The sequence below is a fragment of the Eptesicus fuscus genome, chromosome 19, assembly GCF_027574615.1.
Source record: "Eptesicus fuscus isolate TK198812 chromosome 19, DD_ASM_mEF_20220401, whole genome shotgun sequence".
In the NCBI taxonomy this organism is placed as follows: Eukaryota; Metazoa; Chordata; class Mammalia; order Chiroptera; family Vespertilionidae; genus Eptesicus; species Eptesicus fuscus.
Genome location: NC_072491.1, coordinates 7,416,364 through 7,488,452, shown reverse-complemented (window position 1 = coordinate 7,488,452; position 72,089 = coordinate 7,416,364). Strand labels below are relative to the sequence as shown.

The window sequence follows — 72,089 nt, the reverse complement described above, 5'->3', positions numbered from 1 at the left end:
GTCACATATCAAGAATCACAAACTCGCCCTGGCTGGATTTGGTCAATGGTTAGAGTGTCAGCCCGAGCACCAAAGGGTTTCGGGTTCAATTCCTGGTCAAGGGCATGTACCTGAGTTGCAGGTTTGATCCCCAGCCCTGGTCAGAACACCAGGGCGGAGGCAACCAATAGATGTGTCTCTCTCACATAAATGTTTCTCTCTCCTCTCCTCCCTTCCACTCTCTCTCTCTCTCAAAAAAAAAAAATCAATAGAAAAAATATCCTCTGGTAAGGATTAACAAACTAGCAAACAAAAAAGAACCATAAGCTAATAACCAAGAACACATTTCACAACACACATTCAACTTCTACATGGTGTGGAATATAGTTCCAAAGACAAAAGGCAGAACTTTATCTTTATTACACGTGTGTGCAGAGACTATTTCAGACAAGTAAACAGTCCCAGGTTTAATTTGGTCTCTTTCCTCATCATCAGCTTTAATGATACCTATAGACAGCGTGGATGGTATCTTCAGGAAAATACCTTTGTTAGAAAACGAGGTATCACTTCGAGATCCACCCAGCTTCCTTCTCTGCCTGAGCCCTGTAGCTTTTGACTCCAGCCCACATCCGACTTCCCTGTCGCCACGAAATAGAGTCTCGGAGTGTCTGACTGTCACAACAACGTGCTCATGTGGAACCCAGCCACCCCAGCTCGCTCTGAGTACAGCTACTGCCGAATCCAATCGACTTTAGCACTCTGTCTGCGTGCTGGGTTTAGCAGCTTCATAATTTTCACCTCTGTCAATGAGAGCCTCATTATGCGAGATTCTAAACATTTTAACTTGGGGGAAAGAATAAACAGCATACTTAGTCCTAATGAGGTGAGATACTGCCTTTTTATTTGCGTCGCTGTTTCATGATGGTGCGATCTCCAGCACGCTGCTCTCTGGCTGCTGTATTGATTGATGCCGTTTTCCTGCAAGCAGTCCTTGCCACAGCCAGCTCCTTGCACAGTGCGCTTTGTCACATGTTCTGGGTGTGTGGCTTCAGAATCACAGCACAACGGAGCCCCCACCTTCCACTCCCCATGGTTGCTGTACAGGTAATAATGCCACTCGTTTTGTTTTTGTTTCAGCATAAACATTTGGAATGAGTAGTCACCAGCCAAAGAAAATGAATCATAACATTTCTCTGGATGTTCCTACTCCATGCCTTCGCTATACAATGGTTGTTAAAATGCCAACAATTTAAAATATTTCTCAGATCTTCACTCATCCTCATTCTTTCCGCCTCAAAGTAACTTGGACAGATCATTGACTTAAACAAATATTCAGTGCCATCTTATAATATAAAGTGCAATACTCCATACTCCAAACTAGGCATGACTGACAGCAGCAAGTAGCTAGTCTTTAAAGGGGGAGAGTTTGGGAGGAATGGAATAATTACAAAATTACCTTCAGGACAGGTCAACTGCAAAGGCACCTGAAAAGAAGAGAGCCTTGCCCTAAACGGTTTGGCTCAGTGGGTAGAGCGTCGGCCTGCGGACTGAAGGGTCCCAGGTTCGATTCTAGTCAAGGCCATGTACCTTGGTTGAGGGCACATCCCCAGTGGGGGGTGTGCAGGAGGCATCCGATCAATGATTCTATCTCATTGATGTTTCTAACTCTCTATCCCTCTCCCTTCCTCTCTGTAAAAAAAATAAATATATAAATAATATATCAATATATATATATATATAAAGAAGAGAACCTTCATGGCCAAGCAGTGTTGGAATTGAACTCCAGATGTGCTATTTAGGAGCTCTGTACTGTGTTTTTTTAAAAAATATACTTTTATTGATTTCAGAGAGGAAGGGAGAGGAAGAAAGAGTGTTAGAAACATCAATGATGAGAGAATCATTGATCGGCTGCCTCCTGCACGCCCCACACTGGGGATTGAGCCCGAAACCTGGGCATGTGCCCTTGACTGGAATCGAACCCAGGACCCTTTAGTCCACAGGCTGATGCTCTATCCACTGAGCCAGACTAGCTGGGGCCGGAGCTCTGTACTCTTGTTGTAGTTACTCTAGTGACTTCATGCATTTCCTGCTCAGGTACTTTATCAATAAATGGAGATTTTAAAACGTCAACCTCATTTATTCCTAAGGATTAGTGAGATAATGTATGTAAAAGTCCATTGCAAAGGAGGCCTGGTACATAGTAGGCATTCGACACATGTGTGCTCAGATTATTATAATGGAAACACACCAGAGTGAGACAGGTACATAGATAACCCAGAACCAAACATAAGACAGTAGAAGTGGTGCTAGACCTGAGTGGTCACGAGGAGACTCTGTAGAGCAGCTTTTCTCTCTGTGTTTAATCCCTGAACTTTGAAAGCAAAGACTCCCACTCACACACACTCACACCCTGAGTTTGCCTGAGGGACAGTGTTACCAGGAAACCCCCGGTTGGGCTCTGGCTGCCTGTCTCTGTGTCCAATAACGAAGGCAGGGTTGATCATATAAGGCATTCATTGAGAAGGCCAGCCCACCAAGAAGACAGGGCGCTTATAAGCATTCAAATCCTGTCTGACAGCAAGTGCAGGGGACAGGATTATACAGGGACAGAGCCAGGGTGAGGCTGGGAATGGAAGGCAGCTAATGCAGACATCAGCTACTGCCCTTAGTCATCAGGCGATGAGATGATTTGATGAGATGATGTTTTGACTCCTGGAGGGTCGGTCTGACCATGCTTATTGGTTCTGTTTGCTGGATTCACAACTGAGCCACCTCCTCCATCGCTTCGCACAGGCCTTGAAAAGGAAACTTAAGAAAAACTTAACCCCCTATTCATAGGTGTGTTCTAAGATTTAAAATAATGCGATTATTTTTCAGATTAATTCAGGTGCTCTATCTATCAGGTTATCGGTCCCCCTATCAATATTAGAGCTTCCAAATGATTCCTCTACAGAAGGAAAAGGAGAGACAAACCTCAGCAAACTAGACTGTCGGTGCCTTGCAACCTGTGAGGTCAGATCATAACCTCAAATGCGTCTACGGAAACACGTGGAACAATAACGTACCATGAAACGTAGTTGGATTTTAATGTTAAATTTGGCATTGGAAACCATTATTCTGCAGTGCAATAAAAATTCTTTACAAAAAATAGTTTCTTGATTGGGGGCTGATTTTGAAAAAAATCCCAAGTATAGTTTAGGTTCTTTCTCTGTGTTTAATGGTGGCCTCATTTATTCCTGCGTGTTAAATAAATTCCATGTTTCAGCCACTGTGCTAGGGCCTGCTATACTGCATGATATGAATCACACACGGTGCTGCTTTGGACACAGGCTGGCCTGGTTGGCACTGCCATAATCCCAGAATGTGGCGTACAGGGGAAGCAGAAAGTGTAAGCTTAGAGATTTGAGAACAGGTAGGAGGGAGTGTGATGGAAAGAGTGGGCCTGAGTAAGGGTGGAGAAACAGGAGTTTTAAGATTTCAGCCATCACTTCCCATAAATAACTGTTTATGAGTAAGTTTTAAATTTTTATAGTTCCAAAGAAATGCCAAGTTTAATATTTCATATTATAGAATACATAGTGAACTGCTGAATTAAAATAAGAATTGGCTAGAGATTTGAAATAGTTAGGAGTGTTGTGTGTTTTTTCCTCTCATGTGAAATAACAGGGTTTTTTTATTTAATCTTATTTTTAAATTAAATTTATTGGAGTGACATTGGTTAATAAGACTACAACAGGTGTGAGGTGGTATCTCATTTTAGTGTTCTTTCTTTCTTTCTTTCTTTCTCTTTTTTTGAGAGCGAGAGATTGATCAATTTGTTGTTTCACTTACTATGCATTCATTGGTTGATTACTGTAGGTTCCCTAATCAGGGATTGAACCCACAAACTTGGTGTATTGGGACCATGCTCTAACCAACTGAGCTACCCAGCCAGTGATACGAACGGGTGAGCAGGAATTCTTACCTGGATCCTGTCTCACGGAATCGAAGAATGAAGCCAGGGACCAGAGGCGTTCAAACAGGGCAGGAGTTTGTGCAAGGAGCAAACACAGGCTCCCCCTGCTGGGGGAGGAGACCCAAATGGGCTGCCACCCAAGCATTCTACTCTTCCCCTTATCCCTTCCAAAGGCCCGCTCTTTGTCTATCTGTGCTGCTCTCTGATTGGTTCCTGGCCTTTTTGCAACATTTTATTTTGCACTTGCAAGAAAACCATCCTTGTTTCAAAACTCCCTGTTTTTCTGCTATCCTGTTTTTCTGCAAAACATCTTGTGGTTTCAGCTTCTCCACCCCTTACCCTGTCTACCTAATTCTGCTTTAACTCCTTTCACCAGGGCTTATTGCGGCTTTGATTTGCATTTCCCTAACAACTAGTGAAGTTGAGCCTCTACTCATATATCTATTGGCAACTTATTAAGTCTTCTTGGGAGAAGTGTCTGTCCAGGTCTTCTGCCCATTGTTTGTTTGTTTGGTGTTGAGTTGTATGAGTTCTTTATATATTTTATATATTAAACCCTTGTCAGAGCTGTTGTTTGCAAATGTTTTCTCCCATTAAGTTGGTTTTCTTCTTGTTTTGTTGGTGATTTATTTTGCTGTGAAGATTTTATTACAAGTTTGTTGTTTCTAATAGTTGTGTTTTTTTTTTGGTGGAGTATTTAGGGTTTTTGATGTAAAGAATCCTGTCCTCTAATAAAAGGGACACTTACGCTTTTTCATTCCCAACTTGAAAGCATTTTACTTATTCCTCTTGCCTGATTGCCCCGGCTAGGACTTCCAGTACAATGTTGAATAAGATTTTTTTAGTTTGATATGGTCCCATTCATTTATTTTTGCCTCTACTGACGTGTCAAATTCATAAAATCTTCTCTAAGACCAAGGTCCATAAGTTTAGGATGTATGTTCTCTTTGAAGTAATTTATTGTTTCAGATCTTCTATTTAGGTCTTTTATCAAATTTGAATGAATTGTTGTACATGGGAACAAACTGCAGTCTGATTTCTTTCTTTTGCATGTGGGTTTATAATTTTCCCAGAACCATTTATTGAAGAGACTTTCTTTTCTCTATTGTATGTTTTTGGCTCCTTTGTCAAAAGTTATTTGCCAATACACATGTCGTTTTATTTCTGGGCTCTCAATTCTGTTCCATTGGTCTATGTGTCTGTGTTTCCGCCAGTTCCATGCTGTTTTGATTACCATTGCTCTGTGGTATAATTTGAAGTCAGGTAGTGTCATAGAGAGATGGTGACACTCTCATACTGAGAATAGCATAACTGCTGTTAGGCAGAACATTTTTCAACTCACACATGAATCTTGACAAATGCAGCTACTTATTAGTCTGGTGTCTCTTCATTGTCAACCCGCTGCCTGTTTTTCTTTGATGTTTACAGTTATCCAATTTATATTCCTTGACCCAGCAATGAATACTGGGGCTTACTTCAATATGCCCGAATTTGAACCCAACTATGAGATGCAAATTTCCATCAATCCAATGTTCTCTGTGATTCTCTGAATACCCTTGGCAGAATGTATTACATTTTGCTTTTTGGAGAAAATAAACAAATGGTAAAAGTCTCATACAGAAATTACAGGCTCTCATAGGAATTAATACAGAGGCTGTTTTCTGTAGACAAGTGGAGCTGCATACTATAAATGGCCAGGAAACAGATTTTTCTGAGAGCCAACAGTAATTTTAAAGGCACTGAATGTACCATGAATGTGTTTCTACAAGTCAGTGTGATGTAATATGATTAAATGGACAGAGCAATGCACACTATGCTTCAGTTTTTAAAAAATCATTTTCCCCAGGAACACACAAACCATCACAAGTAAACCATTAAAGAAGAAAAGAAAGGAGGGGAGAAGAAGGGAGGAGAAGGGAGGGGAGGGGAGGAGAGGCGACAGGAGGGGAAGGGAGAGGAGGGGAGGGGAAAGGAGGGGAAGGGAGGGGGAGGGGAAGAGAGGAGAAAGATCTTTTTTTTTTGTCCTAATTATGATAGACAAGGGTATCAGATAGTTGATATCATAAAATTCCATCTTCTCACAACTTCCCAACTCAGGTGTCAATGCTTATTCACAGATTTCTTCCATTATTAGCCACAGAAGCAAATATTTACAGTTGACATTTATTTCCTACAGATTTGGAGGGTTTAGAAAAGGTGTCTGCACAGCAAATGTGTCTAAAAGTTGAATGTGAGTTTTGGCTGTATTTTTTTTAAATGATTATTAATGTATAACAGTAGATTCAATTCTTTTTTTTTTTTAATTTCAAGAATTTACATTCAGCTCAGTAGGCAATAATTACCAACATTCTATGCTGTTTTCTAGTGGCCTGGCTCATTTCCCATGTTATGCTCATCTTTTCTTGGTGGGTAAGAATGGGAAGATGAGGAAGTTTCTGAGCCCTGGGTCTGTAATCATTACCAGCTAGAGGTGGGACTGAATTAAAATAAAGAATTCTTACTTTAGACAACATCAGTTGCTAAGAGTCAGTCATAAATAAGATCCACTGGGGATGGTCAACATTTCAATATTAACATGACAAAGTCCAAATGCTAGCAGACACAAGAATCATAAAAATTCAGTTGGTTATTACTGAACCAAGAGTTCATACCTGGGGAAGCAGGCTCAAATCATGAATAAAACAGAACTAAATACAAACTGTTCCCAAGTAATTGGCCTTAACACTTGTGAGTATTAATAATTTATCTTTAAGTATCAGGAGATAAGTGGGCCAGAGATGCAAAAATTATTAAGGCAGAGTGAACATCCCTATTGGGCATATGCCGATACATCTGACATCTCTTACCAGCTTAAACTATGAGTATTTTCCCCTCAACTCATGTGTGTTTTTTTTTTGTTTTGTTTGTTTTCCAATATAGCAGTCAAAATTAAAAGAATTATTGAAATAACCTAGCTTTGGTTAGATTGGGATGAAGCCAATTAGAAAAAAAAAAGAGTTTTAAGAATAACTATGAAAATCTAATTTTCTGGGTGTACATTAAATTCATGCGGAGAGCTGTTTTTTGTTGTTATTGGTGGTGGTTTGTTTTAGTTTGATTTGGTTTGCCTTTTAAATATTTTCATGCCTTGGCTCAATACAGACCGATTTAATAGAATATCTGGAGGTTGGTCTTAGGCATCAATATCCACTTTCTAGGTGATTCAAACTCACAGGTAAAGTTGAGAGCGACTAGCCTAATTCTATCAGTCCTGGAAGTCAAGGTCAGCCTTTTAGGAATAGTTATCCTTAGAGACCAAGGAGGGATATGCCAAGTTATTCTTATCAAAACTGAATCTTAGCTTTATTAAGAAGTAGGCAAATTTATCTTCAGAATTTCAGATTGTTCTTTCTGGATCTTCCCCACTCATATTTAACATACTCTTTTCCACCAACTTGCTTCACAACCCTGCAGCATATCCCTTTGAAATGTACCTTTAGATCCCTCAAGTTCACATCTAATATATAAAAAGCCAGGGGCTGTCACGACCAAAACAACTGGACAGATGACCGAACACAGGCTGCGTGGGGTGACCAGGCCGGCAGGGGAAGCAGTTGGGGGTGACCAGGCCGGCAGGGGAGAGGGCAGTTGGGGGTGACCAGGCTGGCGGGAGGGGGCAGTTGGGGGCGACCAGGCAGGCAGGGGGGGCAGTTAGGGGCGATCAGGCCAGCAGGCAGAGGCAGTTAGGGGCAATCAGGCTGGCAGGGGGGGCAGTTAGGGGCGATCAGGCAGGCAGGCAGGCTAGCAGTTAGGAGCCAGCAGTCCCGGATTGTGAGAGGGATGTCCGACTGTCAGTTTAGGCCCAATCCCGGGATTGGGCCTAAACCGGCAGTCCGACATCCCCTGAGGGGTCCGGATTGGAGAGGGTGCAGGCTGGCTGAGGGGACGCCCCCCCCCCATGCATGAATTTCGTGCACTGGGCCTCTAGTAAAGATATAAATAGCTAACACTACATAAGTTTATGCTGTCAGTAATAAAGATAAATTACCAGTGATAGTGAGAATAATTTCTTTGCTTATATTTTACTAGAGGCCCAATGCACGAAATTCATGCAAGAGATTCGGCCCTTGCAGCTCGGGCTGCCTTGACCCTAGCCCTGGCTTTGTCTGGAAGGTCGTCAGGACGGTTGTCCAGACAGTTTGTTCTGTTGTTCAGTCTAATTAGCATATTAGCTCTTTATTATATAGGATAGTTTGCAATACATTTTTTTGCCTTTACTTAATAATTTGCTCCTCACAAAGGTTCTGTGAAGTAGTCATGCAGGTATCATTGTCCACATTTTTCAGGTAGTGAAATGAGTTTTAAAAAGATGAGCTTCAATAACTATGATTATGTTATTTATCAGCCACACAATGAGCAAGCGCCATTGCCATTACTCAAACACCAAGTCTTCTGACTCTATAAATTCATTGCTAAACACACACACAATGGTGAAAAGTTTGGGCACCCATTTTGTTCTGCGGGGGATATTTGGAAAGGTTTTTAGTCTTTGAGACACCAGGTCATAAAGACAGTCATTTGACTTGCTATATTTAACCAGCCCTGGTGATATTACGAGGGACACATAAGCTTCCTGATAATTTTCCCTTTCTCCATTAATTTAAGCTTATCATTTGTCAGAGTGAATTAAACTAGGAAAATTAAAAAAAAACCACACACTTCCCAGGAAATCAACATTTAAAATTCAAGACAAGAGCATAATTGGGACAAATTAAGGATGTCAAGTGGTCTACTGATACTATAGCTGTCACTCAATAGCTTTCTTAGGGTTTTCACCCAGCAGCAAAATAAAGTGTCGAAGCTTAGCCAAAATAGGACCAATAATCATACGGAATGACAGAGCTTTCATTCCACTGGAGACAGTTCAGCTTGTGCTTGCATTGGGCTCCTGAGAGATGCATATGGAACACTTAGTCTATGAATGAGGCATGTGTGCTCTTTGGAGAGAGCTGGCCAAAGTGCTAAAGTGCAGGGATTTTAGATAAGTCAGCGTGAACATGTGGTGTTGTGTGAATCAAATGTGATAGTGCCTATCGGAATGAGCCCGTATCATGTTCTTACTTGACACGTTCAGCATAGCTTTCAGTTCTGGGCATACCAATGTTTCCATTTTGTTCACAATGGTTTTTCTGAGACTTTAAAACCAAAGACTCTAACTTTTATCATTAAGAAATACTTAAAGAAGTAGCATACACTTAGCCCAGCTGGTTTGGCTCACTGGATAGAGCGCTGGCCTGCAGACTGAAAGGTCCCAGGTTTGATCCCAGTCAAGGGCACATGCCAGGGTTGCTGATCCCTGGTGGGGGGTGTGCGGGAGGCAGGCGATCAATGATTCTCTCCCATCATTGATGTTTCTCTCTTTGAAATATATATATATATATATATATATATATATATATATATAAAACACTTAAATAGTGTATTTTGTACCTCCAGAGTTGAGAACTCGTTTGTTCTCATCTTCATCCCAAAAAGCTCAGCTGGTTGAAAACTCCAGCCAATATTATACTTTTCATAGAGCACTCTACTGAGAATTACATATGTGAATTGAAACACCACATTCTTGAATTATAATTCTCTTATCAGATAAAAATATAGGGGAGAAGGGGAGAATTGTGTGTGTGCTCTCTAGTATATTTGTTCACATATAAAGAACTAAATAAATGAAGATAATATCTATGTTTTTGCTTGTTGGTGGCACCTTATTTTAAGCCTCTAATTGATACCAATAGAATTCCTTGCTATATTATTCATGGATCATTTTAAGGTATCTTGGACTGGGTTCCCCAGAAATCAGGACCTATAATAAAGTAGCAGTGCTTTATTAGGAAATGAGATTCACGAAGTAGAAAGGAGAGATGAACAAAAGGAAGAAGGGAGGACCAATCCAAAGATGCCTCCTGAGCTGACGGTTGTTACGGTGCACATGGCGGCTCACTCCCATAGACGTCTTGAAGAACTTTGTGAAGCCCATGTAAGGGCTTTCTCTAGAGTAAGAAAGGAGGAAACTTCTATCCGTGGGCTCCTGTTTCCCTTCAGTCAAAGGTCTGTTTTTCAGAGCACATCCAGATTCCACTTGAGTGAGTGTTCAGAGATTTAGCTCACTCCAGCAGCTGTATCAACAGCGGCCTTCAGGGAGAGCCGTAAATGCTGTCAGGAAATGCAGACATGAAAGTGGCTTGAGCCAAAGCAGGGCTGGTTGTTCCTGTGGCTACAATAAGGAAGAATAGGATGTGGTACCTAAGAAGTGTCTGATGTATGAGGGTTCCATGATTAATGAATAAGCTGGATTCCAAAAGTGTATTCATACTCTGTTATATGAATGCTTAATTCTTCACATGAACTATCTAAAAGCTCTAGATCCATCTCTTTCTATAATCATATTTGAAGAAAATCTCCAGGTAATCCATAGAGACCCATTTAACCCATATGGATAAAAATATTAAGCTTTTTTCCCAATGAAAATTGTGTTGGTCAATACAATTCCAACTGTGTCACACATTGTGTCAGCTAAACATGCTATTTGTCATTTAGCAGCTCTTGGACAATGGCTGCCACAGCCTTAGTCAAACCAGGCTTACCTCCAAGATCTTTGTTCTATTCCATGGATCGCTATGCATGTTCTTGTGCTAGTATCAAGCTCTTTTGATTTCAGTGGCTTTGTAGTATAGTTTGACATCCAGTATTGTGATCCCTCCAACTTTGTTTTTCTTTCTCAAGATTGCTTCCATTCTTCAGGGTCTTTTTTTTTTTTTCTGTATATATTCAGGGAATATTTGTTCTAGAACCGTGAAATATGCCATTGGTTTTTTAAAATAGGAATTGCATTGAATATATAGATTGCTTTTGGTAATATGGACGTTTTAATGAGGTTACTTGTTCCAATGCATGAGAACGGTACATGCATTATTTGTTTCTCTTTTCAATGCCATGTAGTTTTCTGAGAACAGGTTGTCTGCCTCCTTGGTTAAGTTTATGTTAAGGTATCTTACTCTTTTGGATGAAATGATACATCAAATTTTTTTTTAATTTAGTTTTTCTTTCTGAGAATTCATTATACTATATAATAAAAGGCTAATATGCAAATCGGCCGAGCAGCAAAACAACCGGTTGCTATGATGCGCACTGACCACCAGGGGGCAGACGCTCAATAAAGGAGCTGCCCCCTGGTGGTTAGTGCGCGCCCACAGGGGAAGTGCCGCTCAGCCAGAAGCCAGGCTCACAGCTGGCGAGTGCAGCAGTGGTGGTGGGAGCCTCTCCTGCCTCCATGGCAGCGCTAAGGATGTCCGACTGCCAGCTTAGGCGGACCTAAGCTGGCAGTTGGACATCACTTGAGGGCTCCTGGACTGGGAGAGGGTGCAGGCTGGGCTGAGGGACCCCCCTGAGTGCACAAATTTTGTGCACTGGGCCTCTAGTTAGAGTATAAATATGCCATCAATTTCTAGATATTGTTTCTGTATCCTGCTACTTTGACAAATTCATTTATTAAACCTATTAGTGTTTTGGTGGAGTCTTTAGGTTTATCTATGTACAATAATGACAAATTTACTTCCTCCTTTCCAATTTTGATGTCTTTGATTATTTTCTTCTTGTCTGATCACTGTGGCTAGGACTTCCAGTACTGTGTTGAGTAAGAGTGGTGAAAGTGACCTTCCTGTCTTGTCCCCGCTATTAAGGGAAACACTTTTAGTTTTCACTAAGCATGATGGCGGTGCCCCATGGCCCTGGCTGGGGGCACTGGGTCTCAGCCACTGCCCACAGTCTCCTCCCAAGGAGGACACTGCATCTTCTCCAATATGGCCCGCTCTCCCATCCCAAGTGGCTAGAAGCTCTGCTGAGCAGTGAGTGCTGGCTGCCTGTGGCTCCCATGCCAGGAGAACCAGAACCACCCACCCCAAGTCCCTGCACCGACAGACACCCACCCCCAGTCACAGGCATGTACATTCTCCCTCACACATGCTCACCTACCCCACTCACCCACCCATACTCTCACCCTCACTCGGTCCTGCCCTCCACCATGGTGGAATCCCCTCACTCAATTCTTCTGATAAATCATCCTCTACCAGATTATTCTGTTTTACGTTTTTACTTTTTTTTTAAATTATTGAACCTTGAATGCCTATATTATCTGATTGCAAACAAAATTATTTCTTGGCATATCTCATATATAGAGCATACATATGCATGGGTTATCAGTGCCCCATTAGTTGTGAAAAAAAAAAAGTTTTGTCTTAGACAGATAAAGTGCTCAACATTCTCTAGCACAGAAAGACTGCTGCCATCGTGTACCTTCAAACAGCCCTACACTCTCTCTTTCCCAGACCTCTCCGTGTTATTTGTATACTACTAGTTAAGAGGTAAGTAATGGATTTGGAGAACTGCGTTTAAGAGTGTTTGGCCTATGTTCATATTGAAGACTATAATTGCAGATTAGATAAATATTGTGACAAGTAGATTACTGAGATGCCATTTTTTAAATTTTCTAATAAACAGTACTACTACTACTACTACTACTACTACTACTCTTGACAAGTCAGCAATGAGGGGTCGACAAAATATGCCAGGAGATGGGAATTCAAGACATTTTCCAAACCCACCTCTAAACCATTTAGTTTGAGGCATTCCATAGTGTGCTTCCACAAATGAAAATGCAGACCTTGCTTGCTTTCTCCCTTAGGATTTCCTTCACGTTGCCTTTCTCATCGGAAATGTCTTCCTTTTTCACCTCTGTCCATTTAAACTTGACCTTTACTTTAAGGCTCAGCTGGAACAGCACCCCACTGATAGAGCCTTCATCAATCTTTTATTGCTGTGACTATTTAAAGCAATTATAGAATATACAGTGTAGCATGTGTATTTTGTTATGTGTTTTTCAGCATTGTGTAATAAAGATTTTTTTTTTCCTGAACCGAAGAGAGAATGGTGTCCCTCACAGCCCCAACTCTGCTACGTATTTTCCCAGTAATTCATCTTTGATTGTTTATATATTCTAGTGGCAAACAAACATCTAATCATATTACTTTTCTTGTTATTTAAATTCATTTCTTATTTTATCCATAGATAAAAACTGTCTGAGCCAAAATTCTATTACCTAAATATAAATAGAGAGAGAGAGAGAGAGAGAGTTTATTTATGTGTATATTTTATCTATTATCTACTTAATACTTCTTATTTAATTCATTTTGGTCAATACAACATAATTTTGTAGAGAATTGGTCATTTTTAACTCAAAGATTTTAATACAGAGTCTTATTTTCAGAGTGATGGCCTAAACAAATAAATAGGCCCTTAATAATAATTCTGACTACTTTAAAAATAATGAAAAATCTTCCTAACTTTGTGTCCATGAGAGATTCTAATGAATGACTTTTTTTCTGCTTAAAAAAAATATAGAAAAAAAACAAGGTTTGGCTAAAACATCACACAACTAGTTTATTGGCATTTTTCTTTTGTTAACAAGCTGTTGGCATCGTGTATATAATGTTAATGTCTTCTTGACGCCAAAATATTTACCATAACAGTAAGCTGACATATGGGGAGGAACCCACTTGATTTCTTCCATATACTTAATGCTAAACAACTGACTTGACTTAGTTTTTAAAATGGAAACAGCCACATTAACCGTTATAGTGGAGGTTTATATCCCAATCCCTCAAATGTAGACTAACAAATGATGGAGAAAAATGTGAATAGATATTTTTCTCTGCCAGGAGGACCCTTGCCTCTATAAAACCTCCTGAGGACTCTTGGCTTAAAGAAAACAGGTTTCCCGCTCTCGGGTCTAGTGGCAGCCTGCTGAAGAGGCTAGTGAAACGCTGTGCTTTATTGATCACAAACAGAAATTGTTTCAAGCAGCATCCACCTTTACCAATAAAAGCTCATCTGAAAACTGTTGTGATACTGAAAGCATGGTGAACTGGCCAGAGGAGGAAACAGGCCACTTTTCTTTTTTAACATTTTTAAAACTATATATTTTATTGATATTTTTACAGAGAGGAGGGGAGAAGGATAGAGAGTTAGAAACATCGATGAGAGAGAAACATCGATCCGCTGCCTCCTGCACACTCCCTACTGGGTATGTGCCCGCAACCAAGGTACATGCCCTTGACCAGAATCAACCTGGGACTCTTGAGTCCGCAGGCCAATGCTTTATCCACTGAGCCAAACCGGTTAGGGCCAGACCACTTTTTGATCAGAAAAAAAATCCACTGTTTTCCATCTTTCCTTTACTTAATGGCATGGGAAATAGCATTCATCTAAGCATCATTACGTCTGCCCTGCCATATTCTAATTACACCATCATTGCTCCTCGAGTTTTAGAAGAACTTGGATTCTGACAGATTCTACTGAGGTGTAGACACATGAAATGATGAACTCTAAGACCTATTTTCCAGAAAAGGTCCTGAGGGAAAAGCAGTATCTGTCACTGGAGGGAAATAAATTTTGGAGCCAGAAGACTGGGATTAAAGTCTCAGCCTCCTCACTAGCCAGTGCTGCTTTACCATTAACCAGTGATGCCACGTTGCCCTGGCTGCTCTAACTGCCTGAATCTCGCCCTCTCATCTGTAAAAGTGATGACTAATACCTGCTCAAGAAAAGACCCGAGTGACCTGTCTGTGGTGACATTAAATAACGTAAGAGATAGATGTACTCTTTGTAACCCAAAGAATAAAACACTGTCAGCCCAGGTCACTGATTTTTCTGTCATTGTCATGAATATTATCAGACAGCACATGGGCTGAAGGGCGGTCAGGCCCTTTCACCTAGAGAGCAGGGCTGCAACTCCATCCGCGTCCCCTAAAAATATGGATGATTAACGTCCTGCCCTCCTGTGACTACGTAGTGTCACGTTGGATACAGCACCTGCATGGTTGATTTTATTACGTTTATCCTTTTGAATGTTAGTGATGTGTGGGCAGAATCTATGCCCATGTATTTGCATTTGGTCAATAAAAAATAACTTTAAAAACTACACAAGATATCACAACTAAACAAACCAACTTAGCCCGGTGTATTCAGCATGCAACGGTGGGCAAGATGGTCAAATTTATAAAATCTTAAGAGTTAGAAGAGAGCTTAGAAACCTAATCCTCCAGCTGCCACCTCATGAGGGAATCCCCTCTCCAGTTATGACCAGCTCCTTTTTATGACTTCCCTGCATTCAAACGTTTTCCTCTTCACACTGTGCTAGATGTGTCAGCTTGTCTCACAGTATAACCATACAGAGGTTCGGCTGTCTGCAGCAAGGAAAGCCACACTTGTGAGGCAGGTGCTGATGAAAAAGAAAGTGGTTTATTCTCCCTGGCTGGTTTGTCTCAGTGGATAGAGCGCCGGCCTGCGGACTGAAGAGTCCCAGGTTTGATTCCAGTCAAGGGCAAGTGCCCCGGTTGCAGGCTCAGTCCCCATTGGAGGGTGTGCAGGAGGGAGCTGATCAGTGATTCTCTCTCATTATTGATGTTTCTCTCTCTCTCCCTCTCCCTTTCTCTCTAAAACCAATAAAAATGTATTGGAAAAAAACACACACGAAAGAAAGTGGTTTATTCAAGTGTCGGCAATCTGAGAAGACAGGAGACTCTCCCCCCAAAGCCCATCTTCACATCTCAGTGCAGGCAGGGGATTTTATCAGGAGGGAGAGGAAGCTCAGAACAAAGAAATCAGAAGGAGGGCGATTGAAAGTTCTCTATATGTAAGTCATCACAGTCCATTCCGATGATCATCTTGAAACCGGTCAAGCAGAGGTCCTGTTTTTATGGTTGAGGGTCTGCAAGTCTTCTGGAGACAGAATGTCCAGTTGCTGGAGTCAGCCTCCTTCTCCAAAGCTAGTCCCTGTAATATGCTGAAAGGCTGTTAGCTATTTATGGGAGGCATGACAAACCCTGCCTTTGCCTTAATGCATGCATCCTCTTCCCTGATTTGGGGAGAGGCCCAGTGCATGGATTCATGCACTGGTGGGGTCCCTCGGCCTGGCTTGCATGTTTTCAAACTATATTTGTTTATTAAAGTTCTGATTGTAATTCCTAACTACTAGAGTTGAGTTTATTTTACACATAAAGTTAAGCATACACACACACATACACACACACATATATTAACATGTTAACTTCTATTCCGAAATTAATTTATAAAAATAATATATTTTCAATTTTATGTTTTCAAGTGCTCTAACATCACTGTTTATCCTCTTGTCCTAAATTCATTTTCTCAAATGTAATCAAGAACTTTATTGGAAAGCTAAAACTATTTTTCCACTTACCTGTGGAAAATTTAAGGCATTTGTTTTGTCAGAGACTGGATTAAAAAAAAAGAAATATTGAAAAGAGAAAAACAGAAAATAATTTAAATATGTTTTAACTCCTTTTCTCTAGTCTTAGAAAACTTTGACTTCAAAATGAAGTTGTACTTTTTTCTTTCACTGATTTATTTTGGTACAAGCACTCATTCTGTTTGACTTCATGGTAGTAATCTTTATTAGGTTTCCTTTTCCCAAGTGCCTGTGAGAATCCTGAGAGCATTTGTAATATGCTGTCAAAATCTTTTCTGGTACTCACCAGACTCTTAGAATTACCAACATCTGACTTTGGGCCCTATTCTGATCCCAAGTTCTTAACTGAGGTTCATTTCATGTGTGCCTAAGGGTGGGGGATGGTTACCTCCTCTTCTTTAACTTCACCCTGCATAGTGACAATATTATACCTGAAGTCTCTGAAACACAATTGGACTATATAAAATTTAACAAGGTGATTCAGAGAGAGAGAGAGAGAGAGAGAGAGAGAGAGAGAGAGAGAGAGAGAGAGAAAGGATGAACTATATTACAGGAAACAGAATTGGTGTGGCTTTCAGAATCTATTGTCCTAAGCCACAAATCAAGGTACCATTTTTTACCTTAAATCTTGGTCTGCTTCACTGTGGAAAAAAATCAATCTCCATGCCATCTCTCTCTCTCTCTCTTTTTTTAATTGAATTCATTGAGGTAACATTGGTTAATAAAATTATGTTTCAGGTAAACAATTTTACACTACATTATCTCTCTATTGTATTGTGTGTTTAACACCTCAATTCCAATCTCTTTCATAACCATTTATTCTCCCTTTACCCTCTACTACATTCCCCACCCTACTTCCTTCTGGCAATTCCATACTGTTGTCTGTGTCTATCCATGAGTTGTTTTTTTTTTCTTTGCTTAATCCCTTCACCCTTCTCACCAGTCTCAACACCTTCACCTCTGACAGCTGTCAGTCTATTCTCTGTATCCAGAGTCTGTCTCCACTTTGAATCTTCCATTTTACAGAGTCCCACTTAACTCCTGGTAAATAAGCAAGAGGACTTTCTAAATATTCTTTTTCTCCTGTAGTTTACTTATTTTTTTAAAATAGATTTTTATTGATTTCAGAGAGGAAGAGGGAGAGAGAGAAATATCAATGATGAGAGAGAATCATTGACTGGCTGCTTCCTGCATCTCCCCAACTGGGGATTGAGCCCATAACCCAGCCATGTGCCCTTGACAGGAATCGAACCCAGGACCCTTCGGTCCACAGGCTGACACTCTATCCACTTAGCCACACAGGCTAGGACTCTTTTTCTCCTGTAGTATAGATGCCAGTTCCCTGAGACCAGAAAAGAAATAGCTATCTCTTCCTTAGACTCCCCGGGAGAATTCAATTTCTGCTCTTGATTGGCCTCTCTCTTGTCTGCTTCATGGGAAGCATGCATTCTCTTTAAGGAGAAGTCCACCCCTACTCACAGATTTTGTCTCCCCAGTCTCTCTCCAGGACAGTTCCACAATACGAAATTCCCTATATCTATCCCAAATTGTATATTGCAAAGCTTTGAAAAATGTTAATGGAGTCAAGGAGGTTAGGATTAGGCAGTAAAGCTTTAGTTTCTGTTTCCAACAACTTGTGAGCAAAATACTGGCATAGGAAAACTCATAAACACATATATCCCCTAGGAACAAATGAAGAATTGACAATGCTAACAAAGAATAGTCTAAATCAGAATCATATTATCCAAGAGAATATTTGCTTTCTTAGTCTTAAGTACCTGCATGTGGATTACCTTTCTGATTTTAAGATTTTCCCAAGAAGAAAATGTATTTGTATCTGTATTCATCAAAGATATTGGTTTACAGTTTTTCTTTTATTGTGTTTGTTTGGACTATAGGGCAATACAATCCTTGACAGCTATTTGTAAGCTTCCCATCACAGGAGGACAAAGACCTGGAAAAACTTGCTGGATACCAGGAATCAGACCATATAAGAAACTGAAGCTGTCCTAAAGACACCTGCTCGAACATCTGCATTCCATCCCCATTCCAAGCCCACCAACTCAGCCCCCAGACCCACCGACAGACAAGAGCTTCCCACCAGTGACTGCATGTAGGGATGAAACTCCAGCTCTTTGGTGCTCCCATCATCCACCCAATGACCCCTTGGCTCCACGCTGTGCAGCCCTTTCTTTGGATATCCCATCCCCCATCCCTTTTTATTAAATAAATTCCATTTTTCTTTCATCACCATCTGAGATGGCTATTTAGCTGGCCCACATACCACCCACTTTAACCTATCAGTGGTATCCTTGCCAGGTTTTGGTATCAAAGGATTAATATACAAAACATATAAATAACTCATACAACTCAACACCAAACAAATAATGCAATTAAAAAAATGAGCAGAGGACCTAAACAGACACTTCTCTCAAGACATAGAAATGGCCAAGAAATATATGAAAATATGTTCAAATTCACTAGCTGTTAGGGAAATGCTAATCAAAACTACAATGAGATCCACCTCACACCTTTTGAACGGTTCATCTTGATTGGGATTCTCTGTGCTTCCTGAACTTGTGTGGCATTTTCCTTCACTAGGTTGGGGGAGTTTTCTGTCATTATTTCTTTAAACAGGTTCTCTGTTACTTGCTCATCCTCTGCCCCTTCTGGTATTCCTGTAATGTGGATGTTGTTACGTTTTATGTTGTCCCAGAGCTTCCTTAAGCTATCTTCCTGCTTTTAAATTCTTTTTTCTATTTGCTGCTCTAGTTGGGTATTTATTTCTACCTTGTCTTCCAAATCGTTGATTTGGTCCCCCGCTTCATCCAATCTACTTTTAATACCTTCCAGTGTGTTCTTCATGTCAGATAAATCATTCTTCATTTGTCTGGTTCCTGTTAATGGCATCTATTTCCATTCTCGTGCTGTTGTAATTTACACTAAGTTCCTTAAGCATCTTTATAACCATTGCTTTGAACTTTATTTCAGATCAGTTGCTTGCCTCCATCTCATTTAGTTCTTTTTTTGGGATTCCTTCTTTTCTAATTTGGGGTCTGTTTCTTTGTCTCCCCATTTTAGCTGTCTCTTTGTATTTGCTTCTATGCCTTCCAGTTTTTGTGGGATGACCTTATGTAGAAAGTGTCTTGAGAGGTCCAGTGGTGTAGTCTCTTTGTTCACCTGAGCTGGATGCTCTAGGAATGCCCCTTGTGTGTGTTGTTTGGGCTCTCCTGTTGTAATTGGGACTTGATTGTTGATGTCCCATTTGTGGGAGGGGTCTCCCCTCTGACTTGCTGCCAGTGAGGTTCAATCCCAATGTCTTTGTGCCAGCTGTCCAGTGGTCAGGGATTCCTTAGCCCAGAGGCTGGGTCTGCCATGAGTCTCACACCTTGATTGATTCTGTTCTGGGCTGTACTTCCTTCCCCCATGGAGCTGTTCCTGCAGGTGTCAGCTGCAGGTTTTTGGGGTCCTGCTGGCTTTTGCCTCACTGAGCAGTCTGGGATGGTATCTATAGTGGGGACCCAAAGTGCTATTTCTGATAGATTAGATCAGGTAAAGACTCAAAGCCTTCAGAGAACCATCTCTGCCTGCAGACTAATTGGTTTCAGTTTGTAGTGTCCTCAGGCAATCATCCACTGAAGGGGTGAGAGGTTTTCCAACAGGGTGGGACAATTGATTCTGTCTGGAGGAAGATGGTGAAGGAAATAAAAATGGCAGCATAGTAAATGGAAGCCCACAAGACATGCTCTCAGAACCAAACTGGAATTACAACTAAAATACAGAATAACCACCCTGAAAAATGAACCGAGGACAAGCTGAGAGAACCCTGATAACCAAGGACAGAAAGTGGGGACAGCACAGAGTCTGAGGGGCAGAGGAGCAAAAGAGCTGGCCAGGATCCCACAGGCAGCATCTGAAGTACTAGACAGATATCTCAGCTGTGGGGGGTTGCCACTGAAAACTCTGGGGTCTAATCCCCAAGTTGGGTCTCCCAGCAGAGAGCACCAGAACTGAGAAAGGAGCCCACATAACATCTGGCTGTGAAAAACAGCAGGGTTACCATCTGCCAGGGAGACACAGCCCTCTTGCACCTCCACACTTTCTACCAGTCTTGATGTGGCTTCCTCTTTACATCCTTGGATATAAAGGATCTCTCCAGTTGGTTATTCAGGATGATTTTTGTATATTTTAGTTGTATTCTTTTTGGTCCTGGGAGAATGTCAGTGTAGCTTCCATTTAATCTGCTGCCATTTTTGAATCTTTAGGGGAGGATTGTTAAAATCATTCCATATAGAATTCCAAAGTGAGAAAAAAGTCATATGCACTGAGATTTCAGGTGAGGAAATGGAGAGAGGTGATACCACTGACTAAAACAGGGAAGTTGAGTGAGACCATCAGTTCTACAGAAATACCATATATTCTATTCTAAACATACACATTTAGAGCATTTTGAATTTTAAAATATAGCATACCACCCAGGGAATCTTTCCAAATGAACTAGTTATAGAACTTATATTATGGGTTAAGAACTATGATACATGATTTACAGATATTATCAAATTTGCTACTCGCAACACAGACCTCAAGAAAAGGAAGCCCAGAAAACTAGAAGATTTAGAAATGGCACATTTTAAAGTCCATAGTACCTCAGAAACCAAGAAAGAAGACTTTCAAAAAGATGGATTTGATTACTCAGGACAAGTGCAATATAAAGATAAAGCTAGAATTGGGGCGGGGAGGGGGGAGGGGGACAGATTTGGCCATTACAATACCATAATGATTTTAGAGGGTGCAGTTCCACTAGTTCCATGGAACCAGTTTGTAGTGGTTAAATGGAAAGTTAGAGGTATGGACATAAGAAGAGTGGCTCTCATCCTGCCTTTCACATGGCTTTTCTTCATCTGCTTCTATATCATATAATCATAGCTGCACATATTCAATATTCCTACATTTGAGACTTTAATCAGAATGTTAATTGCATTTAGACTTTGAGTCTTTGCTGTCTGGTTACCTCAGCCATTACAGGTCACCCATTTAGTTCACAGGCATCTACATGCTCTAAAAAGAACGGACAATCCTGTCGAGATTCTAAATCACATTGACTTACAGCAGGCAGAAATCCTTTACAAGGGAAAACAGTGGGAAAGGGCTGTGTGGTGATCAAGGAAAGAGGACAGACTTGATAAAGCTTTCTGAAGAATTCCTTCCTTTTCCCATTGTACCTGTCTGGCCACAGATCACTCACAGCCAGACGGGTGTCTACACTTTCATGAGCCGACTTTCTGGCCGAGGCCACCCTTGTGTGACTTCTCCGAGGAGAAGTAGTGGTCCTGCTGCAGAAGCAGCTCTCCTTCTAGATTTCAACATGGAATTTTTGTGCAGCTGTGCGGGCTTCTCTTTGGTATTATAAACCAGTCAAGAAGACACATATGGCTGGTAATTTACACTAAAAAAAAATTCATTGAATTATACGTGGGTGACTTATTAAATGAAAGACATTATCAATATTACATTTGTCATAAATGAAAAACTTCCAATTTGAATGGACCTAATCCATTCATTGTTTTATGAGCATCCTGGCCTCCAGAGAGAATCACAAACCCAAATAATGTCTCTGAGTGATGGATCTTATGTTCTCTTCACAGGGATGGCCAAAAATATTTGTAAAATTTTTATGCATCATGACAGTTCCTCTTTGGCCAAACATCAAAAAAGTCATTTAAAGGAAATTTTCCTGAGACTATTTGGAAATGTTTCTGTCCAGCTGCAAACATTATAACAGGCAAGATGGCAAATACTAGCTTAGAGGGGAGAACTGCAGGGAGCCTTTTCTTTCTTTACTAGTTCTCATCACATCTCCAGGTCCATCCATGCTGTTGCAAATGGTAAGACTTCGTTCTTTCTTTATGGCCGCATAATATTCCACTGTGTGAATGCACCACAGCTTTTATATTCATTCATCTACTAATGGGTGTTTGAGCTGTTTCCAGATCCTGGTTATTGTAAATAATGCTGATATGGACATATGGGTGCATATATTCTTTCAAATTGGTGTTTTGGGAATCTTAAGATATATTCTCAGAAGTGGGGTTGCTGGGTCAAGAGGCAGTTCCATTTTTAATTTTTTTGAAAAAGACTACCTAATGTTTTTTACAGTGTCTGCACCAGTCTGCATTCCCACCAACAATGCACTAGAGTTCCCTTTTCTCCACCTTAAAAAAAATTTTTTAATTTTATTTAGCTAATCAGACCATTGAACTATACTTGAATTCCTCCCTTTAAAATACGTAGCAACACTATAGACATCAGGCTCTTTGCTCAGAAGGCTGTACTGTGCCAGTATCAAAGTTGACATGCAGGATTAGGTTAAATATTAAAATGTGTCTCTTTGTAGACAACATGTTGTGCTGTTTGACTCATCTATTAAATTAAAAAAGAAACTACTTAGATCATTCCATTTATTTTAAGTATCTTATTTGATGGCAAACCATTTTCACTGAAAGAGAAATAGTGACATCTACTGGAACAATCTAGTTTTATCCTAAAGTCTAGTCATTAACATTTCCTCTCAAAATAAATGTTTAAGATACACATGCTCTACCTGGAGGAAATAAAGATGTACCTTTATGATGGAAGTGGCACCTGCTATATATCATGCTGTTGCTTTATGGTGCCAATATCAGTAACTGATTCCCTTCCTAAAATAAAAACATGCAAATTCTTCAGTAAATTCCCAGAGCAAAAACAAACAAAAAACAAAAAAAAAACTTAAAACTTTGAGTTTTCCATTATTCTAACCATTTGAACAATGCAATATGAGTGTGGCAAGCACTGTGCTCTGTACAAAGGTACAAAAACATGGATTTTGATGTGTATATTTTTAGGTGGCAAGATCAGTAGAAAATTGAGGGAGAAAAATGCATAATGACCTTTATGTGGAGTGTGGTGTTAGGCAAGGTTACCTGTAGAAGATCCTTAGAAATGGGATTTAGAAATGAGGTTAACAATATGGTGATGGTTTAAAATACTGAAAAACAGAAATGGCGAAATTACTGAGCACAGGGAAGTGAAAGCATTGACCAACAGCACTAGAGGCTAGGAATTTTCAAGGACAGAAATCGGATCACCTCCAGCATCTCATTTGTTTACCAAACCATCTGGTGGTCTGTGAAATGCACCACAGTTGTAATCCAGGATCTCAGGATCAAACACACTGGTAGTAGATAACATCCCATTTTAACTTAGACTGCAAGGAATTTTTCTAACCATTATTACATCCGGTTTCATGCTACCCTCTTTCTCCCTCACATCGGCATTAACCCGGATGGGTTGCCCTGGGAAGACGCACAGTGAGTCCCCCTCACAGTTCCTCTGGGACTTGGATTACAGAACACTGCCGGAAGCCAGTTCCAGCATGTCATAATTGCAAGAGTTTCATCAAAAGGTTGATGGAACTTGGGGACTCAACAAGGGCTGAGTCACATATGTTATCACCTGTTGGAAATGGCTAGAGGCATTTCCCCAAACCTGAAAAGGATGCATTAAATTGATTGTTTGCTGCCAGACAGCTCAGGGCATCTTAGTCTACATGTTATTGCCTCCTACTGGCCAAACACCTGAACAGCCGTAGGCTATTCCCCAGTCTGACAATGGACTCTGTATGAAACCCTACCCTTTGAAGTGTATATCTCCACCTTGCCTTAGGACAAATTGTGTTAATAAAAAGCAAGGAGTCCTGAGACAAGGAGAACTTGGTTTCTTTAGCCAGGCTCCTCTGATCCCCAATGCCTTTCAAAATTATCTTTTGTCTCTGGACTCTGACTTAAGTTACACATAGCCTTTCTCCAGATTGCTGAACCCTTCTTAAGGCTGGAACAAGAACCCCGGCACATTGCTACATGAATTACCTTTAGAACAATTTCTTACTTCCTTTTTTGGATTATGAGATAAAGTCCAAATACATATTTTCTTTTTAAAATTCTTATTGAATTGATTTTGGTGACATTGGTTAATAAAATAATATAGGTTTCAGGTGTACAGTTCTAGAATACATCACCTGTATATCGTATTGTGTTCACCACCCCAAGGCAAGTTTCCTTCCATCACTATCTATACCCTTTTTACCCCTCCTAACTCCCCCCTCTCCCCTTTTCCCTCTGGTAATTACCATACAGTTGTCTGTGTCTATGAGTTAGGAGGCTGGGTGAAAAAGGTGAAGGGATTAAGCAAACACAGCAACCATATTTTCTTAATTTGGGGCTCTCCTGAACATTTAATGCCATTAAATTCATCACCCATAGAAAGAGACTCACTTACAAAGTAGATAAAGAATGTACTGCAGTAAGCACATTTCAGAAAAATGAAACCTGAAGGCATGAATTCACACATCTGGCAGTGATTCATAATTGAATATTATTTTTCTCTCTAGTTATGATGGTTTGCATCAGCCTCAAGCCTCGAACTGAAAGCAGCTGAGCGATATTGCTGAAACCTTCCCTTTATCCCAGCTCCATCTGTGCACAATACAAGGTTTAACTAGAATCCACTCTGGTAGCATCACACAAGCAATTTCAAGGAAGGCACTGAAAGAAAATGATTACCTGGGGCCTCGGGCCGGCAGGGAAATCTGTCCCCTATAGGGTGTGTTTCTAAGGGATGTCTGTGAGGATGAACCTGGAGGGAGGGACCATTTCCTTAAGTGACTGCCTTGGTAGCCGTCAGAGACAGCATCCATTTGTAAACGAAGGAGGAGGCTGACATGCTCCATGATGAGAGATATTCAACACAAACTCCCAGTCTCGGGAAGTTCACTCAGGAATATATGAACACGAATAGTATGTTTCTGATATTTTCTGATTCCGACCAACTCAGGTTCACCAAAAGCTAGGGGTGAATTTTACATGGTCCTTTGCCGTGGGACAGGATTATACACCTAGTTCCGGTCACTTAAGATGAGCCTCATAGATCTACTATGTAGCCACAACGCATTGTGACTGATGTCCAAGGCCAAATCGAACTGGTGATGAGCACATATGTGCCCGAGAACGAGAGGTCAGGGGCTTTCTTCGTAAAGCAGACTAAAAAAGCCTCTGTGACTGTGACTCCGAACTTTAGGGGTGGAAAATTAAAGTGGGGGTGTGTGTGTTTTAAAATCCCTATTCCTCAAACCACCCCAAAGAAGTGTTGATCCACTAAGTCCTGCATTGGGTGCTCGAATCTGCATATTTCGCAAACACGCCTGGTGACTGTGGTGCAGATGATTATACGGAACACATTGTTACTATGATTTAGGAGAAAGCTGCATCACAATGTGATTGGTTTTCATTGATGAAGCCTCTACTATGTTAAGTGAGACCTTGACTACCTGTATTTTCATTAGAGTGTGGAGAAGGGCAAGTAAAAGAATAAAAAGGCTTACACGAGATAAAAGTGACATGTCAATCCTGTTATTTTGGCAGTCACACTGCTATTCTAAAATTTTAATTCTAGCGCCAAAGCAAAAGGCGTGGGTCTGAGCCCGCTGTGTGGGAAGAACTGGATTCAGCTTCGCAAACCCCACTTCCACCGTGTCTGTGTCTGCAGGGTGGGGGACAGGAGAACACTGGAAATCCAGGGAATGCCTGAGGCCTAGCTGCCAGCCTGCATCCCAAACATCACCCCGGCCCTCCCCAGGATGCCAGCCTGAGTCCGCCTCCCAGTACCACATCCCCATTCTTTTATTTTTTCAAAATAAATTTTTATTGATGTCAGAGAAGAAAGGGAGAGGGAGAGAGAGATAGAAACATCACTGATGAGAGAGAATCATTGATCAGCTGCCTCCTGCACACCCCCTACTGGGGATTGAGCTCGGCCTGGAAATCAAAGTATGACCTACAGGTTCATAGGTCAATGCTCAACCTCTGAGCCATGCTGGCCGGGCGAAAGTGAGACTTATTAATAGGTAAATCAAGTTGCTGGATAAAAATATGCACCAATGTAATTACATGTGAATAAAAATATATGAACAAAAATGAAACAATAACACATACAGGTCAGCCTGGCCTCTAGGGCTTGTCAATTACTCTGCTGGTTGGTGGGTTTACAGATAATCACATACCTAAGCTCTCCTACAACAAAAGAAAAAGAAAAACATACATATACAGCCATATAGAGATAAGTGTATTATGTTATACTAGAGGCCCAGTGCACAAATTCGTGCATAGGTGGAGTCCCTCTGGGTGGCCTGCAGAGATCGGGCTGAAACCCACAGTCCAATGCCGCCTGCAGCTCCTACCTGCCGCTCCCACTCATCCCGGCCCCACTGTGCCTGCCTCGGGCTCATGCCCAATCAGTCCCGATAGGGAGAGGCTTGCACTTCTGCAGCAGCACTCGCCAGCCATGAGCCCTGTGTCTGGCACCCTCCCAAGGGGAGTGGCCTGTGGGATTGGGCTGAAACTGGCTCTCCGACATCTCCCGAGGGGTCCCAGATTGCGAAAGGGCACAGGCCAGGCTGAGGGACCCCACCGGTGCACAATCAGGCTGGAGAGGTACTGCAGGAGGGCTCCAGGGCATGTCTGGCCCATCTCTCTCAGTCCCCAGCAGCAAGCTAACCTACCGGTCAGAGCATTTTCCCCCTGGTGGTCAGTGCATGTCATAGCGAGTGGTTGAGCAGCCTTAGCATATCATTAGCATATTATGCTTTGATTGGTTGTTTGGTTGTTCTGCCGTTTGGTCTATTTGCATATTACCCTTTTATTATATAGGATTGACTGTCTCTGAAATAAGGAAGTCTCAAACTACTGTAATCTTCATCAGAATAGCACAAAGCTATAAATACTTATCCGTGGTATTTTCTCATCTAAAAATCATATTTGTGAAAAAATATAAAATATGCAACTTCCACATTCTTGGGCTCCAATAAAAATTAAGCTGAAAACAGATTTTTTATGTGATGGGGATGTGGAAATTAGGGGTATCAGGTCTTATGATCTCCTAATCATTTCCAATATACACAGCAAAAGAGATTCACTTGAAGAACTTGGTCCCATTGGGGTACCAATCATCTTGACAACAATATTCTGGAAGACCACCGTGCATGCAAAGGTATGGAGAACAATGGTTGCTAGTGTGTCATTTGTTTTTGTTTGACTTATTTTCTGTGAATTGCATATCACATCACATAAAATAGATATTTAATTGAGTGTGCTTTTTGTAAGGGAAAAATGGCAATTTGCTACGTTGTTTTTGTATATTACTTACAGAAGATCCTGGATTTTTATAAACGGTTTGCAAATGTTCTAAGTCTCTGATGACAAGGTGTTTCTCAGTTTTACAAATTAACTGACAACAAAAGAGAAATAAAATGACACAAAATACCAGGAAAAAGGAAACACATTCATGTTTACCTTTCAGTATACCAAAACTAAAGGCATACCCATTTTATAAAATAACTATAAAATAACCTACTCAGTGAATTTGCTTACTAACAAAAATTAGAAAAAAAGTGTTAGCAAATCTTGACCGGGGACTATGTAGTTAACAAGTCACATTGTACGGATCGTAGCAGAGGTCCTCTGTAGGATCTGAACCACGAAACAGGTTGTGCAAAACGTTAGCGTGTGTTCTCCGCAGGGCAGTTGCGAGAGCAACAGCTGTACTGCAGCAAACGGGGCTTCAGACTTCACTCTGCTCACTGAGTTTGCTCAGATTCTGAAATTGAAAAGGAAGTAGTAAGCACATGCTGCTGACCAGTTAAAAAAAAACAAACAACCAGTAGGAATGGAAGCAAGCTGCCCAGCCAAGCCAAGAAAAGCCTCTGAGGCATTGGAGTTAACAGTTTAAAGCTCCAAGGCCAGGACCGGAGTGCTGACTTTGAAACTGGTTCCATCACTTACAAATGGTAGAATTCCCAGGGCCTCAGTTTCCTCATTAAAAAAAAAAAAAGTTATTTCTTTATTTCTTTTGGGAGGACATCATGATAAAACAATTTTATTCTTTCTTACCACATCTCCCAGATGGAGCATTTCTGTTTTGTTTTCCCTTTTTATTGAATTTATTGGGGTGACACTGGTTAACAAAATTATACAGGTTTCAGGTGCACAGTTCCACTGCACAACATCTGTACACTGTATTGTGTGCTCACCACCCCAAGTCTCCATCCATCACCATTTATCGGCCCCTAAACCCTACTCCACCACCCCATCACCTTCCCCCCAGCAATCACCACACTGTTACTATTGTTCCTATCCATGAGTTTTAATCTTTATTTTCCTTTTTTGCTTTATCCCTTCACCCCCACCTGCCCAGTTTCCTCATTTCTAAAACAAAAAAAAAAAAAAAGGTTAAATAATAGTATCTTCCTCATAAGTTCATAGCAAATTTAGTGAATTCATATGGGTGAACTTCTTAGCATATTCCTGGATCAATGACTATCAGGATGTCATCTACACTAATAAAAGAGAAATATGCAAATTGACTGTACATCCACGACGCCCACCAGCCAATCAGGGGTGAATATGCAAATTAACCCAACAAAGATGGTGGGTTAATTTGCATATGCAGGCGTGGAGCGACCGGGTGGGGCAGGACACCTGCTAGGAGAGGGAGGCCGGGGGGGGGGGTGCAGAGGGAGCTACAGGAGTGGTGCTCCACTGGGAGCGAGGACTTGCAGGCTCCCAGGCGGCCGGGAGCGAAGCCAGGGGAAGGAAGGCCTATTCTTGCACAAATCTTCGTGCAACAGGCCTCTAGTTGTAATAATAATAGTAGTAGTCATGTTATTATTTTGTAAATACATACAGCTCTGATAGAATATAACAGGAATGACTCTGGGAGGCACCAAATTCTAATCTAGGGATGAGAAAAGGCAACATGATTTAAAATCAAGGAAAAATTACAGGAAATCAGAGCTCTAGGAACAGTCCTAAGACTAATCATAAAGCCCAGTATTTGGACAATTCAGTGTGAGTGCTGGGCTTTCTAGATACTATTTCCAAAGATGGCAATATTTGTAGAGAGTCAAGGGCATCAGAGCAGGAAAAAAAGCTATAATGCTATCTTTAGAGTTTTTGTATTTGACAGAGGTAGATTCAAATTCCAAGAATAGTGGATCCTGCAAGAAAGAAGCATTTATTTTGCAAGCCAGCAGTCTGTACTGAATGGGTGACCACCAAATCCTCTATGCCATGATACTGTTAGAAAATCCAACTTATTAAATAATGTTCATACCTGGTCCAGAAAAGGAATGGGAACATTTCTTTACTTTTAATGGAGTTTTAGATGCCAGTGGAATAATAAGCTAATATTTAGAAATACAAAGCCCTTGATTTTACATTCTAATTTTTCTTATAACTGTAGCAGGCCGACTTACTTGTCTCACTTTATTCGAATGGATGTCACTTATTGCAGCAGATACTGACTTAAAAAAAATTGGCTTCTCTGAGTCTAGGTTTCCAAAGTACTTCACGGCTTTCACCAAGGAAGCTACAAGAAAGCACAAGTGATGGAAGGTATACGTAGCAGCAGGGATCATGTTCAATTGTTCGAGGATTCATGTTAGCCAAGGATTTTCCCTTTCTCACCTGTGCAATGGGCTAATGACACATCCACACTCCTATTCTTACAGTCCCTGTAAGCCTGGAAGAATTAAAATAGGATACGGCAATTAATGCAGGATAGCCAGCAAGCAGGGACAACAAGGGCGTCAGGAGCAAGGACCATTTCCAGCAAAAAGAAGCAATCTTTATGATCTCAGACCACCAGAGGGCGGTATTGCTGCACTGTCGGGCATACCCTGGCAAGCTTCTGCAAGAGCCTGTCTTAGCAAAGAGGAATGCATCAGGGCATTTTACCTTTTATACAAATAAATTTGGCTGCTGACATTTTCCACTTCATTTAGTGAAAAATTTTTAAAAATTACCTTTTCTTCCCTATAAGAATTATATAAAGTTATTCTCAACCTTCTTTTATTGGAAGGTAAGGACCTATTTATAAGTGATGAGAACAGCTGACTTTAATATTTGTACAATTTGTGCATATTCATGGACTCTCAAAATCCCACCCCTGAATAGTAGGTTGAGAACCTCACTATACTTGAAACCAAGGTTGATTGCCCTACTTCCATTTTCAGGATCCATCAAGATAAGAGATCCTTAATGATGTGCTTGCCACACTGTAAGGTCTTGCTTCATTTAAGTCCAAGAAACGCTCAAATAGGAACAGGTCTTGAAGGTCCTGACCTTAAATTCACCCAGACCAAAAACAGCCCAGCAGTGCAAGCAAATCTAGAAGTTTTAGTAACTGTAGGATGGATTTTGTTACATAATAGTGACGTATCATACATATAAAATAGAAAGCAGCAATTCTAAGATTATGCATGATACATCCAAAAATGTCTCTTGTAACCCTAACCGGTTTTGCCCAGTGGGTAGAGCGTCAACCTGAGGACTGAAAGGTCCCAGGTTCGATTCCGGTCAAGGGCATGTACCTTGGTTGCGGGCACATCCGCAGTGGGGAGTGTGCAGGAGGCAGCTGAATCGATGTTTCTCTCTCATCGATGTTTCTAACTCTCTATCCCTCTCATTCTCCCTTCCTCTCTGTAAAAAAGCAATAAAATAAAATTTAAAAAATGTCCTTTGTATTCCTGTAGCAGCAGCCAGGTCTATGTTAGGAGAACTGCAGACTAGGAGATGTATTGCTCTGAGCATGAACACACAAACAAACAATGAAACAAATCATGAACACATGAACTGAGACTTGGCCATGGAATACATGGTTGCTGCTTTTAGGAGGTAAAATGATTAAGTCAAGGTGACCTGACAGTGTTTGACTTTTTCTGAAGCTCAGGAAAGCACAAACACAGTGCCATGGGTGGTTTGTGGATGCTGATAGACATAATCTGTAGTTTGTTGACTTCTCCAGTGCCCTAAGTATAAAAATAAATAGAAGTCATTCCATTTCCTTCAACCCCTAACTCCTACGAGAATGTTTCTTATGCTAAAGCAGCTAAGAAAGCAATCCAGGAAATGTTATTAAAAAACAGAAGAGGATGGATGAACCTGGAGAGCATTATGCTAAGCGAAATAAGCCAGTCAGAGAAAGATAAATATCACACGATCTCACTCATTTGTGGAATATAATAAACAACATAAACGGATGAACAAAAACAGATCCAGAAACAGAGAAGCATCGATCAGACCGTCAAACTTCAGAGGGAAGGCAGGGGAGGGTTGGGGGAAGGGGGAGAGATCAACCAAAGGACTTGTATGCATGCTTGTGTATAAGCCTAACCAATGGACTCAGCCACTAGGGGGATGAGGGCATGAGCGGGGGGATAGGGGGCCAATGGGGATAAGGACACATGTAATACCTTAATCAATAAAGAATTAAAGTAAATAAATAAATAAATGAAGAAATTCACGTTGAAGAGACTCTGTGGCCCTTTACCGTGACCTTCTTTCAGGACGGCTGCAATGAAGACATATGTCAGTTGCAATGATATCATTTCCATTTTAAGAAATAACTATTGCCCCAAGGTCTATGTCCTTTGGAGAGAGTGGGAGAGGTGAGAATTGAAACAAGCAGAGCCAAGACCCCAGCGCTGAGAGCCGGTGGTGGAAACCCTGCTGCTGAAGGGAAAGGAAGGGACCGGTCCACACACCCGCTGTGTCAATACCTCAACCAGCACGGAGACGCCCGAAGAGTCAAAAAAGGCCAGCCCGCTGCAGTCCAGGATTAGGGAGCACATCCTCTCCTCTGGGCAGGGCTGTGCTGCTTCTTCTGTGGGAGGAACACAGACTCCAGTTAGGACCATTCTTCGAGATTTCTACCGCTCATTCTGTCGCAAAGTGGCACCCTAACAGCGGCCTCGTGTTTCATGAGACTAATTCCAAACACTGTTTAATCTTTATATTTTCAATTGATTGCTCATTATTTCCAGAATCTTTGCTTTTTTGTTATTCTGAGGTTATTTCAGGTAATGACTGTATAACTCAGAGAAGAAGAGGGGGGAAAGCTTCACGACCAGTGACATTGCACAGATGGATGGACGGAAGCTCAGCAGTGTAGGCCATCTTTTTGATAAAAGATCTGGCAAGTTCGTGCCAATGGACTAGAACCGAAGCCTTCAGCCACTCTGTATCGCACGCCTTTCCACAACCTCACAGTTTCCTTCGTGGGGATGGCCGGAGGGAGAGCCCTGATGTGTTGTGCCTGGAGCTTACACAGTTTTGGAGACAGACTTTTAAGGAAAATATTCATTGCGGAAGCTTGTCTGTTGGCCTGGGGAAGGACCTGAAGGAGGGGCCCTGAGCATTAAGTTTCATTGGGTTCACGGGAAATCTGCCTCTGAAAGCACCTGCTGGGAAAAAATAAAAGCTTTTACATAGGAGTTCCTGACGTTTCTTCACTGATGTCGTAAGGGCCACACTTCCCTCGTGGGAAATGACAAACTTCCAAAACAATGACAGGCCCCATCCGGGTCTCTCTAAGGAGTGACGAGGCTCTCCAAGCAGACCTAGTAAGCTAAGGTTTTCTCACCGTCAGAGGACAAAGTCGATCAAGTATGTTCCAATGGACTAATTATTATGAAGTTCTCTTAAAAATGAATTCTTAATTGGAATCACTTGCCACTTAAAATGCCCATGGTTTTTCTCCTGATGGTAGGTAGCTACAGCAAAGTGGGGATATGGTAGAATCTCAATTAGCATTGAAAGGAAGTATTAGGGAAATTGTGTATTTTTAAAAACTACTGCTTAGAGGAAAATACAGGCAAGCAGAAAATATAAAATAAATTCTGAACACTTGTGTATAATAGTAACTGATAGGAAAAGGATAAGTGCTACGAAGTGGTTTTAATACATTGAAAATTGATATTCAGGCATAGGATTTGTTTCCAAGTTTCACCTTTAGATCTACATTAATAGTTACGAATTGAAAAATAACAGCATATACTATGTTCAAAAAATTTTTTTAATGTAATGAATGGTACAAATGTGAGGAAGGTTCTATTTCTTCTAGGAGTTTATCCATGAGTGGCAAAGATAAGTAACATGATTTAAAATGAAAAAAAAAAAAAAGGATGGGAATTTATAAGAAAGGAGAAGTCTCTTTGGAGTAATTAAGAAGACTGCATGCAAAAGTAGTCTTGAAGGATATATACCCTTTCAAAAGGTAGAAATGATATGGAGAATTTAAGCATTCCAATCATACAGACAGCTTTAATTGAACACTGATGACAGTTTGAGATGTAAAACTCCTCCTGCTCTCATTCAACCAACATTTATTGAGCACTTCTTCATGCCATGCTTCTCCCTTCCTCAATGAAATCAATAAAAATATATTTAAAAAAAATAAATAAATGGCAAATTAGAACCTTAAACAAAATGGGAAGTAACCGCAATATAGTTGATCTACTGACAGCTCACCAGCAATCACTATCATGCACTATTTGCCGAATTAAACAGAGGACCTACTTCTATTATGCAAGAGCTCTTATTTATATTCTCAAATATAACCTGTCCCTCCTCATTATCAGAGATAACAGGGAATCCAGATCACAGGAAAAAGAAAAATACATATCCCAAGCAAAGATAAACATTTGTATTTATCCATTTTATCTCCTAGTCTCATCACACACACACACACACACACACACACACACACACGTCGATGCTACATTAATTATAGATACTATATTCCACTTTGTTTAGAGTTACAGTAAAATAATTACTCGATCAATATTAAATAAGTTGCACATTACTTAATCTGGGACATGTATTTCTTCGCATATTTTTATGATTCATAAGTATATTTTTATTTAATTTGGAAAAATTTTACTGAATTTTCAGAGCATAAAAATATCCACAAATTAAATAGTAGTTAAGCATTCTTAGAAAAGTTTAATATTCATATGATATATATATGTAATAGATATTTTCTTACCAAGTTAGATATAAAAATAGTTTTAGTAAGACTAATCATATTTGCAATTTTCCATGGAGTTCAATATTTGAAGGATTCCTATGCACATACTTTTCAATACATCTGTTTTAGAAATAAAATGTATAGGATGTACTTAAAGGCAGCAGAGATTTGAAGTCAACTCATAGCAGCTGTTCTGACATCTTTTTAATATGTCAATTATGTCCATATTTCCTCAGCTACATGTTTAATAATAGCATGTTGGTAACTTGAAATTAGCCATAGTAGAGTTATTTATATACCGGGTATTAGCAAATGCTACACATCAGTTCTTCTCCAGCACCCCACACTGTATCCTCTGCCCCAAGAGTTCTTAAAGATTTACCAGCACATTACTGCTTAAAGTGGATACATTTAAGAAAATAATCAGTAATTTTAAAAAACAAATAGCCTTGATTATATAAATGACTTACTCTACTGACATCTTTAGCAACGGTTCTTAAACCGTTGATGACACAATTTGTTACCAAATTTAGTCAAGTTATTTTTATCCATCTACTTATATAGTTTTATTCTTAACAAAAGATGTGCCTTTTACAACACAGTACGTATTTCAAAATAAGCTACAACCTAAAATTCATAGTCTGAAAATTTATGTAGAAAAGTTGTTAGAGAAGGACCGAGCAGGGAAGGCGGAGAAGAACAGAAGGAGAAAGTGGGAGGAAGGAGGAAGAGGAGATACAGAATGGAGGGAAAGGAAGATGGGGAGGAGAGAAAAAGGAGTAGGACAGAGGAGGGAGGCAGAGAGAGAGGAGAAGGGGAAGAAGATATCATTCTATGGTCTACATTCAAGTCAGAACACTTTATTTTAAAAAAACTGACTCACCAATGCAATTGCCATTGGACAGAGAATTGAGCAATGAGTTTTGTTCACACTGAAATGGAAACAAATATAAAGAATAAGGACATTTCAAAAATTTATTTCTGTCCCTAAAAAAAAGTACATCATTCTTTTCTCCATAACAAAACACTAGTCTTCAATATGTATTTTCCATAGTCTATTTATTTCAGAATGGTAAATACAACAAACTGAAATAATAAAATGATAATTAGCACTAAGTATAAGTTTGTCCCGTAGATAATTTATGTTATCCACTCAGACTGTCTTGTTTACAATATTTTATGCAAGACTAAGTTTTTTTGATTTTTGACTGGGAATTAAATATTTTCATGTGTTTTCATGTAGCGTATCCAATCAGAAGTAACCTTATTGACACAGCATTCTTTGAGAGTCATTAACCATATATTTCGTATTATACAAAAGTTAAATGTTCATCAGAAGATCCATGGAAATGTCTGAGGAACATTCCTGATTTATGAAAATTCTAAAGAAAGAAAATGACTCTATTTTATAATTAAACTTAACACTGATTATAACTGCTGCCCTAAAGCAGTGGTTCTCAACCTTTCTAATGCCGCAACCCTTTAATACAGTTCCTCATGTTGTGGTGACCCCCAACCATAAAATTATTTTCGTTGCTACTTCATAATTGTAATTTTGCTACTGTTAATGAATTGTAATGTAAATATCTGTGTTTTAGGCTCTACGGCAGCGGTTCTTTGGCCCTAAAGCAGTGGTTCTCAACCACAACATGAGGAACTGTATTAAAGGGTCCTGGAACAGAAAAAAAGTACATAGGTAAAACTAATAAAACCTGAATAAAGCATGGACTTTAATAATAATAATAATGTACCCATATTGGTTGCTTGATTGCAACAAACACACCACAGTAATGAAAGATAGAGGACTCTGTGTGGTGTAGGGTACATAGAAACTATACTAATTTAAGTGATTTTATTGATTCTTCTCAAGATTATAGTACCTAGTACACATGTCCATTAGATATACTATTCTGAATGAAAGTATATATAAGTTAATAAATGAATGAGTAAACAAATCACCAAATAACAAATGAGAGATTACCCAAGAGCTAACTGTAAGAACCAAATAAAAATCATAATACAATAGAATGTTTTGCTGAGGTAGAGGTCTCTGTACACTTTTATAATGTATTATATTGATGTGATACATTTTTTAGTATGGTGATGTAAGGTTATCATGACATTATCATCATGAAACAGTTGATCCTACCTTGCTGGTATCATCAAGTGGCTGGTTGCTGGCATGTTCTTTTTGGATTATATTCATTAGATCAGCATGAAACTTCTTTGCATTCAGAAAAACAAGTGGGTTGTTTATTGAGATAATTTTCACCTGCTGCTGGGTTTCCTTTTTGGAGAAGAAATGGATTGGACTCAGAGTGCTGAATACTATAAAAAAGGATAACTCTATCCAATGAATCTCAGTCTTACACGGCCAAATATCACTCAGCCACAGAAGCAATCCTTTAGCTAACATTTTCATTATTAAAATGTATTTGGAGAACTTCATAGACTATCATGTTCCTTAGGGAGAATATGTGCATTCTCTTTACCAAGAAACATGAATAACCATGAGATGAGTCTGAAGCGTTTTAGAAAATGACTCTTATCCTTACCTACTGGGTTTGGGGGACGCAACAGCCTAGAATATTCAAAGAGTACCAGGAAGATTTGTCCTTCCAAAAAAAGGATCTTCCATACTCAATCTAAAAATCAAAACTTCATTTACTTAACCATGAGTATTTTAAAAACAAAAATAGGTCCTAAAGGCTCAAACTGGCAGTCATTTACCTCATAACGGCATAGCTTTCCTTTGGCTGGCATATTACCCTGCAAGTGCCTGATAGTCCTAATTGAGAGAAGGAAATCTAGAGGTTACATCAGAAATCTAGGCCCTGTATTGCCAGGGTGTGGGTAAGGCACACAGAAAAAGAGAAGGGAAAGTGTCAATATGAAAAGTATCTACTGTGGCCATTTGCCCAGGTCTCCCTGGCAGCAACTGATGGGTATGCAACTAAAACTGTCTTCTCCATGATCTTTGGGACAGGGGTCAGACCTAGGAATTGAGAGGATGGTATTTTCTATGAAATGATAACTCCTTACCAATTAAAGAAAGCATTACTCCTCCCTGCTTTAGTATTTACATAGAAGAGACACAGAAAATAGTGAAGAATCCACGCAGAGAAAGACAAATAAGAGAAAATATTAAGTATGTGAAGTTGGATAATTCACTTAACCTTTCTCAGTTTCCTCATATTAATAATTGGGTAAATATTTAAACTAGATTATCTCAGAAAATTCCTTTAGCTGTACAACTAACTATACTCTAGAAAGTGAAGAGATTTGCTACAAATAATTCAATTTTAAAAAAGCCTTAAGTTACCAAACCAACTTCAAATCAAGGGTAAATTTCTTACAAACCAAAAATAAAACAATTCTTGAGTCTGTCATATTTAGTTATCACAAACCTCCACATAGTGTGATTAGATCTACCCACTAATCACACCACATGATTGTACTAATGTATTGTTTTAAGTTAACATTATTAAAAGACAGGTATTTGTTAAAGAATAAAGATTCAAATTGTACCAGAAAATAAATTCTCAATGTGGTTGAATTTACTAGTAATTCTCCCAAATTGAGAATGAGTGATTCATATAAAAAAAGTATGGAAGAATACATGAATGGAAGAAAGGAATGACTAACTGCCACCAAGCTAACTTTGTTAGCTTAATCCTGGCCTGGTAGCTCAGTTGGTTAGAGCATCATCCTGATATACCAAGGTTACAGGTTCAGTCCTGGTCAGGGCACATACAAGAATCAACCAATGAATCTACAATTAAGTGGAACAACAACGGAGAAAAAGAAACCCTCGTGCATTGCTGGTGGGAATGCAGACTGGTGCAGCCACTGTGGAGAACAGTATGGAATTTCCTCAAAAAACTAAAACTGGAACTCCCATTTGACCCAGTGATCCCACTTCTAGGAATATATCCCAAGGAACTAGAAACACCAATCAGAAAGGATGTATGCATTCCTATGTTCATAGCAGCACAATTCACCATAGCTAAGATTTGGAAACAGCCTAAGTGCCCATCAGCAGATGAATGGATTAAGAAACTGTGGTACATCTACACAATGGAATACTACGCTGCTGTAAAAAAGAAAGAATTCTTACCATTTGCAACAGCATGGATGGAATGGAGACCCTTATGCCAAGCGAAATAAGCCAGTTAGAGAAAGATAAATATCACATGATCTCACTCATTTATGGAATATAATGAACAACATAAACGGATGAACAAAAACAGATCCAGAGACAGAGAAGCATCGATCAGACTGTCAAACCTCAGAGAGAAGGTAAGGAAGGGTGGAGGTAAGGGGGAGAGATCAACCAAAGGACTTGTATGCATGCATATAAACCTAACCAATGGACACAGACAACAGGGGGGTGAGGGCATGAGTGGGGGGGCAATGAGGGGTGGGGATAAGGACACATATGTAATACCTTAATTAATAAAAAAATTTAAAAAAATAAATAAATAAATAAATAAGTGGAACAACAAATCTGTTCCTCTCCCTCTCCCACTCCCTTTCCCCCTCCCCTTCCCCCTCCCTCTCCCTTTCACTACTTCTCTCTCCCCTTCCTCACTTCCCCTCTCTCTCCAAAATCAATCAATAAACATATATATATATATATATATATATATATATATATATAATTTGTTAAAAACTTAAAATTCTATTCAAGAATTTTAAGTTTGAAACTCCAATTCTGTTTCAAAGTTAAGAATGCCAAGGCTAATGTATGTAACTGTATGTGTGGGGTAGATACATAGAGAATCTTAGGGGTCAGTCTTCACAAATTCCTATGTAAAATGTAAAAGAAAAAAACAACAAAGAGATAGGAAAGAAAAGAAAGGCAGCATTGGTGGGAAAGTTGATACTGGGGCACTCTCAAAGGCTCTGAATTCCAATAGTTCTCTGAGAAGCAAATCTCTTCATAGTTATTGAAAACAGGCCATTCCCCTGGGTGTCCCAGAAGGACTCCTGGTGCTACTTCTCATCCCAGTCTACTCAGAAATACCCTGACTGTGGCCCTGCTGGTGGAAGACCAGTTCTCTCTGTTCTGAGGGTAACCATGAGGTACTGGAACAAGAAAATGTAAAAAATAAAGAAGGTTAACCAAACATTTACAAAACAGGTTCAAAGGGAGGCCAATTTGCAAAAAGTTCAAGGCAACATTTTTCCCCCTCACGTTAAACTTGTTTTGGCCATCCCTCAGAATAAAAATCCCAGAACAAAAACACAATTGGCCTGATAGGGCAAAACAAATAAGTTGTTTTTTAAGTGTGCACTGTGTAAGAAACTAATTCTATTGGCATTCCATAATCATTAGAATAAATTACTATCTACTAATAATACAATCTCATTGTGTGTGTGTTAAAAAACAACAACAAAAAACTATAACAAGATCTGACTTCGCCTTATTTCCTTTCCTATTCCCTCTCTTCCTTCATCATTTAGTTTGGAATGGCCTATTGGTTTAGTTTGACTGTTTTATGGAACTGAGCAATGGAAAAGAGGTTTCCAAATGCCTGAATTAATCTGTACTATGATTCTACTGTGGACTGTAGTTCTAATGTCTTACATGAATGCTAATATAAGTTTTTTGTTGTAGATGTTCTATTGATTTGCTGCTTGTCGACTGCCATATATATAGTAATCACTAGTTCAAACTCATTAAAATAGTTATAATGTTAAATGACATAATTTATCTGTTTTAATGATATTTTAAAGCTATCCAAATCACAAAAATTGTTAATAATTGCACAAAGTAGAAAAAAAACTAAACTTACACCATCCATTTCTGTTTTCACTTTAAATTCCATTTCTTTCATGTTTTTTATATTCAGTGTCTTTGCTCTAGAATTAAGGCAGATAGAAAACAAGATGTCATTTCCTAATTACTGCACTAACCATGAAGAAGTAAAAACGATGTTTTAACAATAGGAATATACCTAAAATGGTTTAGATCCTATATCTCATTTGTTAATAAGACACTGGTAAATGTGTGTTTTTCTAAAATCCTCAGGAATAACAACTTTATTATATACTATATGTAGATAAAAGCTTTTCTTTTTGTCTCCCATTCTCCAATAGAAAATAAAACATGAATTGTAGCACTATATAGTCCACAGAAATAAAAGTAACTGGTAACACCATATACTATGCTGCTGTGTCATAATAAACAGAACATTTAAATAAGATCTTACCTTGGGAAGCGACCAATCACCATAGCTATGGTACAAACAACACCAAACAGTAGTCCCACATTGGCAGCAAAACATATTGTAAAGACATAAGTACTGACCCATATGCCCTGAAAGAGAAGCAAAGATAAAAGATGCGGGTCCTTGGATATTCTCAGGATTGATAAATTCCTCACCATTTTATTCTACAATATTCCAGTAACCACATCTCTCAGGAAGAATATATTATTTAAGATGTCATAAACAGAAGCCCAGGAATACAGAAACAAATCCTGGCCCCATCACACTCTCAGGAGCAGTAGTGGGTAAAAGGCACATGCTTTTATTTCTACACACTGCTAATACTTAATTCAATCCCCAACAAACACTTTATTTAAGATCTGTAAATTATTGGTTGACGTGTGTGGCTTAAAAGCATGCCATATTGTTTGGTCGTTCCCAACAATATTCTGCTTTCTAGGATTGTTATAAAAAGAACTAATTTATTTTTCCACGTGACTCAAACCCTAATGTTAAAATGACTGAATCTAACATCATGATCAAAGCCACTTTTAGATCAACCACTCCAATGGCCGTTATTATTTTATTTGCAAGGGGCCACTTTTTGTGAAATTGTGAAAGCTAAAGCAATCAGGGCCAATTTGGCTCTTGAATAAGCATGTTAAACATTTACATTAGTAGAAGCCACACTTTTCCACTGTTTAGTATAATTTAATCCCTTCCTGGCAATATCCTATTAAAATAATGATCCTCTCAACGTAACCCATTTAAAACCCAATTCATGAGACTTTTTGTATTTAGAATGAATATGGTTACTATTAAGATTTTCACCTTATATTAATGTGGTATACATAACTTAGCAATTAATGATTTCTCATGCATGTTAAACTTGTCATATTTTTATTAGTATGTACTTCATGAACTCACTGGCAAAATTAATCCATAACAGAAATTAAGAATCCCCAATCCACTCAAGTTAGTTAGCATTTCTTTAAAAGTTCTCAAACAACACATCAATCAAAATTTGACAAGATCCCATGCCTCGAAAGAAGCCAAGAGCTGCAAAGGGGAGTAAAGCTTCGAAGAAGCAAGCAAGCCAGGGAGGCGGGGGGAGGAGAAGGGAGGAGCGAAGTCAGAGCCCTAGGCGAAGGGAAACGAAGGCGGGCTGGAGGAGAAGGCGGGGCCGGCGGCAAGGGCGGAGCAGAGGCGGGGCCGGGGCCGAAGGGAAACGCGGGTGGGCTGGAGAAGGCGGGGCCGGTGACAAGGGCGGGGCGGAGGCGGGGCCGGGGCCGAAGGGAAACGCAGGCGGGCTGGAGGAGAAGGCGGGGCCGGTGACAAGGGCGGGGCGGAGGCGGGGCCGGGGGTGAAGGGAAACGCGGGCGGGCTGGAGGAGAAGGTGAGCCGGGTGACAAGGGCGGGGCAGAGGCGGGGCCGGGGGTGAAGGGAAACGCGGGTGGGCTAGAGAAGGCGGGGCCGGTGACAAGGGCGGGGCGGAGGCGGGGCCGGGGGTGAAGGGAAACGCGGGCGGGCTGGAGGAGAAGGCGGGGCCGGTGACAAGGGCGGGGCGGGGGCGGGGCCGGGGGTGAAGGGAAACGCGGGTGGGCTAGAGAAGGCGGGGGCCGGTGACAAGGGCGGGGCGGAGGCGGGGCCGGGGGTGAAGGGAAACGCGGGTGGGCTAGAGAAGGCGGGGCCGGTGACAAGGGCGGGGCGGGGGCGGGGCCGGGGGTGAAGGGAAACGCGGGTGGGCTAGAGAAGGCGGGGCCGGTGACAAGGGCGGGGCGGAGGCGGGGCCGGGGGTGAAGGGAAACGCGGGCGGGCCGGAGGAGAAGGTGAGGCGGGCGGCAAGGGCGGGGCGGGGCGGAGGCGGGCGACAATGGCGGAGCAAAGGGAAATGCGGGCGGGCTGGAGGAGAAGGTGAGGCGGGTGATAAAGGCGGAGTGGAGGCGGGGCCGGGGGCGAAGGGAAACGCGGGCGGGCCGAAGGAGAAGGCGAGGCGGGCGGCAAGGGAGGAACGGAGGCCGGGTAGAGTGCAGCAGGAAATCCCATTGCAGGAATTTTCCTGCAACGGGAAAGCTAGTTTCTTATAAAGACATTTCACATTTTAATGCATTTATTGGTATTTTAAAAGAAATTACTGGTAGTTTGTAAAGTGTACAAGTCTCAAGTGACTAAAACTACTTTCTGCAAATGGAACTATTAAAATTTATTTTTTTTACATGTGTTTAAGTCAAAGATGAAAATGTAGGTTAAATATCTACTAACCCAATCGATTTTATCCACATTCCAATATTTTTTTAAATCCCGAAACTGTATGAGCATTCCTTTCAGTCCCACGACAATAATACTTGCAAGAACACACTACAAATAAGAAATAGGTTAATGAAAAGGCAAGATAAATATTTTAATCAAAATTTAAAAGAACCAAACTATTTTCATTTATTCTTTGTTAGAGTACTTACTAGAAAAAAAGCAATCATCATTTAGAAGACTAATGTAGCATTCATTTTGTTTAGAACTAACCAATTATTGCACCTCAAGAATATAATATCAATTCTAGAAAATAACAGGGTAAAACATGTCATTCTAAAATATTAGAAAGAAGGAAAAAGAAAAGTAATGAATGATAAGGGTAAATGTTACAATGCTGATTGTCCTCAACTTTATAATTATTCACCACCATTTGTTTGAAAATTGTTTGTTGCAAAATTAAATATTTACATCATGTATTTCTTAAATTTTTTATTTATTGATTTGAGAGAGAGAAACATCGACTTATTGTTTCATTTATTTATGCATTGATTGATTGATTCTGGTATATGACCTAACTGGGGATTAAACCCGCAAACCTTGGCATATTGGGATGATGCTCTAACCAACTGAGCTCCCCAGATGGCTATGTATGTCTTCATAATTGCCTTGAGTAACAATTTATCTGGTTTCACTGAAAGATATAACTCTGTTGAAGTGTGAACTTGATTCCTGAAAGATCCTCCGGTGGAAATTACATAATCTCACTATATGAATGAGAACAACGAGGACTGACACCGTCTCTGGTTCTCTGGAGACCAGAGTCTCACTTGCATAACTTTGGTACCTCAGGGTTCTGAAAGGCAAGATGAACCACTGGGACTAGGATTCTGAATCACTTGGTTTTGTTTCCAGATATATTTTTATTGATTTCAGAGAGGGAGAGAGAGATAGAGACATCAATGATGAGAGAGAATCACTGATTGGCTATCTTCTGCATGCCCCACACTGAGGAACGAGCTCACAACCCGGGCATGTGCTCTGACTGGGAATCAAACCATGACCTCCTGGTTCATAGGTCCACGCTCAACCACTGAGCCATGCCGGCTGGGCTCTGAGTCACTTTGTATAAGGGTGTGTCAAAGGTGGTGAGATGTATTTTGCACCCTAGTTTCTTCCCCAAACACATTTTCTAATAGTACAAGTTAGGATAAAATTCTTCCAAATTCTATTTCTTATAACAAATATGGCCTAATTATATTCTCCAAATGAACACAGAATAAATCTAATTCCGTGATGGCGTTTTATACAAGAGTCTAATGATCAGAAAACTCCTGTTTCTCCCCCATCAATGTGGTCTTTTTCCACCTCTCCTCCATTCCACCATTACTTATGTCACATGAATGACCTGGGGATCATTAATGATGTTGAAGTAAGTCATTTAAGAAATTTAAAAATATATTTTTATTGATTTCAGAGATGAAGGGAGAGGGAGAAATAGAAACGTCAATGATGAGAGAGAATCACTGATCGGCTACCTCTTGCTTGCCCCCTACTGGGGATCAAGCCTGCAACCCAGGCATGTGCCCTTGACCTGGAATTGAACCTAGGACCCTTCAGTCCACAGGCCGATGCTCTATCCACTGAACAAAACCAGCTAGGACAGTCATTTAAAAAATTTTAATATGCAATGCTTCTCATTAAAAGTAAACTTAAAAAGCAGATTATGGGAGAGCACTACTGTACCATTGGCAGCCAGTAAAGCAAAGGTCCTATGGCATAAATGACTGTCAGGACGAGAATGCAAGATATGAGACAAGCCACCTGTAAAATATAAGACAGATAAAAAAGAAAACCTTGAACTTTCTAATAATTCCAAAGTAATAAGGGGGGCATAAAATTCTTAGTTCATCTCGATTAGAAAAAACAATACGCTGGCACATGATTATTAAATTACATAGATTATTATCTCTGTTTTGCAGCTGAAGGAACCCGAATGTGACATCTGACAAACTGGTGCAATCTAATTAAGTCAGTGATGACAGAAAAGCAATTCTATGAGAGAAAAAAAAAAAAAGACTTTTAGTACACATTACAACAATGGCTTTTTTTGTTTAATAGTGAAAACATTTCAATTAAAGGTCCTTCAGCCTGTTTGGTTTAACTCCCCTCCTCACTCCCCAGGGAGTTATCTGGGTAATACTTGAACATGCAGCTGAAGGTTTTTCTGTGCTGCTGATAAATTTTCACTGAAGCATTTACCCTCTTCTTTGGAGTCCTTTGTTAGAAAGGACTCCAGTATGAAGCAGTTATATAGGATTACGGTAGAAGTCTCTGCAATGAAACAGATGCATTTTATTAATCCTGAAAAGTTACTAGTATCATCTAATCAATTCAACCTGCTGACAAAAGGAAGTTCACATAACTTGACTCTTAGCTATGCTCCACCTAATGCAGAACCTGGTTTCACACAGCAAATGTTCTTGACTTAATAGAAACTTTTGGTCAAACTGGCAACCTAACAGAAAAGAGGGCTCTCACCGGACCACAGAGATCCCCAGAATACCATTATGAAAAAACCACAGGGAATCAGGTTCTATTAGAATGGCTAACACTAAAAATAAATATATAAATACTCAAGTAGTCATGAAATAGTAAGGGCTGGCGAGGATTCAGAACAACCGGCGTTCTCAGACTTTGCTGAGAAAACAGTTTGGCAGTTTCTAATGAAGCTACACATACACTTACCGTATATCCCAGAACTGCTTAACCGAGATAAAAATGCACGCTCGTGCAAATACCTATATGTAAATCCTTATAAAAGATTTATTAACAAACACCAAAAACTGTAAATAACTGAAATGTCCACTAATTGGTGAATTAAAAGAAGTTGGTGGTATATCCATACAATAGAATACTACTTAGCAATAAAAAAGAATAGAAGAATAGACTATTGATATACTAGTATGCAACATTCTAGAGATGAAACTCAAAATAATTAAACTAAGGAAAAGAAGCTAGTCACAAGTTTCTTCCTTATTTAGTAGAACTTATCTCCAGTACTCGCCAGCATATAAAGAGGAAAGAAATCTTTCTGTGGGAAATAACTCATTAGGTAATAAAATATTGCCCATAAAAGAAGTTATAACAAACTGTCACTAAACTAATCATTTAGGAGTAATCACTGATTTTACATTACAGACATTATATATATAATTGATTTCAGAGAGGAAGGGAGAGGGAGAGAGAGATGGAAACATCAATGATGAGAAAGAATCATCAATCCACTGCTTCCTGCATGCTCCCCCCACCCCCTCCAAGGGATTGAGCCCAAAACTCAGGCATGTGCCCTGACCAGGAATCGAACTGTGACCTCCTGGTTCATAGGTCAATGCTCAACCACTGAGCCACACCGGCTGGGCTTTGATAAAAAATTTTTAAACACAAATTGATGCTGTCATTCCACTAAACCAGAGAGAGCTAGGCGTCGGAGAGCAAATCACAGAATTTATTCAGATACCTTAATAAGTGACTCATTATATCACTGCTTCTATGGAAAAAATAAAAGGACCACAACTGCCAAGGTTTATTTCATGATAAAAGACAATGGCATGCACCCTTTGGTGGGATCTTCACTCACACACTTATAATGTATCTGAAAATAAAACCCTTATTCTTAGTCACAGATATGAACTTAGGGAAGGCAGTCTACACTCTGTGAAAGGCTCTGAGGCATAGGGAAACAAGCAGATTTGACTAAGTTCACAAAAGTAAGGCGTTAGAAGGTATATGGACCATGAGCTAAACTGGGATCCATCAAGCTAAATGTTTTTTAAGGTTCCAAAAAAAATATCTTATAGTATAGTAAAGGTGATATAGAAAATACAACTTAACTAAATAATCCTATTTCAAAACAGTAAACTATAACTTACCTTTGGGCTTTTCTCTAAGTAACATTTAACTTATTTTTTTATTTACAAGATGCTTTGTATGTACATCAACAATAACATTCTAATTAACTACAATTTCGGTCCTATTGTTAAAATAACTCAAGAGTTAAAAGGATCTTACTTACAAAAGTGACAAATGATGGGTGAAACATACTATTTGTTTACCTTACATGGGAAGTCATAAAATAAAATAGGTCAGATAAACAAATGGCAAATGTCAGCTTCTTTACTGCACTTGCCTCATCATTGTTGATGCCCGAGGACAAAAGACAAGTGCATCTAATTGGACAAGAAATTTTTATCAGTTCTGCCTCATGTATCTACTCCTCAGGCATGAAAATCAATAATAAAATAGTTTCTGCCCTCAATGTCCTCAAAATACTGCATTCATTATCTCTCCATAAATAAGAGATCCAGATGCTAAACTTTAGATTTTTTAAAAAATTTGTGAGATCATGCAGTACAAGCCATCACTTCAGAAATGGACAACTCAGTAAATGCCAAAAAAAAAAAAAAGTAATTAAGATGAGATATTTTCAGTGCTATAATAAACTTCTCTAACTTCAAGATTCTGTAATAATCCCATTTAGTTATATTTTCAAGTTTTACTGCCTTTTTGAGTATCCTTTAATTTGCACATAAAGTGCTGCTTCCTTATACATCTCTGATCAACTAAGAGGAAAAAATTTAAAAGCAAGTTGCAGCCAGAACAAGAAAGATAAATTTGTAACTTTTTTTTAAAACTCAGAAAAAAAACACTAAGTACCACCTTACTTACATGTTTTAACTAGTAAAATGTTCACACCCTTAATTACCCATAGGACAAACATTTTCTAGGTATTTTACTTTTCTTCAACTCTTACCATTTTACACTTAGGAATAGAGTGAAGAAATGTAAATGAAATCATGAGAGTCAAGCTGCTAAGTTACTAAAATCAAGCAGGTTGAGGGATGAGAAAATGATTCTATTTTTTTTAAACAAAATTCACATTTTATTTACATTGAAATACACTATACAAAATTTACTTTCTTCACCAAAAGTAGCAGCAATGTTTTCTGTGTTATTCCTAGATGACTACACAACACGTTTTTGTAGGTCTTCCAGGCTTTGATTATAAATCAAGATAAGGCAGTAGGTACAGTATAGTCATGGAAAAAGACAGAATGAAACAAATCTGTTGTCAGCGTCCACAGCCTCTGATCCTGTGTGGACGGTGAAACAGCGTGTTTGCCATCAACCTGCTAAAAAGCTCATGAAGATACAGGTTCAACAAAGGAATGTAAACAGCAACATCTAGATGTGGAACAATGACAGGTTCTTCCATTCAACCTTTAGCTGTAACTTTTTTCTTTAAGGTCACTGAATAAAGACAAAATCTACACTGAAATCCTTGTTTGGCAAGCTCACCTGTTTCTTTTACTGTCTGGCAATTCCCTTAACTGTCCATTACCTATTTTTAATAGCATACTTAAAACTCCTGCTGGTCTTTACCCATCTTTCTCCTGCCACTTGCTCCCCAAGGTAAAAAAAACCATACCCTTTCAAATGTATTCTTCTAATCACCCCCCCCCCCAAAAAAAAAGACTTACTATAAGGGTAGGCTCCTAAAAATGTTCGACCTGTCACATACAATAGTTCATAAATCCTTATTCAATTCCAATGTTAAATACATGTGAATTGTTTTAATAATGGTGAGCAGATAATGAGTTTCTATATTCACACATACATGCATTTTCTTGTATAGAACTACGGTTAACAGTACAAGATCTGGAGTAAATCTATCTGGGTTAAAATCCCAGCTCTGCTAACTCATTAGCTCTGTGACCTGGGTAAGTTACTTTAACACTCTTTTCTTCAACTTTATCATGTGGAAACTGAGAATAATAATTATACTTTCTTCAGAGATGCCTAAAAAGGGCTAAATGAGTTAGTTAGTTTACATAGAAAGTATGATGTGCAATGCCTGGCACATGAATCAATATATGTTCCACTAACACTACCACTATGATAATCATCACAGGTTATCTTCATTGTCATCACTGTCATCTTACCAGTATCTAGCATAATACTTGGTATAGAGGAGGCACTCAAGTATTGAGTTGACTTGAGTTCCTAAAAATATATAATAATTGTTTCTTTATTGTCAAATGTGCACAAACATCTTATTACTTACTTAAATACTTGTACATCTATTCATACAGGAATCTCAATGTTAATGACTAATTTTTCATATAATTGACTTCATCTCATTTAAAGAAAGTGAACAAAAATGGAAAATTTTCAAATTGATTAGCTTAGCAACAACAGAAAATCAGAGGCTCCAGTAGCGAGAGCTCTGGCTCAAAGGCTGCCAGCAGTAAAGCTGCTCTTGGCCCAGTATTGTTTTAGTGAGCTCACCGAATCATTGGCTTTTGGGAGGAACGTTTACAAGGATGAGAGGAGAACTAGACTTCCTTCAAAGTAGTTAGAAAAAAATGAAGTAGTAAAACTACTTTCTGTGCTTTTATAAAAATATATTTCTATTTTTGTTGATTTCAGAGAGGAAGGGAGAGGGAGAGAGGGATAGAAACATCAATGATGAGAGAGAATCATTGATTGGCTGCCTCCTGCATGCCCCGGTGAGCCCACAACGACCAGGAATCGAACCATGACCTTCTGGTTCATAGGTCGCCGCTCAACCACTGAGCCACGCCAGCCAGGCTATCTTCTGTACTGCAGATAGAAGCCGGCTCTTAAGCACTCTCCCCCAGAAGGAGAGTAAAGGCCAGGGAGTTCCCTGCTAGACAAGGAAGTTACCTGTGTCTTTGCCCCTGTGCTGTATAGGCCAGTGGTCCTCCCCATGGCAGCAGCACTTGGTATGCAGAAGAAAAATGAAGAAATCACATTGCTGAGGCCATGAGCCAAACATTCCTAGAAGATTGATAATATGGGAATACATCATTTATTTCTTAATAACAATCAACTTTTAGAGACCACAGGTACAACCTATCAAACCATGAGTCTTGTTTATATCCCATTTCTGTTCTCTCCAATGGTTGTGATTTAACCATTGCAAAAAAACCCCCACAAAACTGGACATTTACTAAGTGATTAAATGAGGAAGAAACTATTCTAAGTACTTTAATCATTTAATCCTCATAACAACCTTATGGGAAAATACAAGATATTTAATGTCTCTGCTGCCAATTTCTCCCCCATCTTTTAAATCGCTATAATCAAGGCTGTACCACTGACAGCAGCCTCATATATCTCACCGGGGCATGTTTCTTGATCATATTATTTTTATTGGGCTGGATTAAATCTCATGTTGTTTTGTACAGTAACATGCTGCACGGGTTTGTAGTCTAGGAGCAATAGGCTATACCATACAGAGTGGCCAGATTATTATGATCTCTAAACGCATAATAATCTGGCCACTCAGTATATATATATATATTAGAGGCCCGCTGCATGAATTCAGCCTGGCCAGGGGGAGGGGACATGGGTGGTTGGCCAGCCTGCCTGCTGGTTGAACTCCTGGTCAAGGGGACAATTTGCATATTAGCCTTTTACTATATAGGATATATACTGAGTGGCCAGATTATTATGCATTCAGAGATTATAATAATCTGGCCACTCACATTCAGAGATTATAATAATCTGGCCACTCAGTGTATATGTAGGTGTGTAGTAGCTGATACCGTCTAGATTTGTATAAGAGAACTCTGTGATGTTTGAAAAATGAAAAAATAGCCTAATGACATATTTTTCAATATGTATCCCCACCAATCAGCATCACACGACAATATTCTTGACTCCTTCCCTTTTTCCCAGATGGTATCTACACTCAATCCAGAATCGGTCCACTTCTCATCTCCTCCATTGCTACATCCTGGTACACACCGTCTAATTTTACCTGGATTCTTGTAAAAACCTCCTGATGTTTTTTTTTTTCCTGCCTTTCCTGTTACCAGTAACCTACAGAGACCAGTATCCCTGCCCTTACAGAACTGACATTCTAGTGAGGGAATGCTGACAACAAACAAGATGAACATGTCAAGTACAGCAGAGGAGGGAGTGGAAAAGTCTGGAGTTTAGGATCTTATCTTACCCGGGAAGGCTTCTCTGAGAAGGAAACATTTAAATAAGGGAGGCATGCAAATATGTAGGGGACCAGTTTCTGGAAAAGGGAAGAGCAAGCGCAAATGTCCTGAGCCAGAATCATCAGTGGTGGGTTCAATGAAAAGCAGACAGCAAACAGAGAGGAAGAAAGAAAGAGAGAGAGAGAGAGAGAGAGAGAGAGAGAGAGAGAGAGAGAGAGAAAGGAAGGAAGGAAGGAAGGAAGGAAGGAAGGAAGGAAGGAAGGAAGGAAGGAAGGAAGGAAGAGAGAGAGGAAGGAAGAGAGAGAGAGAGAGAGAGAGAGAGAGAGAGAGAGGAAGGAAGGAAGGATATATAGAGAAACATAGGGATGTAGAGCTTTGTAAACCTTGGTGAAGAGATTTTCAATCTGAGTATAAGGGTAAACCCCTGGGAGGCTCTGAGTTGAGAAAAGATATGGTCTGTGTTGTACACAGCCGTATCCCGTGTTCTTAGTGCCTGGGATGTTAGTAAGATTTGATACACATCAGTTGAATGAAGAGATCTTCTTTTATACAGATGACAAAACTGGGGCACAAAACTAATGAAGGGCACCCGGTGTCAGGGTGAGATTAGACATAGGTGATTTGACATTTGTAACCAGTGTTCCACAGCTATCTCCCCTGAGCTGTAGGGACGGGGGGCCACAGGGCTTAAACCGAGACACTGGGAGAAATAGATTCTGAAACGTGATCAACATGATCTTCATTGTTTGGCCTTCCAAAAGTAGATGCTCACGTCCTTTAGTTTTCTACTAAGAAGAGTAATACTAGTGTTTTCTGTACTTTAAAAACCATCATTTTTAAAAGTAAGTACTCAATGGTAATATATTTAGATTCCCGCCTAAAAGCAAATTAAAAAGAAAATCAAGATGCCCCTCTTTCTCAAAATAAGATAAAATTATAAACCAACCCATAAAGGACAGATATTCAGCTATAAATGATCTAGATATTTTTTCTCTTGTTTTTGTCCAATCTATTCTTGCTGTACATGTAGGAAAGTTATATTTTTCATCGGGTCAACATTTTCAGGATCTGGGAGTTCACAGCATGACAATACGATAGCTATGGAGAGGGGCCGGGGCATACCCCACCTGGTTGTCATCCACTGAATATTTGAACTTTCTGGCAGATTCTTGAGCAAGAGCCAGGGATGCCGCATAGCCCACAAGGGCTACTCCAAAAGCTTCTGTGATTACCGCGGAGAGGACATTCATGGGGGGAGCTCGAGGTGAAGGAATTCTGTGGAAAGAAATGCATAATGAAGTCATCAACTTCCATGTAATTTCTGTAACAACTTGCAGTGAATTCCACTACGGCGGTGACTCCGAAGTTCACAGAGAATAAGAAAGATGCCCACGAGAAAGCCAGGCAGCCTTGCCCTTAAAGGCCCTTTGCTTTCAACATTATTTAACAGAAAAGCAAAATCGCAAGGAACACCACAGGGACAACACCACACCACTGCCATCTGCACCCAGGCTCACCGCAGGAACTGACTTGATGAAAAATGTTCTGTATCAGAACAAAAGCGTAGTTGGAGCATTCTTTCATTTGAACCTGCTCAAATATTTATTTGGCTGGCATGAGAGACTGTATTCCCTGCCTTGAGCACTATAGACCTGTATGAGGACACTAGTTTACTGCGAGCCTCAATTTCCTGAGCTAATCCTTAAATTGGCCATTGAGTTCATCAGCTTAATTATGTTTCTAACTCAATCCTTTCACAGACCACTTAACTATGCATCACATATGTCAGGGAAAATATGCATAAAGGCTACATCTACCCTCTGTTGCAAAATATAGGACCACAGTTAACTGTAGCTCAGGTTTAAAGAATTATTTAAAATATTTATTTCAATGAATACCTGACCATTGTCTTATTGTCTTTTGAAAATCACTTGCGCCAAATAAAGTCTCATCATTTATTTATGCCTAATGATATATATATAGATATAGATAGATATAGATATAGCTATAGCTATAGCTATAGCTATAGATATAGATATAGATATAGATATAGATATATAGATATATAGATATATAGATATATAGATATATAGATATAGATAGATAGATAGATAGATAGATACATAGATACATAGATATCTAGATATCTAGATATATATATATCTCCATCCCTCTGGGGGAAAAAGAAGAAGAAACAGGGAAGGCAATACATGTTCATTTAATATCTAGTAAGTAAGTAGATTGCTCAACCCTTTCATATTAACTGTATGGGGAAGGCGGCTAGGGAATGGATCTAAATCACAGAGTGAATGGTAGAGCTGAGATTCAATCTCAGCTCCGTCTCATTTCAATGCACACTCTTGTTGATTCCTTAAGAGGCTAGGTCTGGAAAGTCAACTCAAAATAAGGGAGAATTAGTGTGGATGGAGGAGAGGCATACATTTTTTTACCCACTTGCTAAAGTTTACCCCCAAAACAAAAGTACTTGTATCACTCTAAAATATATGCTATACAAAAGTACTACCATTTGAAAGTATTAGAACTTTTGTTTCATGGAAATTGAGCTTGCCTAATTATTAACACCAATAAACTGACATAGAAAGAAACAATAAACTGACTTTTGAAGGTGGAAAAGTGGATAACTTTTTACAAAAACCAAATTGACCCAGATAATCACCATTAACCTCTAACTGCATTAAATTATCTTTTTAATCTCTAAATGTTTTCTATTCTCCCTCCATTTATAGTAGTTAGAAACCAAAATTTGGGAGTGAAAGGTAAAATTATAGAGGACTCAATAATTAACTTTCCCCTAAATTTATAAATATTGGTATGTATACAGCTCGTTAAAAGGGGAGGGATGGGGGGCGGGTAAGAGATCAACTGAAGGACTTGTATGTATGCATATAAGCATAATCAATGGACGAAGGACACTGGGGATGTGGGTGGTGTGAAGGCAAGTGCCAGAGGGTAGGGGAGGCCAGGGGGAGGTCAATGGGGGAAAAAAAGGAGACATATGTACTACTATTTTTAATACCTTAAACAATAAAAATAAAAAAAGGAAACAAGCCATAAGACACACCCTCTTCCTGAAGATGCCTTTGTTTCTTTCATGCTATACTTGGAACAGCCTTTTGTCCTTTCAGGGTGAACAGTTCTTCTCGTTAACCTTCCTCTTAGTGTTCAGAGAAAAGCTTTCAGACAGTAAGGAAACCATGCCCTCTTCTCCACTCCACGCTCTCCCTCACCATTATACAATACCCTGGCTTATGGGTTTGCTATTTCAGATAATGCTTGGGTACTTTTACTATGTTTTAAGTGAAATAAAAGTAGTCATAAGAATATGTAAGTGAAATGGGGAAGACTAAATCCCAGAACATGACTCTAATTTAGAAATGTGATGCCCTCATTTAAAAAATAGCAACCACCTGACTGGCGTGGCTCAGTAGTTGAGCGCCAACCTATGAACCAGGAGATCCTGGTTCGATTCCCGGTCAGGGCACATGCCTGCCTGGGTTGTGGGCTCAATCCCCAGTGTGGGGCATGCAGGAGGCAGCTGATCAATGACTCTCTCTCATCGTCGATGTTTCTATCTCTCTCTCCCTCTCCCTTCCTCTCTGAAGTCAATAAAAATATATATTTAATAAAAAAAAACACAATATTTTTGTAAATAATTTCCAAATATTTTATCTGAAGCAATGTGTATAAAATAATCAACTAATAAATCTCAGAGGGAAGGAGTCGGGAGGCAGGAAGAGATTAACCAAAGAACTAATATGCATATGTGCATAACTCATGGACACAGACAATAGTGTGGGGAAGGCCTGGGAGGGCTGCGTGCGTAGAGAGGGACAGACGGGGATAGGAAATTGGGGACAACTGTAATACTGTCAACAATAAATTTGAAAAAAACAGTTACCAACTTTCCTAGTTATATGTAAACAGTCTAAGATGTTAGTCTTTCTCTACATGTGTATTATTTGTTTTTATCACTTAAAAAAATAGAAAATAATTAGAATTTTGTTCTTTACAGGTTCTTTGAAAGAAATAAAATGAATACCACCTACCTCCAGTCTAATCTCTTCTTCCATCAAAAACAAAGAAACATACAAACAAAAAAAGTAAGAAAAAAGACATTACCCTTTTGGAATATGACCAAGTACTTCTAATCCATATGTATTTTCCATATCGGTATAATAACAAGCAAATGATGCAGCAATAACCTGTGTGGTTACATTTGAAAAAAAAAATTATTAGTAGCCTTTCAAACACCTTTTTAAAAATTAATGTTGAAAGTAAACATTGTTCATGTGTCTCAGGATTGTCATGAGTGATGTAGCAGTTATACAGATTTTTAAAAATTAGAAAATTTTAAAATTCAAAAAATACTTCTGAGATTTTAGAGCACTTAATTTGCAGTCTCAAAAATTAAATGGCACTATAATAATAATAGAGGCCTGGTGCACGAAATTCGTGCACTCGGGGGTGGGGGGTCCCTCAGCCCGGCCTGTGCCCATTCGCAGTCTGGGGCCCTTCACTCCTTACAGCCCCCCAGCTCACTGCTCCTTAATGCTCACCAGCCATGAGCCCAGCTTCTGGCTGAGCAACACTCCCCATGTGGGAGCGCACTGACCACCAACGGGCAGCTCCTGCATTGAGCATCTGCCCCCTCGTGGTCAGTGCATATCATAGCGACTGATCATTCTGGTGGTTCTGCCATAATGTTTGCTTAGGCTTTTATTATATAGACTAGGGGCCCAGTGCAAGAATTTGTGCACCTTGAAAGGAACTGTGGCCCGCAAGGCTGCGGTAGGCAAAGGGGTGGGTCTTGGCCCATCCTCTGTGCCCCTGCCCGGCCCCTCCCACTGCGGCCCCCCATCCCCTGTCTGCTGGCAGCCCCGCTCCCGCTGCCACCTCCACTCACACACACTGACGGCACCGGTGCCACTCATACCCACTGACGCCCCCTGATGGTCAACACACGACATAGCGACTCGTTGTTCCACCATTCGGTCTATTTGCATATCAGCCTTTTATTATATAGGATATTTTTTTTAATGTTTTATTCTACTTAAACCCAATTATGTCTAATTTTGAAGGGGAGAAAAACAGACTATAGGAGTGTGTGTGTGTGTGTGTGTGTGTGTGTGTGTGTGTGTGTGTGAAGTTACCACAATCCAACCTTAATACTTGTCTCTTGTGACATGAAGGGATGCTTTAGAAAATAGTATCTTTTGAGAAATTGCATTGATATTCCTAATAAAGATTAGTAATCAATAATGTGGACCAAAAGGGGCCACATGCTAACCTGACTAGCTCAGAGAAAGCCTGCGAGGTAGCCTTGCAAACTCAGAGAGCTGAGGTAACCACAAAGGATGGTCTGAAATTCAAATTTTTTTTTTTAACTAAAAGCAGTTTATGGTGGGTAGTCATGTCCTAGGTCGGTATCTTCCTTGACAAAGGTCAATCTTGACCCTAACTGTACCTCTCAATATTGCCTTTTTGCATCTATGATAACATAGGCACAGGCACTGCTCTGCGGAGACCACAGACCCCCTCATTGTCACTGAGTTCATTGTTGACTGTGAACTATCCTATACCCCGCTATGTAAAAAAGTATGTCTATCCTTTTATTTGTTATCCAATCCCAGAGGTTTCCCCACCTTGCCTTCTCCCACCTCCCTACTCTATCACCAGTGGACTCCATGTGACCCACTTACATCTCCTCTTTTGATTGTAATGTAGAAAACAAGGTGCAAAACTTTGCAGCCAGTATCATTCGGGCCTCTCAGCCAAGCACCAGCTCCCAGGGAGCTCCCCCTTTCCATGATTCCCCTCCTCTGACCAGTCTCTAGGTTTTCCTTTAGCGCTCCTTAGATATAATATGTCCAATCAGCTACGCTTCTCTTGTTCTTTTCAAGCTGATTGCACAGTATTTTAGCTATAAATCCCGTCCCTGGCTAGGAGCAAGGAATGGGATTTATAGCCACAGACTCTCGCCCCCTCTAGAAATGTCTCCAAATTCAAAGTCTTAGGATATATGTTCTTGTACTTGGGTAAAAATAACAAGAATATGAGAAATTCTGTAATAACCGAAAACGTGTGTGTGTGTCCTTTTTAAAATTAGTGACTTCAAATGTTTCCTGGTCTTACATGAACGGATAGCCACACAAATGAGACATCTTCATGAGAGGTAGGAGCAGCTGTGAGTTACTGTAGGCAACATGGTGAACCTCAGCAGGTCACCCCAGCAGCTGGCAGACATTGTAGGGCAGAACGTTAACTGCAGATTTCATACTTACCAGAACCAAATCGACAGGCAGGACGGCTTTAATTCTCCTTTTAAACTGCTCGTTTAACTCTTTCACCATCACAAGCACCACAATGCTCAGCAAGGATAAGAGCAGGGCTTCCAGGCGAACAGACTTGATGTTCTCAAAGACATATGTGTAGATCTACAATGATGAGAAGAAATGCAAAGAAAATACAGGGTCACCCACACTGTAACCACCTCTGACTCCAAATGAACTTAGTGATGTTTACCAAGAAATCTTAATGGCTGTGGGATGGGAAGGTGAGGTATAGATGGGTGGTCAGTGCAAAGCTCTCATTCGCTGTACGCACAAAATGGCTTTGCCCTTGATGCTTCTAGCGAACTCAGGGGTTGCTTCTTTCTGCATAAGAACACTATGTATGACTTCTCCTTCCCAGCCACTTCAAGGAGAAGAGATGCTCAAGCTCGTTAGTTACATGGAGACTACTGTTAAGTGCAGTGAGGGGATTTCATAGGCTCTCTTGGACCCCCCACTCTTCCTCAAATCCGAGAATCAAATACAAAGGAGTTAAGCACTGGTATTTAAATGATATCAGATATTTAGTTTAATGTAAAATATTGCCATGTTCTCAGTCACTCAACATTTTATTTACCTTTTTATTGCCACATGCTTTATGCCAACCACCATGCCCAATTCTAGGTCTACAAAGGTGAACAATTTAGATGAGCCTCAGTATTTTCAGAGCTAACCATCTAGTGAGTAAATTACCAATTAAAGCAACAAATTAGTTCATTATGGTGCTATAAACATAGAAGGTGCACCCGAAGCATATGTGTCTTAGAGGGGTTAGTGGTCAGCAGAGCTGTCCCTAAAGAAGATAAACAGGAATCAGCCAGATGATGGATCAGAGAAGTAGTGGGGGGAGTCTGTTTTGCCTAAAATACATAGAATGTGAGAAGTGAGAAGACTGTATGCCTTCTATATAGATCTATACATATTTATTTATTTATAAATAAGATGACAAATAGGCTGAGACACTGATGCCATTTCAAATAAATCCATTTGTGTGTGTATTCTTTATTTTTATTTGAGTGTACTTTTCATTTTTATTTATTTTTTTCTTACAGTTTACTTTCAATTTCATTTTGTATTGTCTCAGTGTACAGGTTAAAGTCAAAGAAAGAATCTTAAAAGCAGCAAGAGGAATACAGGATTGGAATGAAATATTCAAAGTGATGAAAAGCAAGGTCCTATAACCTGCTACATTTTCTATCCCAAGTCACAACTGAATCAAGCTACCAATGAGCTTTCTGTTTCTCTCCCATTCAATTTACGCTGTCCATTTTTCAGGGTATATGAAACATTCCTAAAATTCACAATAGAAATATCAAAATAACTGAGAAGGAGATGTGGGCTTTCAGCAAACCACCATGTGTTCTTGACTCAGAAATCCCAGATTTGTTCTCCACAACTAAACCTCATGTGTACATATCTAATTGTGATCTCATTCTCAAGAAAAGAAAAAGTGTCATGGGCTCTGCTTTCCTTCTGACTTTTTAATCCCCTTTTACTAACATTCTTGGTTCCTGCTTTGCAGCCTGCAGGAGTGTTTAAACTAGAAAAGTGCTTTGCATGTACTGCAGAGACGGGGCTGAGAATGAAACTGTTTTCCAGTTCTGAAACTCCTTGTTTTTAAGGAAGGAGATAAAACTTCCAACAAGGGCAGTCAAATAGATTGCCAAGTTTGCCTTGTGCTCTAGGTTGTCCGGTCTAATTAGCATATTTTGTTTTTATTATTATAGATAACCCAAGTTTCTTTTTTTAAAAAAATGTATTTTATTGATTTTTTACAGAGAGGAAGGGAGAGGGAGAGAGAGAGCCAGAAACATCGATGAGAGAGAAACATCAATCGCCGCCTCCTGCACACCCTCTACTGGGGATGTGCCCGCAACCAAGGTACATGCCATTGACCAGAATCGAATCTGGGACCCTTGAGTCCATAGGCTGACGCTCTATCCACTGAGCCAAACCAGCTAGGGCTAACCCAAATTTCTTTAATATGGAAATATCTCAGTATTGTAATGAACCTAATCCTACTTTGTGAAATACACACCAAAATATATATGAACAAAGACATATGGAAAACTCACGTAAAATAATCCAAGTGGCCCAGATATGTAGGGCATTTTCATTCCCAAGAGATACTTGACTTGTGAAGTCACAACATGCGTGGCAGCCCCAGTTGTCATTGCGCTGATCACAGGCTCCGTGAACAGGAACGTAGCACTGCCCAGTTGTAGGGCAAACATGGCCACCTAAGAGGACAAAGCACAAGAAATCTCCCAAGGCTGCTAGACAGTTTAATATCCCACACCACTGCACTTCACACAGACATGGAGAACTAATGTAAAATGGGATTCTACAATATTATGTGCTCAATCCCTTGAGTTTTCTTGACAGCGTTACCAGGTTCCAGGACTCTACTAAATGTTATTAGGAACAATCAAAAGTGTTTCGATTAAAATGGACATGTTATTTTTTCCTGAATATTTACTTCACTGTGTTTCTCTTTCCCTAATCATACATGTTAGCAAGAAATTCTAGAAAATCAGTTGATCTATGGGGCTCTGTGGGGGAAAATAAAATTTGCATGATCATATTTGCAATTATTTAAAAAATCTAAAATGGCACCATTACTGGTGCCTTAATATGGTTGAATCTGGACTGACAAGACAAAAAAATAAATAAAATAAAATAACACCCTCTTTTTTTCTTCAGTGAAATAGCAGGAAGCTCCTTGGGAGCATGTGTTTTGAGTAACCATAGGTGGTGGATGCTAGGAGTATAAAAGGATTAACTACTTCAGTTCTTAGAGTAAGACTGGAAGCCAGGGCAGGGACTTATGCATAAGGTAGGAATCCCAGTCAGGAAGACTGAGTTGGTTTTAATGTACAGAACTGTACATAATTATTTAGAAGAGTACTCATGTGATGCCATGCCAGTGAAACCAACCCGCTTTGTCAAATTTATCATAGGCTGAGACACTGGTGCCATTTCAAATAAATCCATTTGCTAAGACGAACTAGGAATTTTTGTAATTTTTATTTTGTCTTTTTGGGGAAAACACTCTTTCCAATAATTTTTTTTTTCTAGAGAGGAATTAAGCTTTTCCCTCTTATCTGTGTAGGAAACCAAATCATTCAAATATTTGAATCCTAAGAACAACCCAAGTAAAACAACTCAGTTCGTGAGCCAGGGTCCCAAGTCAGAAAAAAAACCCACAATTTTTAGAAAGTTTGTTCTTAAAAAGTCAAAAACTACTTCTCTGTAACTTCAATATATTAATTCTAACTCATTTACTCAACCAGTACTTACAGAGTAACTATTGTCTATACCAGACCGTATTTTCATAAAGACAAAACACATCTGTCCCTTATCCATCTAAACAGACACACTCATGAACATGAATAAAAATAAAGCTCCAACTGCCTTTCCTTTGCCACTGTCTCAATTTCTTCATCCCCACATCTCAGTACCACTTACCTGAATCACACCTCCCAAGAAGGAAACAGATGCAGCAATACCAATTCTTTCCATCTCAAAGTCAGATAAGCCCAGGATGCTTGTGTTACTTTGTTTAGTGAGGTTCTGGCTACTCGGAGGGACAAGCCGTTCCACTGCGTTGGCTGATATTAAGGATGTCAAGGCAAAAGTGCCTAAAAGGGGGGATGGGGCGGGGAATCTCCTATTAGTAACAGACTCAATAAAAATGGTTCAAGTCCACCATTGAAGTTGAATCCATACTGTAAAAGCAAGTCGATCTATTAGAAACACTCTCCTCTGCACCCCCATTACTCCAACCTTTGTTCCACTCCATGGAATAAATAGAAAATTACCTAGTTATACACATTCCTTCAACATACAACCACACCCATCTACTTGCTATTCCCTCCCAGACCATACACACCCCGGTCTCTCGGTAGACCGGCACAGAGAATATCCTCAGTGTAGGGATTAAGATCATGGACTAGACATAAACCTAGCTCTTCCATTGTTTCTCTAATGTGACAAAGCATATTACTGTGAGTCTCAATTGCCTCATCTGTAAAATGGGAGTCGTATATCTATACTTCAGAGTTTGGAGCAATATAAATAAGATCATAAATATAAAGACCCCAGTATGCTCACTGGATAAATATGAGTTCTTTCCATGAATCTGAAGCTCTTCACCTACTATGCTTGCTCTTCTATCTACTTGTGCAAACCCTGTTGTCTTTCAAGGTCTGGCTGCAATACCATATCCATAAGGATCCATTTCAGAACCTGCAAGCCAGGTTTAATCATTCTTCTCTCTGTGCTTTCATAGGAGAGTAGACCTTTATTATAGTATAACAACATGCTGTGGCCATAAAATGATTAAATATACCATTTTTGTGTAATGTAATTAAAGTTCAATGGTATTTCCCCAAAATTGTCCTGGTCTCACACAAATGTGGGACCATTTTCAATGTCTTATTGTGTAGCAAGTACTAAGCCAGACACTGTACATCAATCATCTCATCTAATTCTTACTATAATCATGTGAATTTTTTTTTGCATTTCAATATTAAGAAAGCATTAAATAAACCTCTAAAACTTTGCCTAAGCTTATGCAGATAACAAGCAAAATATGAGACATACACCCAGGACTAACTCTAAAGCCCATGTTTTTAGCCATCTCATTCTATTACCAGACCACTATACTTGTGACAGTTCACATTATATTTGGTAATGCAGAGCTAAGTAAGCTAAAAGATATATATTAATTAAAGAGCATTAGAGCTTATAGCTTAGAAGAATCCTAAAAGATCAATTATGTGGAAAATACTTTTCAATATTTAAGTCATTAAATTTTAGAAATTCTTATCTTTATCCCTCAAAGCCCTTATTTTCTACATTTCATTGTAAAATCAGAACATTTGTCTTCCTTTTATGGGCTTTTTAAGCTAAAAAGGCAAAGAATCTTAACAATAAACTGGTTACATAGTAATTTAGCAATAGTTCACAACATGTATCGAGTGGCTGAGGCACAGAAAGTGAATGTTTTAGCTCTAATATTTGCTGAGATTTTCCATAGTAAAGGTAGAAATGTAATCAATAACGCATGGTCACTTCTGAGGCCCTTTTCTTCACAAACACAAGAGGCATCATCAGAAACAGAAAGTATTACCTGTGGCAACATGACGTCCCATTCCAAAGATGGCATAAATGATGGCAGGGAATAAAGACCCGTATAAACCGAACACTGGGTGCACAGATGAGAGAATGGCAAAGGCCAACCCTGTGAAGAAAACCAGCATAACGAAGACCATTTTATAACCCAGAATGTAGTCCATTACAAAGCAGAATGAATATTGGCTTATTCAGTAACAAGATAAGCCATAATTTTATTATTCTGTTTGCTCAATGAGAGACTAGCATCATGGTTCTAAATAACAGAAAATTCACTCATTAGTTTATATTTCATTTCATTTCAGATTTTTGGAGTACTGCTTTTTGTCCTTGGTTACAAAGATCTATATATATAAAAGCCCAGCAACTGAACGGCAGAATGAGCAGAATCACTGGTCGACCAGTTGCTATAATGTGCACTGACCACCAGGGGGCAGAAGCTCAATGCAGGAGTGGAAACCACAGTGGGAGCGCCACTCAGCTGACCAGGATGCACGGTGCTCCCACAGCGGGCAGATCCCCCGTAGGCCTTGCCCCCCATCAGTGCATGAATCCGTGCACCAGGCCTCTAGTAACTACATGAAAATATTTGTGTTGAGTGTCTTCCTGTAGAAGTGTTAATATCACAGCAAAATATCTTCGCACACTTAGCAAAGCATTTTCACATGTATTTTTTTTTAAGTTTTTGTTTTGTTTTGTTAATCCTCACCTGAGGATCTTTCCCCATTGATTTTTTAGAGAGAACAGAAGAGAGAGGGAAAGACAGGGAGAAATATGGATGTGAGAGAAACGCATCGATTGGTTGCCTCCTGCATGAGCCCCGAACAGGGCCCAGGCCCAGACGGAACCTGCAGCCAAGGTACGTGCCCTTGACTGAAATTGAACCTGGGGCTCTTTGGTCCACAGGCCAATGCTTCATCCACTGAGAAAAACTGGCTAGGGCTCACGTACAATTTTATTTGCCTAATAACATCTGTGAGAGAGGCAGGGTTTATAGCTTTACCACTGATAGATGAGACGCCTGACATGAAAGGTGACAAAGGCTGGGGCATAAAGAGCACACGTTTAAAGTGGCCTTTTTGGCTGACTGACTGGCTGGCCTGAGATTGTGTATCTCAGAGGGCCAGTGTGTGCATGCATGCAGTTCCCATACCTGGACCACATGAATATAGTCATTTAGGTACAATTTCTTAGAGTGAAAAAAGAATCAACTTTGATTATTCAAAGAGTAAGAAGTAACTAATAACTATTCATTTTCATTCCTAATAGATTCTACTGTCTACATACTTTGTATGTTGCATGCACATCAAAAAATGTTCTAGTGTGTCAAAATGACTACTAGTGGTTTAAAGGTGACCAAAATAAATGTGATCTTGTTTGTGGCTGGTCCTTGGCATTAAACAGATAGTTAAGGTCCTGATAAATCCATTCAAGTCTATATACATTCTTCTCCATGTTTAATAAATAGGGTGTTCCATTCAATAAGAGCAGAATTACAACTCTAACTTTCTTAATTTGGGGTAAAATTACTGCAAGTGCTGATAGATATTTGTATTACCTCATCTAACTTAGATAAGAGCAAAAGCAACACAACAAACAAAAGTATAAAGGAATGAAATAAAAAATGAGTATTAGGTTAAAAGATGTCCAAAAGGATAGGGAGAAAAGCAAGGAAAAGAAGGGTGAAGAGAGAGAGAGAGAGAGAGAGAGAGAAAGAGAGAGAGAGAGAGAGAGAGAGAGAGAGAGAGAGAGAGAGAGATTGGAGGGAGAAATAAAAAAACTTAAGATTTTTAATGGCTCATTATTTTTAAAGATCAAAAATCATGTATTGGTAATGCAAGTTTGTTATATCCACACACAAAAATGACCACTGGAAGACTTTAAAAGATGCGATATTTGGGGGGAAAATGTTTTGTAGGTGCAGTAATGGTTAATATAGTAGAGGAATAGGAGACACTCTATTCCCACATAAATCTCATCAGTAGTTTCAGTGTCTGTTAGCACTGCCAAATTCCCAAGGGGCTCTGAATGTGAAGTTGGACATTAACCACAAACACCCCTTAGTCCTCAGACCCAGGCTGCAGTGAGAACAGCTTCCATCGACATAGGATCTGACCCCTGACCGAGAAGGAGCGTGAAAGCAGGTAGGTAGCTCAGCCACTGCCTCTGCTGCTGCTATAATCTCTTGGCTGAGATAGCTGGAGAGTGACACTGTCACTACTGATGAGAAAGAACTGTTTATCACAGAGAAGGTGATGTTTCATATTTCAGATACAAATATTTACTTTCAGGACAGTTTTGTCTGGATGTACACAATAAGCAATTATTCTGAAAATCAAAGAAAACTGAAACTGCAGAAGATTGTTTCTAGAACTTGAGAATTGTGCAGAAATTATAGAGAGAGCCACTCTGTTGAAGACTTTATATTTTGCGGTCTTAGTGACCTCACTATAAAGTGGAGAGGCAGACTTAGAGGCAGGCAGTGGTTTTACTCCCATAAATACAAGAACAATATTATTTTATAGACTGTAGTCTATGGTTATGGAGCTTCAGTTACTACCCAGAAAATGACAGCTCACACAACTCAATGGAACAATGATTCCCGTAGAATTCACTGCCCTCACTTATCAATCCTTTTTGTGAAACACCCTTCAGGAATAGCTTCTGGTCAAGATGGCAAAATAGGTAAACTCTATGCTCACCTCCTCCAACGACCACAGCGAAATTACAACTAAATTATAGAATAATTCTCTTTGAGAACTAGCTGAAGACTAGTGAAAAGGAATTTTTATAATTAAGGATATAAAAAAAAGCAACATCAGGACCACAAAAAGGGGAGAGAGGCAGAACAGGCAGGTCCCACATCCCTGGTGTGGAAAATAAGGACTGAGAGTGGTATCTCAGACACAGAGGTCCTCCCTGAGAAATGTGGGGTCCCAGTCCTACATCAGGCTCCCCAACCCGGGACATCAATGCCAGGAAGAGGAGTCCCCATAACACCTGGCTGTAAAACCCAGTGGATGTCAGTCATATCCCAGATATACAAAGGGCTCCTATAGATGGAGGCACTGTAGGTCTTAAAGGGACCATGCACATACTGACTTGCTCAAAAACTCAATCACTCTAAACTCTAGCACAGGGGTAGCAGCACGAATGGCTCCAGGGACATACAGAAAGAAACCAAAATGACTAACTTCAGGGCAAGAGCTGGAGGGTCAAGGGTTGGGAGAACTCTATCTGGGGTGCTGGAAGGCACTGTAGGTTCTTTGAGGAAACTATCAGAAAGAGAAATTAAGTAAATAATCCCACTTACAATTAAATCACAGGTATTATGAATAAATGGGTATGTATTCATAGGTATTTATTATATATTTTATTATTTATTCCAAGGTGGGGAAAGACCTGCACTTGGAAAACTATACAACATTGAAGAAATAAATTAAAGAAGATACAAAAAAATGGAAGCATATATCATGCTCGTGGATACGAAGAGTAAACATTGTTAAAATATTTACAAATATATGACCCAAAGCAATCTAGATTCAGTGCAATTGCTATTAAAGAACCAATGGCATTTTTCACAGAATTAGAATAAATAGTCCTAAAATTTATATGGAATTACAAAAGACCACCAATAGCCAAAGCAATCATGAGAAAGAAGAACAAAGTTGGAGGTATCATGCTACCTGATATCAAACTATACTACAAGGCAATAGTATTGAAAACAGCATGGTACTGGTATAAAAACAGACACATAGATCAATGAAATAGAGTAGAAAGCTCAGAAAAACCCCATGCCTAAATGATCAACCAATCTATAACAGAGGAGACAAGTATATACAATGTGGTAAAGATAGTCTCTTCAATAAATGGTGTCGTGAAAACTATACAGATACATACAAAAATGAAACTAGATCACTATCTTAAATCATATACAAAAATCCATTTAAAATAAATTAAAAATGTAAATGTAAGACTCGAAACCATAAAACTCCTAGAAAAAAATAGGCAGTAAATTTTTTGACATTGCTTTTACTGATATATTTTTTTATGTGTCTCCCTAGGCACATAAAAAAATACATCAGTAAAAGCAATGTCGAAAAATTTACTGCCTATTTTTTTCTAGAAAAAATATAAAACCAATGGGACCACATCAATCTAAAGTTTTCACAGTGAAGGAAACCATCAACAACAAAAAACACACATCCTACCAAATGGGAGAAGATATTTGCCAATGATATATCTGAGAAAGGGTTAATATCCAAAATGTATGAAGAACTCATACAACTTAACCCCAGAAAAACAAATAACCTTATTTTAATAATGGGCTAAGGATCTGAATAGACATTTCTCCAATGAGGACACACAGGTGGCCAACAGACATATTAAAAATAATCAACACCAGTAATCATGAGGGAAAAGCAAATGAAAACCAGAATGAAATATCACTTCACAGATATCAGAATGGCTATCATCAATAAAACAACAAGTGTTGGCAAGGATGTGGAAAAAACACATTGCTGTCTGGGATTATAAATTAGTGCAGCCATTATGCAAAACAGTATAGGTTCCTCAAAAAATTAAAAACAGAACTACAATATGACATAGCAATTCCACGTCCAGGTATGTATCCAAAGAAATCCAAAATACTAACTCAAAAAGATATATACATCCCTATTTTCATTACAGCATTATTTTCAATAGCCAGTATATGAATGCAACCTAAATGTCCTTTGATAAACAAATGGGAAAGAAGATGTGGTACATATATACAATGGAATATTACTCATGCATAAAACCAGCAATCAGACATCCCCCAAGGGGTCCTAGATTGTGAGAGGGTGCAGGTTGGGTTTAGGGACCCCCTCCCCCCCGCTCCATGCACGAACTTCATGCACCAGGCCTCTAGTCCTATTAATAAAAGGCTAATATGCAAATCGACTGAACGGTGGTATGACCGGTCGCTATGATGTGCACTGACCACCTGGGGGCAGACGCTCAATGCAGGAGCTGCTCCCTGGTGGTCAGTGCACTCCCACAGGGGGAGCACCACTCAGCCAGAAGCCGGGCTCACGGCTGGAGAGCGCAGTGGTGGTGGGAGCCTCTCCCACCTCCAAGGCAGTGCTAAGGAGCAGCAAGCCCTGCTTCTGGCTGAGTGGTGCTCCCACAGGCAGAGCACTGGGCTCATGGCTGGAGAGTGCAGTGGCAGTGGTTGGAGCCTCTCCCACCTCCACAGCAGCACTAAGGACCCCTCGGGGAGCAGGCCTAAGACGGCAGGCAGACACCCCCCAAGGGTCCCAGATTGCAAGAGGGCAGTGGCCAGGCTGAGGGACCCCCCCCCCCGCCCCTTGGCACGAATGTCGTGTACCAGGCCTCTAGTGTATATATAAAAGAAAGTCAGGTTAGAGCTAGGTAGCTAATACTAGGGTTCAATATCCCCAAGCCTGAGACCATGCAGGGGAATAGTCCCAGAAAACCCTTTAACTTTTGCACTCTAATATGCTTCAGGAATTCCCACTTATTGTTCACATGTCATTAAGCTGCCCTCAGGAGTGCAATGAAGCTCCGCTTCCACACATATGTTTCTGTGCCAGTAATGCCACACATTCTGCAGAATTATAGGAGCATCCATCTTTTCCCTGCTAAGGCAGCATAACATTTTCATGGTGTGGGAACAGAATTCTAGGTGGTCCCTTAGTATTATAAGCTCAGACATCCTCATATTGCTCCTCGGTGGATTAGGTGCTTATATGGCAAGTCATGCATTGTAGGCCTCCACTCTGTCTCAATGCTTGAGTTTTCAGGTTAGAAACACAGAAACTATTTCCCCCCAAGTGGTCACCCAGGCTAGAATGTTAACTAAATACTCTCTAGACCAGAGTTTTATACTACTTAGCTTGCCATCCATGTTGGTGGCATGTTTTAAGTCAATGACCTTCTCTAGAATGTTTGCTCATCTTCAAAATACATTCAGTAGAGTGAAAACAGGTATTTGTTTCTATTGTTTGTTATGAGGGAAGAATAAAAAATTACCCCTTGCCGAAACCGGTTTGGCTCAGTGGATAGAGCGTCGGCCTGCGGACTCAAGGGTCCCAGGTTCGATTCCGGTCAAGGGCATGTACCTTGGTTGCGGGCACATCCCCAGTAGGGGGTGTGCAGGAGGCAGCTGGTCGATGTTTCTCTCTCATCGATGTTTCTAACTCTCTATCCCTCTCCCTTACTCTCTGTAAAAAAAAAAAAAAAAAAAAAAAAAAAATTACCCCTTCTTTCTTCTAAGTTCTTGAAGAAAAGGAGCCTATAATGATTGCCAATATTGTATTCACACAAATGAAAGGTAATGATATATAAATGCCTCCTTTACTCTATATTTTGTAGTAGTTGTTTTCCTTGTAACTTCACCTTTTGAGTCTAAAAAGTGCAGGGACGATAGCTAAATGCAAAAGTAATATGAAGAGGAGAATATTTGAACCTTCCTAAAGAAATGTCTTCTATTATTAATAACACTAGAGTCCTGATGCACAGAATTCGTGCAAGAGTAGGCCTCCTTCCCCCAGCTGCCGGCATCGGCTTCCCTCTGGCATGAGGGACCTAGGCTTCCCTCAGGCCACCAGTAGGCACCGGGACCTGGGCTTCCCTCTGGCCGCTGGCTGGCACCTGGGACCCAGGCTTCCCTCGCAGCCCTGGCTTCGTCCAGAAGGATGTCCAGTCGGTATTGTAAATGTCTGGTTATTTTGGCAGTATAGAGTATAAAATATAAACTATTAAGAGTTGACTTTTGTAATTTAGTCCTAACTCTATCACTTATTAGGCAGGAGGACTGGGAAAAATTATTCAATTTTCTAAGCCTCCATTTTCGTATGTGGAAAATGGAGAAGAGACAGCTGTCTCTTGGGATTTTGTTAGGATGGGGAAGATAATGTAAATAAGGAGTTTAGAACAATACTCTTTACAGCAATGTCATGATATTTCACTTTTCGTATCTCCATAGTGGGTGAGCATGAGCAAGTTTGAGAGGATTGTTTTTAAAAGAGGTAATTTTAGAAGAATGAGTCTTTCGTTGCACCAACAAAAACATTTAAGTTCTTTCTAGTGGTGTAGACTTGTCCAATCACTGGTAGACTTCCAAGAGAAACAGTAGCCAGATCTATAAGTTTAGGAGACACGAGGACTGAATAAACTTTGTGCTTCTCATCAGTTGGGAGTTAGCCAGTTTCTCCTCATAACCAATTAAATACGTAAATCATAAACAAAAATTCTCAAAATCTATAGAAGCCATGAAATTAACTACTAATGACTTACACACAAATGCTATCACTAATGACATACCACAGGTATTTTATTATATCCCCAAATTTCTTTATTAACCTGATATTTTACAAAGGTGAAAAAACAAATTGGTTTTAAATATGTCTTTCATTTCACATTAAGTTAAAGCAAAATAAATTTATAACATATACTGAAACTATGAAAAAGCCCTTGTAAATTAATCACCTAAGTTTCAAAGTACATGGCAGTGTCTCCTTTGAATAAAACTGACTAAAATCAAGGCTGGAAATAACTCTAACCTGCTATTTATTTTGAACTTTTATGAAAGATAACTATGTTTTGCTGTTGACAAAATTGTAATATAAGACTATTTAGAAAAATGTAATCCCATAAAATATGGTAGTATTATGGATCTTAAAGCACCAGTGCAGATGTTTCTAATCACATTAAAAACACAAATACACAAACAAGTTTGTTTCAACTACTAAATAATTCAATTAAAAGAGTGCATATCATGGAATGGTAGGGATAATAGTTCAAGACAGGGAGGTAGTGAAACTGTAAGGAAATATAAATCTACAAAGTCTGTGCTGAGGAGTGTTCCAAATTCTCAAGGCTGAGAAGTCAGTTCCTTTCCTTGCTGCAGTTAGTAAATTATTACCTGAATTAAAGAAATACAATGAGTATACCTTTAAGGAAAACACACACACACACACACACACACACACACACACACACACAAACTCACATGTATATGCACACTAGCTAACTAAAAGCTTTCACCAAGAGAAACACCTATCTAAATCCAAAAGGTCATTTAGAATCTGCCTTGGGAAAATTAAAATAATACTTCTCACCAGTTTAAATTTCTTATGGAGAAATAAATACAGTGCATAATGTTGTGACAGGACAGTAAGAAGCTAGGACAATTCCTGGGCAAGTGGAATAGGGAAACTGAGATGAGAAAATTAAACAAAGCCAAACAGTTTTGGCAGCTTGCAGCCAGCTTGTGAATCAAGACCTTATCTTCCCCAACCAAGGACACTTGAGAGCAAATGGCTAATACCTCTCCTCCCTAACCAGACAATACATAGCTTAAATCACCCGGGAACAAACTGTTAAGGCAGAGGGGGAAGGGAGAAAGAAAAAAAGGGAGCATTTTATCTCACTCACTGAACAAAGAGGTAAGCAGTCTTGGGACATACCAGATGGTCTCATAAATTCTGGGAAAGCAACCACAAAGTAAAAGGGGGACCTTGAAATCTAGTCTGTGCCCAAGATATCCAGCAGAGGAACCTTGAAACCTGTAGACAGAAGGTTATAAAATCCCTTGAACCCCCACCAGGCGTGCACTCAGATTAGCTGGGTGCCCACTTATGTTTCATGCCAAGTGCATTTTTAATAAATTTGTTTGCTTTGCTTCCTTAATGAATTTGCTTGCTACAACACCGCTTCCAGAGTCACTCATTTGAAATCGTTCCTACAAGATTGACAAGAGCCCCAGCTGACCCAGGGGCTGTCTGATAACATATTTTCTGGTGTCCTATAACAATGTGATACAGAATTAAATTGGCATGTACAATCAATATTGTGGGGGAGCACGGGAGACTTGGTTGGAAAGTTTGTAAGGAGAAAATTCCAACCTAGTGGAGTTGGCTGAAGGCAGCAGCCCCTAATTGTCCCTTGACCTTTCCAAACAAGTCTGTGTGCATGTGGACCCTTGGGTGTTTACCGGAATCTTTATGCTTAACCTTTAGACATCCTTGCTTAAAGGACACTGCAGACGCATGTGTCCTCCCAAGAATGCTTACCTTGATTTTATCTAAAAGTTAAATTTTAGCTCAAACTGCTGTTACCATAAAAGCCTGAAGAGGCAGGTGATCAAGGCTGTCTGGTTCCTATAGCCAGGCAGTCCCTTAGCCCTTTCTTTCACAGCAATCGTGTGTCAGAGTAATCATTCATCCATCGCTCAGGGTCTGCTGGTCAGTCCGAGCACAAAATAAGCTCTAAGGGCATACAGGATTGTCTATATATCTATACAGATACTCAGTATATAAATATTCAATGTGTTTATTTTCCTCAAATTAATTAAAAATTCATTTCATTAGCTAAATTGTAAATCTGAGGTCACAATACTCTTCCACTAAAACAAAGTGACAGTTTTTCTGCATAAAAACAGGAAAGTCAAATACGACACATTACCTTGTGTCACCTGTTGAACTGCCAACATGATCCCAGACACAGTATCTGGGAGCAAGTTTTCTTTCAGATTGTAATGTAATGCCCATTCCAAAATCGGCAGCCGCCTTCTGCACCACTGCTTAACGCCTTCACAGCGGGGAGCCTTCACCTGGCCCCAGAGCACACTTTTCTTTTTCCTCTTTGCCCCTGTCATTTTTCAGATTTTCTCTTGCAGAAGTAAACTTTAGACAAGAAAAAAACTGCTGCAGAACAGCTCCTTTCAATGCAAGGCTCCAATTCTTCCGCGGTTTTCAATGTCAAAGCTATCCAAAAAAATAAATCATTAAAAGAGAGAGAGGCAGGTAGAGAGATTAACAGGTGCACTTAAATATATGCAGCTGGGCTGTATGTATTATTATGGTGCAGCTAATCATTCTAGATAAAAAAAAATAGATTAAAACCTTGAAATCTTATCTGAATGAGATGGGGAAATGGTTTCTGTTAGGAAAATATTTTTCCTACCTTGGAAAA

At 39.8% G+C, this 72,089-nt stretch overlaps 1 protein-coding gene across 2 annotated transcripts; it reads right to left on the bottom strand.

Annotated features, from left to right (window-relative positions):
- Positions 1-27,487: 27,487 nt before the first annotated feature.
- On the bottom strand, positions 27,488-71,772 carry SLC26A7 (solute carrier family 26 member 7). Of its 2 annotated transcripts, none has more exons than XM_028156122.2 (18): positions 71,580-71,772; positions 62,110-62,220; positions 60,444-60,616; positions 59,051-59,215; positions 56,928-57,080; positions 54,766-54,848; positions 51,753-51,900; positions 49,340-49,453; positions 44,339-44,416; positions 42,608-42,703; positions 40,349-40,455; positions 39,932-39,998; positions 36,283-36,420; positions 35,017-35,065; positions 31,885-31,988; positions 29,792-29,846; positions 29,581-29,693; positions 27,488-27,923 (listed from the first exon to the last, which is right to left on the bottom strand). In XM_028156122.2, the coding sequence occupies exons 1-18, from the start codon at positions 71,770-71,772 to the stop codon at positions 27,888-27,890; spliced, it is 1,983 nt and encodes a 660-aa protein (XP_028011923.2). In that variant the 3' UTR covers positions 27,488-27,887. The 2 variants fall into 2 exon arrangements, with proteins under 2 accessions (XP_028011923.2, XP_054564453.1); XM_054708478.1 differs by having other exon boundaries at positions 29,590-29,693.
- Between the last annotated feature and the right edge of the window lie 317 nt (positions 71,773-72,089).

Coding starts and splice junctions, on each gene's coding strand:
- SLC26A7 (XM_028156122.2), bottom strand. CDS start 71,772: ATGACAGGGGCAAAGAGGAAAAAGAAAAGTGTGCTCTGGGGCCAGGTG. Junction 42,704..44,338: donor TGCTTTACTGGCTGCCAATG/GTACAGTAGTGC, acceptor TCTTATTTGTAG/TGTGTTCTTGCAAGTATTAT. Junction 36,421..39,931: donor TGAAAACAGAAATGGATGGT/GTAAGTTTAGTT, acceptor TTCTCCAAAAAG/GAAACCCAGCAGCAGGTGAA.